This window comes from Harmonia axyridis, chromosome X (genome assembly GCF_914767665.1).
Source record: "Harmonia axyridis chromosome X, icHarAxyr1.1, whole genome shotgun sequence".
Classification (NCBI taxonomy): Eukaryota; Metazoa; Arthropoda; class Insecta; order Coleoptera; family Coccinellidae; genus Harmonia; species Harmonia axyridis.
In genome coordinates this window covers 26,318,356-26,390,444 of record NC_059508.1, presented here as the reverse complement: position 1 = coordinate 26,390,444, position 72,089 = coordinate 26,318,356, and the positions used below count along the sequence as shown (strand labels likewise).

The 72,089-nt window shown below is 36.3% G+C and overlaps 5 protein-coding genes and 1 pseudogene across 5 annotated transcripts; 1 reads left to right on the top strand and 5 right to left on the bottom strand.

Moving 5' to 3' along the window:
• Nucleotides 1-28,852: 28,852 nt before the first annotated feature.
• On the bottom strand, nucleotides 28,853-29,314 carry LOC123685615 (histone H2B-like). Its single transcript, XM_045625356.1, has one exon. It carries the CDS (start codon nucleotides 29,270-29,272, stop codon nucleotides 28,901-28,903), a length of 372 nt encoding a protein of 123 aa, XP_045481312.1. The 5' UTR covers nucleotides 29,273-29,314; the 3' UTR covers nucleotides 28,853-28,900.
• Nucleotides 29,315-30,961: 1,647 nt separating this feature from the next.
• On the bottom strand, nucleotides 30,962-31,372 carry LOC123686653 (histone H3). Its single transcript, XM_045626866.1, has one exon. The coding sequence runs from the start codon at nucleotides 31,370-31,372 to the stop codon at nucleotides 30,962-30,964; it is 411 nt and encodes a 136-aa protein (XP_045482822.1).
• Nucleotides 31,373-31,445: 73 nt separating this feature from the next.
• Nucleotides 31,446-64,623, top strand: LOC123686652 (annotated as a pseudogene).
• Nucleotides 58,247-58,713, bottom strand: LOC123685614 (histone H2A). Its single transcript, XM_045625355.1, has one exon. It carries the CDS (start codon nucleotides 58,711-58,713, stop codon nucleotides 58,339-58,341), a length of 375 nt encoding a protein of 124 aa, XP_045481311.1. The 3' UTR covers nucleotides 58,247-58,338.
• On the bottom strand, nucleotides 61,540-62,001 carry LOC123685616 (histone H2B-like). The gene has a single exon (XM_045625357.1). The coding sequence runs from the start codon at nucleotides 61,957-61,959 to the stop codon at nucleotides 61,588-61,590; it is 372 nt and encodes a 123-aa protein (XP_045481313.1). The 5' UTR covers nucleotides 61,960-62,001; the 3' UTR covers nucleotides 61,540-61,587.
• Nucleotides 63,586-64,066, bottom strand: LOC123685613 (histone H3). The gene has a single exon (XM_045625353.1). It carries the CDS (start codon nucleotides 64,058-64,060, stop codon nucleotides 63,650-63,652), a length of 411 nt encoding a protein of 136 aa, XP_045481309.1. The 5' UTR covers nucleotides 64,061-64,066; the 3' UTR covers nucleotides 63,586-63,649.
• Nucleotides 64,624-72,089: the final 7,466 nt, after the last annotated feature.

The window sequence follows — 72,089 nt, the reverse complement described above, 5'->3', positions numbered from 1 at the left end:
ATAGCTACCTGCGTGACATCCGAGTCTAAGAAAATCAACAATGTGGAATGGCTTACTTGGATAATTGTTCATTAAACAAAAAGAAGGGAATAAGAACAGTCCCTTATACCAAAGTGGTTTCCTTAGACACGTGTGTCAAGCTTTCGTCCCTGTGCAATACGATGAAAAGTGTTAGAATGAAAAACATTGAAGAAAATAACAAACGAATGAAATCAACAACAGAAGTCAGTCGTGCATTTGTGGTTACAGCAGCAATTGACCTTACCACGTGTGAGATTATAGCTTCCTGCGTGACATCCGAGTCCAAGAAAATCAACAATGTGGAATGGCTTACTTGGATAATTGATCATTATACAGAAGGAAGGGAATAAGAACAGTCCCTTATACCAAAGTGGTTTCCTTAGACACGTGTGTCAAGCTTTCGTCCCTGTGCAATACGATGCAAAGTGTTAGAATGAGAAACATAGAAGGAAATAACAAACAAATGAAATCAACAACAGAAGTCAGTCGTGCATTTGTGGTTACAGCAGCAATTGACCATACCACGTGGGAGTTTATAGCTACCTGCGTGACATCCGAGTCCAAGAAAATCAACAATGTGGAATGGCTTACTTGGATAATTGTTCATTAAACAAAAAGAAGGGAATAAGAACAGTCCCTTATACAAAAGTGGTTTCCTTAGACACGTGTGTCAAGCTTTCGTCCCTGTGCAATACGATGAAAAGAGTTAGAATGAGAAACATTGAAGGAAATAAAAAACAAATGAAATCAACAACAGAAGTCAGTCGTGCATTTGTGGTTACAGCAGCAATTGACCTCACCACATGGGAGATTATACCTGCGTGTCATCCGAGTCCAAGAAAATCAACAATGTGGAATGGCTTACTTGGATAATTGATCATTATACAGAAAGAAGGGAATAAGAACAGTCCCTTATACCAATGTGGTTTCCATAGAAACGTGTGTCAATCTTTCGTCCCTGTGCAATACGATGAGAAGTGTAAGAATGAGAAACATTGAAGGAAATAACAAACGAATGAAATCAACAACAGAAGTCAGTCGTGCATTCGTGGTTACAGCAGGTGCGTCAAGTTGGTGATCCACTCCTAGAATTTTGGTATCAAATTGTTTTGGGTATTTTGTGCCCATTTTGTGCCAATTTTTGCCGTATGAAAAAAATTTTGTGCCCATTCAGTTTTCGAGATATTTCGATTTTTTCCCGTGAGTCACCAACTTGACGCTGTGACACACACATGGAAATTTTAATTTTTTTTTATTTGGCTATTTTGTGCCCATTTTGTGCCAATTTTTGCCGTAAAAAAAAAATTTTGTGCCCATTCAGTTTTCGAGATATTTCGAGTTTTTACCGTGAGTCACCAACTTGACGCTGTGACTCATACATGGAAATTTTCATTTTTTTTTATTTGGGTATTTTGTGCCCATTTTGTGTTAATTTTTGCCGTAAAAAAAAAATTTTGTGCCCATTCAGTTTTCGAGATATTTCGAGTTTTCCCCGTGAGTCACCAACTTGACTCTGTGACTCATACATGGAAATTTTCAATTTTTTTTATTTGGGTATTTTGTGCCCATTTTGTGCCAATTTTTGCTGTATGAAAAAATTTTTGTGCCCATTCAGTTTCCGAGATATTTCGAGTTTTCCCTGTGAGTCACTTACTTGTCGGACGGAAATTTTCATCTTTAGATAAATTGTGCTCGTTTTGTGGCGTATCGTATGGATTTTGAGCCCCTACAGTTTTCGAAATATTTGTAGTAATTTCAGTGAGATGGATAAATGTAGCACAATTCAGCGACGAGCATTGTATTATAAAATTATGCTTCGGATAAATCTGCATTTGCTCAACTACATATGCTAATGCGTATAAATATACATTTTTGTGGCTCGAATGAGATATTTTCGCCTTGCAGTGCATATTTACTAATTTTCTGTTTCATCTGCATATTTTCAAAATAAAATTTGTTTTCAAACAAATAGAAACAAGCCAAATAAAACCGTACGTCGAGAATATATTTGACAAATCCCAACCAACTTTTATGAGCTTTTGTCTACTCAACCTCTAAGGAATGGAGTGTTTGGAGAAAATATTTATCCCGATTGCTAATTTTACTAACATCTGGTGAGAATTACAAGGGAACACATAATCGATGTTAACTTGGTCGACTTCAAAAACAAAACAGTCGAACAATCGCAAAACAGATTGAACGAAACTGAAAGTAAATCAAGAGAATTCAAACGATGTGTCAAAACAGCATACCTGAATACACCGTCTAAGAATCGAACACACAGAACCATAGACAAACTAATTTATCTATGCACAGAACTAACACACCCAGGGCCGTAGTGACCGGGTGGGAAGGAAGTTGAGCTTTCCTCGGGGCATATTTCAAGAGCGCCAAATTGACCCTAAATCGTTCAAAAACTATAGCAAAATTTCATGATGAAAATAGATTGTTTTTGAATCACTAGGTACCAGGGCTGGCGCTAGCAATTTTGGCGCCTGAAGCGAAGAATTTTTTAGCGCCCCCGCTGAAAAAGTATCAATCAAACCGTACAGACGAAGAACTAAAATTTCTCCATAAAATGGACCAATAATGATCATTTCACTTTCCTTTGGAAACAAGCCGTCAGTGAAAAATCGGAATTCCTCATTTTCCTTCATAACTCCAATTCAGGAACATCCAGTATAAGTATGAGATAGAAACAATTCAATTATTGATAAAAAACAAAATTATTTCGAATAATTTGGTTCAAACTACGTTATCAAACCTCTTTTTCCCACATAATAGATATAAGTGAACAATGTCGACGATAAACCCCACAGGAAAAAATAGATCTACGCCCTTGTAAGTAATATATCTGATTTTCATATTCACAAGACACAAGAAATATCAACTGCGTACGATCACACGCAGAACTTCGAAAAATAAATGAGAAAACATATGTTCCGCCGAAAACATTTGGCATTTAATAGTAACTAGTTTCGAATGATGGTCGCCAACCTCCGTTGAGGAGACGGCACTCAAAGAAGAAGTTTCGAATGCAGAATCGTAGGAATTTCCAATATGTTGAATGAGTAAACAACTTCCATATAATTCGAAAGCGAAGATAGTGTTTTCTTTCGTCTTTGTGAAATACATTTCATCCCTATTTCAATTAGGGTAATAGTCAATGCGTATATTGGTTGGGTTGCCATGTGTTATTTATTTAACAGGCGGCTTAGTAAAGACGGTCTGGAAATTTTTATTGCAGGGAATGTTGATGAACGCAGCGGAGCGGACCAACCTTAAGTTGTTTTTCAGAATCAAGATTATATTTTTATAGAAATACACTCTGGGCTAAATTGCTGCCCCTCGAATAGAGGCGCCCGAAACAGTCGGTTTCACCACTAATGCCGGCCCTGCTAGATACTTGCTAGAGATAATAATTGTGGGGGTGATTCAGAATCCAGTATCAAGATTTCAGATGCGTATTTTTTAGGTCAAAATAAGACTTTTTTACATGAACATATGTCCGCAAACGCTCAGTCACCGAACCAAAAACGTTTAAGTTCTTATTTTTAGTTAATGTCTAAGGAAACTTGTAATTTGCTCTTAAACCAAAAGTTTTTTGTTTTCAATGTAATAATAGGTTCTTATCATTAGTAAAAATTTTAATGAAATGCAGCCAATTACAAAAAATGATTTCACTTTTTTCTCGATGACGATCGCAGATGCGTAAAAGTAACAGAAACCAAAAAATGTATGAATATGATATACATTCATTTCATATGTTAGAATTCACCAGCGCCGTACTGCAAAAAGTGTATGAGGCGAAAAAATATCTCCCTTACAATCAATTCTTACTATCTTAAGAGCTCTAAAACTGAAAGAGCTGTGAAGAAAGGACTGAAAAAATCTTTTATGCCCTGTAGTTCGGTAACGAAGCGTTTGCGAGCACAGGTTATTGAAAAAAAGCATTATTTTGATCTGAAAAATACGCCTCTGATATCTTGAAACTGAATTTTAAATCACTCTGTATACTTACTCAATGTTTTTGTATTTTTATATATTTGTATATTTTTTTAAATGAGGGCGTTAGAATCCGTTTGTCGTCTCAGTCGTTTACTGAAGGATTGAGTGAATCTCTAATTTCAGCGGACTTTCTGTTTGCGACATTGAAGAAATTACAACTTTTTTTTAACATAATAAGCAAAATACTCTAGACGAATCTTTATTGCGAAAAAATTATGTTCAGACATTATACAATGCCACTATACAAAAGCTGTAAGGAAAAGATAAAGATAAAACTTTTAATCATTAAATGAAACAACAAACAACGGTTGTAGAAGAAAGATGCGAAGCACCTAATGTTTTATTGGCCAACGTATAACATGAATTCATAAAATCTCGAATAACTCTTGAATTATTTAATTTGAGAGCATAATCATGTTCGGACACTACCCTTATTTTTCACCGTAGAATTCAACGAAATCACAAAAAAATAGGGTTCAAATTTGGAAATCGAAAGTTATAATCAAATTTTGTTCACAATTTTTGGCACAATATTTGAAACACCCTGTGATGATATTTCTCAAATTCAAGATATGCATGATATTCCAACATCATTCTAGTTTGAGGAAGTTAATTGAGTATACGCATAGGATATTCACAGTAAAAATAATTCACGTAATTGTGACTGAGGAAATTCTCTATTTTTTCGATTTTTTCTTGATATTTTGCAAGCTATGAGGACTAACGCAATAATTTTAGCAAAGAGTATCTGAAAATGGAAATTTTGATAATATCTGGAACATAAAATGAAAAAAAAAGTTCTTTTTGAAAAATTTTTTTCTTAATTCCTGTATAACCAGAAGTGCAGGAACTTCGAAAATATTTTGGCTGGATAGAGCATCATAAACAATGTCATACTCCGAATTTTCAGATTTCAAATCGGCCCCGTTCTCCAGAAACGTCTAATAGGCCGTCGAACTTGAAACACCCTGTACAGTATGAATTTTTTCAATACATATTTATCGGAAGCCTAGTTATAATTATGAGTTGTTGCATTGGCAGGCAGGCATTGGGTTGAGGTGGGGAAACTCAAATTTCAATGAGTCGTCGTTTCAATACCTTTTTATCTTCAGAAATACCTCATCACTTAGAAAGATTAATTCAGTATAGTAGTTAAGCTAATATATAAATATATTGGGATTAATTTAAGATGTTGACATATCCATTAATGAGGTACATATAAGTTTGATAAAATAATAATAATTAACACTAACTTCATTTGAAAATCTTTAAAATACAGTAAAGAAAACTGTTATCTTTTCATAAAATAAAACATGAAAAATAGAAATGTTTTGCCCTTACTACTTTAGAATATTACTATGTTAAAGTAATATGTAACATCTACTATGAGTCACAGCATCAAGTTGGTGACTCACATGAAAAACTCGAAATATCTCGAAAACTGAATGGGCACAAAATTTTTTTCATACAGCAAAAATTGGCACAAAATGGGCACAAAATACCCAAATAAAAAAAATTCAAAATTTCCATGTATGAGTCACAGCGTCAAGTTGGTGACTCACAGGGAAAACTCGAAATATCTCGAAAACTGAATGGGCACAAAATTTTTTTTTTGCGGCAAAAATTGGCACAAAATGGGCACAAAATACCCAAATAAAAAAAAATGAAAATTTCCATGTATGAGTCACAGCGTCAAGTTGGTGACTCACGGTAAAAACTCGAAATATCTCGAAAACTGAATGGGCACAAAATTTTTTTTTTACGGCAAAAATTGGCACAAAATGGGCACAAAATAGCCAAATAAAAAAAATTTTAAATTTCCATGTGTGAGTCACAGCGTCAAGTTGGTGACTCACGGGAAGAAATCGAAATATCTCGAAAACTGAATGGGCACAAAATTTTTTTCATACGGCAAAAATTGGCACAAAATGGGCACAAAATACCCAAAACAATTTGATACCAAAATTCGAGGAGTGGATCACCAACTTGACGCACCTGGTTACAGCAGCAATTGACCTTACCACGTGGGAGATTAGAGCTACCTGCGTGACATCCGTGTCCAAGAAAATCAACAATGTGGAATGACTTACTTGGATAATTGTTCATTAAACAAAAAGAAGGGTATAAGAACAGTCCCTTATACCAAAGTGGTTTCCTAAGACACGTGTGTCAAGCTTTCGTCCCTGTGCAATACGATGAAAAGTGTTAGAATGAGAAACATAGAAGGAAATAACAAACAAATGAAATCAACAACAGAAGTCAGTTGTGCATTTGTGGTTACAGCAGCAATTGACCTTACCACGTGGGAGATTATAGCTACCTGCTTGACATCCGAGTCCAAGAAAATCAACAATGTGGAATGGCTTACTTGGATAATTGTTCATTAAACAAAAAGAAGCGAATAAGAACAGTCCCTTATACCAAAGTGGTTTCCTTAGACACGTGTGTCAAGCTTTCGTCCCTGTGTAATACGATGAAAAGAGTTAGAATGAGAAACATTGAAGGAAATAACAAACAAATGAAATCAACAACAGAAGTCAGTCGTGCATTTGTGGTTACAGCAGCAATTGACCTTACCACGTGGGAGATTATACCTGCGTGTCATCCGAGTCCAAGAAAATCAACAATGTGGAATGGCTTACTTGGATAATTGATCATTATACAGTAAGAAGGGAATAAGAACAGTCCCTTATACCAATGTGGTTTCCATAGACACGTGTGTCAAGCTTTCGTCCCTGTGCAATACGATGTGAAGTGTTAGAATGAGAAACATTGAAGGAAATATCAAACGAATGAAATCAACAATAGAAGTCAGTCGTGCATTTGTGGTTACAGCAGCAATTGACCATACCACGTGGGAGTTTATAGCTACCTGCGTGACATCCGAGTCCAAGAAAATCAACAATGTGGAATGGCTTACTTGGATAATTGTTCATCAAAAAGCAAAAAGGGAATAAGAACAGTCCCTCATACCAATGTGGTTTCCTTACACATGTGTGTCAAGCTTTCGTCCCTGTGTAATACGATGAAAAGAGTTAGAATGAGAAACATTGAGGGAAATAACAAACAAAGAAAATCAACAATGTGGAATGGCTTACTTGGATAATTGTTCATTAAACAAAAAGAAGGGAAAAAGAACAGTCCCTTATACCAAAGTGGTTTCCTTAGACCCGTGTGTCAAGCTTTCGTCCCTGTGTAACCCGATGAAAAGAGTTAGAATGAGAAACATTGAAGGAAATAACAAACGAATGAAATCAACAACAGAAGTCAGTCGTGCATTAGTGGTTACAGCAGCAATTGACCATACCACGTGGGAGTTTTTAGCTACCTGCGTGACATCCGAGTCCAAGAAAATCAATAATGTGGAATGGCTTACTTGGATAATTGTTCATCAAAAAGCAAAAAGGGAATAAGAACAGTCCCTTATACCAATGTGGTTTCCTTAGACACGTGTGTCAAGCTTTCGTCCCTGTGCAATACGATGAAAAGTGTTAGAATGAGAAACATAGAAGGAAATAACAAACAAATGAAATCAACAACAGAAGTCAGTCGTGCATTTGTGGTTACAGGAGCAATTGACCTTACCACGTGGGAGATTATAGCTACCTGCGTGTCATCCGAGTCCAAGAAAATCAACAATGTGGAATGGCTTACTTGGATAATTGATCATTATACAGAAAGAAGGGAATAAGAACAGTCCCTTATACCAATGTGGTTTCCATAGACACGTGTGTCAAGCTTTCGTCCCTGTGCAATACGATGAGAAGTGTAAGAATGAGAAACATTGAAGGAAATAACAAACGAATGAAATCAACAACAGAAGTCAGTCGTGCATTCGTGGTTACAGCAGCAATTGACCTTACCACGTGGGAGATTAGAGCTACCTGCGTGACATCCGAGTCCAAGAAAATCAACAATGTGGAATGTCTTACTTGGATAATTGTTCATTAAACAAAAAGAAGGGAGTACGAACAGTCCCTTATACCAAAGTTGTTTCCTTAGGCACGTGTGTCAAGCTTTCGTCCCTGTGCAATACGATGAGAAGTGTTAGAATGAGAAACATTGAAGGAAATAACAAACGTATGAAATCAACAACAGAAGTCAGTCGTGCATTAGTGGTTACAGCAGCAATTGACTATACCACGTGGGAGTTTATAGCTACCTGCGTGACATCCGAGTCCAAGAAAATCAACAATGTGGAATGGCTCACTTGGATAATTGATCATTATACAGTAAGAAGGGAAAAAGAACAGTCCCTTATACCAAAGTGGTTTCCTTAGACACGTTTGTCAAGCTTTCGTCCCTGTGTAATACGATCAAAAGAGTTAGAATGAGAAACATTGAAGGAAATAACAAACGAATGAAATCAACAACAGAAGTCAGTCGTGCATTAGTGGTTACAGCAGCAATTGACCATACCACGTGGGAGTTTATAGCTACCTGCGTGACATCCGAGTCCAAGAAAATCAACAATGTGGAATGGCTTACTTGGATAATTGTTCATCAAAAAGCAAAAAGGGAATAAGAACAGTCCCTTATACCAATGTGGTTTCCTTAGACACGTGTGTCAAGCTTTCGTCCCTGTATAATACGATGAAAAGAGTAAGAATGAGAAGCATTGAAGGAAATAACAAACAAATGAAATCAACAACAGAAGTCAGTCGTGCATTTGTGGTTACAGCAGCAGTTGACCTCACTACGTGGGAGATTATACCTGCGTGTCATCCGAGTCCAAGAAAATCAACAATGCGGAATGGCTTACTTGGATAATTGATCATTATACAGTAAGAAGGGAATAAGAACTGTCCCTTATACCAATGTGGTTTCCATAGACACGTGTGTCAAGCTTTCGTCCCTGTGCAATACGATGATAAGTGTAAGAATGAGAAACATTGAAGGAAATAACAAACAAATGAAATCAACAACAGAAGTCAGCCGTCCAATTGTGGTTACAGCAGCAATTGACCTTACCACGTGGGAGATTATAGCTACCCGCGTGTCATCCGAGTCCAAGAAACTCAACAATGTGGAATGGCTTACTTGGATAATTGTTCATCAAAAAGCAAAAAGGGAATAAGAACAGTCCCTTTTACCAATGTGATTTCCTTAGACACGTGTGTAAAGCTTTCGTCCGTGTGCAATACAATGAGAAGTGTTAGAATGAGAAACATTGAAGGAAATAACAAACGAATGAAATCAACAACAGAAGTCAGTCGTGCATTTGTGGTTACAGCAGCAATTGACCTTACCACGTGGGAGATTATAGCTACCTGCGTGACATCCGAGTCTAAAAAAATCAACAATCAACAAAAAGAAGGGAATAAGAACAGTCCCTTATACCAATGTGATTTCCTTAGACATGTGTGTCAAGCTTTCGTCCCTGTGCAATACGATGAGAAGTGTTAGAATGAGAAACATAGAAGGAAATAACAAACAAATGAAATCAACAATAGAGGTCAGTCGTGCATTTGTGGTTACAGCAGCAATTGACCTTACCACGTGGGAGATTAGAGCTACCTGCGTGACATCCGAGTCCAAGAAAATCAACAATGTGGAATGGCTTACTTGGATAATTGTTCATTAAACAAAAAGAAGGGAATAAGAACAGTCCCTTATACCAAAGTGGTTTCCTTAGACACGAGTGTCAAGCTTTCGTCCCTGTGTAATACGATGAAAAGAGTTAGAATGAGAAACATTGAAGGAAATAACAAACAAATGAAATCAACAACAGAAGTCAGTCGTGCATTTGTGGTTACAGCAGAAATTGACCTCATCACGTGGAAGATTATACCTGCGTGTCATCCGAGTCCAAGGAAATCAACAATGTGGAATGGCTTACTTGAATAATTGATCATTATACAGTAAGAAGGGAATAAGAACAGTCCCTTATACCAATGTGGTTTCCTTAGACACGTGTGTCAAGCTTTCGTCCCTGTGCAATACCATGAAAAGTGTTAGAATGAGAAACATTGAAGGAAATAACAAACGAATGAAATCAACAACAGAAGTCTGTCGTGCATTTGTGGTTACAGCAGCAATTGACCTTACCACGTGGGAGATTATAGCTACCTGCGTGACATCCGAGTCCAAGAAAATCAACAATGTGGAATGGCTAACTTGGATAATTGTTTTTTAAACAAAAAGAAGGGAATAAGAACAGTCCCTTATACCAAAGTGGATTCCTTAGACACGTGTGTCAAGCTTTCGTCCCTGTGCAATACGATGAATAGTGTTAGAATGAGAAACATTGAAGGAAATAACAAACGAATGAAATCAACAACAGAAGTCAGTCGTGCATTTGTGGTTACAGCAGAAATTGACCTCATCACGTGGAAGATTATACCTGCGTGTCATCCGAGTCCAAGGAAATCAACAATGTGGAATGGCTTACTTGAATAATTGATCATTATACAGTAAGAAGGGAATAAGAACAGTCCCTTATACCAATGTGGTTTCCTTAGACACGTGTGTCAAGCTTTCGTCCCTGTGCAATACCATGAAAAGTGTTAGAATGAGAAACATTGAAGGAAATAACAAACGAATGAAATCAACAACAGAAGTCTGTCGTGCATTTGTGGTTACAGCAGCAATTGACCTTACCACGTGGGAGATTATAGCTACCTGCGTGACATCCGAGTCCAAGAAAATCAACAATGTGGAATGGCTAACTTGGATAATTGTTTTTTAAACAAAAAGAAGGGAATAAGAACAGTCCCTTATACCAAAGTGGATTCCTTAGACACGTGTGTCAAGCTTTCGTCCCTGTGCAATACGATGAATAGTGTTAGAATGAGAAACATTGAAGGAAATAACAAACGAATGAAATCAACAACAGAAATTCTTCGTGCATTTGTGGTTACAGCAGCAATTGACCTTACCACGTGGGAGATTATAGCTACCTGCGTGACATCCGAGTCCAAGAAAATCAACAATGTGGAATGGCTAACTTGGATAATTGTTCATTAAACAAAAAGAAGGGAATAAGAACAGTCCCTTATACCAATGTGGTTTCCATAGACACGTGTGTCAAGCTTTCGTCCCTGTGCAATACGATGAGAAGTGTTAGAATGAGAAACATTGACGGAAATAACAAACAAATGAAATCAACAACAGAAGTCAGCCGTCCAATTGTGGTTACAGCAGCAATTGACCTCACCACGTGGGAGATTATAGCTACCTGCGTGACATTCGAGTCTAAGAAAATCAACAATGTGGAATGGCTTACTTGGATAATTGATCATTATACAGAAAGAAGGGAATAAGAACAGTCCCTTATACCAATGTGGTTTCCATAGACACGTGTGTCAAGCTTTCGTCCCTGTGCAATACGATGAGAAGTGTTAGAATGAGAAACATTGAAGGAAATAACAAACGAATGAAATCAACAACAGAAGTCAGTCGTGCATTTGTGGTTACAGCAGCAATTGACCTTACCACGTGGGAGATTATAGCTACCTGCGTGACATCCGAGTCCAAGAAAATCAACAATGTGGAATGGCTAACTTGGATAATTGTTCATTAAACAAAAAGAAGGGAATAAGAACAGTCCCTTATACCAAAGTGGATTCCTTAGACACGTGTGTCAAGCTTTCGTCCTTGTGTAATACGATGAAAAGAGTTAGAATGAGAAACATTGAAGGAAATAACAAACAAATGAAATCAACAACAGAAGTCAGTCGTGCATTTGTGGTTACAGCAGCAATTGACCTCACCACGTGGGAGATTATAGCTACCTGCGTGACATTCGAGTCTAAGAAAATCAACAATGTGGAATGGCTTACTTGGATAATTGATCATTATACGGAAAGAAGGGAATAAGAACAGTCCCTTATACCAATGTGGTTTCCATAGACACGTGTGTCAAGCTTTCGTCCCTGTGCAATACGATGAGAAGTGTTAGAATGAGAAACATTGACGGAAATAACAAACAAATGAAATCAACAACAGAAGTCAGCCGTCCAATTGTGGTTACAGCAGCAATTGACCTCACCACGTGGGAGATTATAGCTACCTGCGTGGTGAGGTCAATTGCTGCTGTAACCACAAATGCACGACTGACTTCTGTTGTTGATTTCATTCGTTTGTTATTTCCTTCAATGTTTCTCATTCTAACACTTCTCATCGTATTGCACAGGGACGAAAGCTTGACACACGTGTCTATGGAAACCACATTGGTATAAGGGACTGTTCTTATTCCCTTCTTTTGGTTTAATGAACAATTATCCAAGTTAGCCATTCCACATTGTTGATTTTCTTGGACTCGGATGTCACGCAGGTAGCTATAATCTCCCACGTGGTAAGGTCAATTGCTGCTGTAACCACAAATGCACGAAGAATTTCTGTTGTTGATTTCATTCGTTTGTTATTTCCTTCAATGTTCCTCATTCTAACACTATTCATCGTATTGCACAGGGACGAAAGCTTGACACACGTGTCTAAGGAATCCACTTTGGTATAAGGGACTGTTCTTATTCCCTTCTTTTTGTTTAATGAACAATTATCCAAGTTAGCCATTCCACATTGTTGATTTTCTTGGACTCGGATGTCACGCAGGTAGCTATAATCTCCCACGTGGTAAGGTCAATTGCTGCTGTAACCACAAATGCACGACAGACTTCTGTTGTTGATTTCATTCGTTTGTTATTTCCTTCAATGTTTCTCATTCTAACACTTTTCATGGTATTGCACAGGGACGAAAGCTTGACACACGTGTCTAAGGAAACCACATTGGTATAAGGGACTGTTCTTATTCCCTTCTTACTGTATAATGATCAATTATTCAAGTAAGCCATTCCACATTGTTGATTTCCTTGGACTCGGATGACACGCAGGTATAATCTTCCACGTGATGAGGTCAATTTCTGCTGTAACCACAAATGCACGACTGACTTCTGTTGTTGATTTCATTTGTTTGTTATTTCCTTCAATGTTTCTCATTCTAACTCTTTTCATCGTATTACACAGGGACGAAAGCTTGACACTCGTGTCTAAGGAAACCACTTTGGTATAAGGGACTGTTCTTATTCCCTTCTTTTTGTTTAATGAACAATTATCCAAGTAAGCCATTCCACATTGTTGATTTTCTTGGACTCGGATGTCACGCAGGTAGCTATAATCTCCCACGTGGTAAGGTCAATTGTTGCTGTCCACAAATGCACGACTGACTTCTGTTGTTGATTTCATTTGTTTGTTATTTCCTTCTATGTTTCTCATTCTAACACTTTTCATCGTATTGCACAGGGACGAAAGCTTGACACACGTGTCTAAGAAAACCACTTTGGTATAAGGGACTGTTCTTATTCCCTTTTTTTTGTTTAATCAACAATTATCCAAGTAGGCCATTCCACATTGTTGATTTTCTTGGACTCGGATGTCACGCAGGTAGCTATAATCTCCCACGTGGTAAGGTCAATTGCTGCTGTAACCACAAATGCACGACTGACTTCTGTTGTTGATTTCATTCGTTTGTTATTTCCTTCAATGTTTCTCATTCTAACACTTTTCATGGTATTGCACAGGGACGAAAACTTGACACACGTGTCTAAGAAAACCATTTTGGTATGAGGGACTGTTCTTTTTCCCTTCTTTTTGTTTAATGAACAATTATCCAAGTAAGCCATTCCACATTGTTGATTTTCTTGGACTCGGATGTCACGCAGGTAGCTATAATCTCCCACGTGGTAAGGTCAATTGCTGCTGTAACCACAAATGCACGACTGACCTCTATTGTTGATTTCATTTGTTTGTTATTTCCTTCTATGTTTCTCATTCTAACACTTCTCATCGTATTGCACAGGGACGAAAGCTTGACACACGTGTCTAAGGAAACCACATTGGTATAAGGGACTGTTCTTATTCCCTTCTTTTTGTTTAATGAACAATTATCCAAGTTAGCCATTCCACATTGTTGATTTTCTTAGACTCGGATGTCACGCAGGTAGCTATAATCCCCCACGTGGTAAGGTCAATTGCTGCTGTAACCACAAATGCACGACTGACTTCTGTTGTTGATTTCATTCGTTTGTTATTTCCTTCAATGTTTCTCATTCTAACACTTCTCATCGTATTGCACACGGACGAAAGCTTGACACACGTGTCTAAGGAAATCACATTGGTAAAAGGGACTGTTCTTATTCCCTTTTTGCTTTTTGATGAACAATTATCCAAGTAAGCCATTCCACATTGTTGAGTTTCTTGGACTCGGATGACACGCGGGTAGCTATAATCTCCCACGTGGTAAGGTCAATTGCTGCTGTAACCACAATTGGACGGCTGTCTTCTGTTGTTGATTTCATTTGTTTGTTATTTCCTTCAATGTTTCTCATTCTTACACTTATCATCGTATTGCACAGGGACGAAAGCTTGACACACGTGTCTATGGAAACCACATTGGTATAAGGGACAGTTCTTATTCCCTTCTTACTGTATAATGATCAATTATCCAAGTAAGCCATTCCGCATTGTTGATTTTCTTGGACTCGGATGACACGCAGGTATAATCTCCCACGTAGTGAGGTCAATTGCTGCTGTAACCACAAATGCACGACTGACTTCTGTTGTTGATTTCATTTGTTTGTTATTTCCTTCAATGCTTCTCATTCTTACTCTTTTCATCGTATTATACGGGACGAAAGCTTGACACACGTGTCTAAGGAAACCACATTGGTATAAGGGACTGTTCTTATTCCCTTTTTGCTTTTTGATGAACAATTATCCAAGTAAGCCATTCCACATTGTTGATTTTCTTGGACTCGGATGTCACGCAGGTAGCTATAAACTCCCACGTGGTATGGTCAATTGCTGCTGTAACCACTAATGCACGACTGACTTCTGTTGTTGATTTCATTCGTTTGTTATTTCCTTCAATGTTTCTCATTCTAACTCTTTTGATCGTATTACACAGGGACGAAAGCTTGACAAACGTGTCTAAGGAAACCACTTTGGTATAAGGGACTGTTCTTTTTCCCTTCTTACTGTATAATGATCAATTATCCAAGTGAGCCATTCCACATTGTTGATTTTCTTGGACTCGGATGTCACGCAGGTAGCTATAAACTCCCACGTGGTATGGTCAATTGCTGCTGTAACCACTAATGCACGACTGACTTCTGTTGTTGATTTCATACGTTTGTTATTTCCTTCAATGTTTCTCATTCTAACACTTCTCATCGTATTGCACAGGGACGAAAGCTTGACACACGTGCCTAAGGAAACAACTTTGGTATAAGGGACTGTTCTTACTCCCTTCTTTTGGTTTAATGAACAATTATCCAAGTAAGACATTCCACATTGTTGATTTTCTTGGACTCGGATGTCACGCAGGTAGCTCTAATCTCCCACGTGGTAAGGTCAATTGCTGCTGTAACCACGAATGCACGACTGACTTCTGTTGTTGATTTCATTCGTTTGTTATTTCCTTCAATGTTTCTCATTCTTACACTTCTCATCGTATTGCACAGGGACGAAAGCTTGACACACGTGTCTATGGAAACCACATTGGTATAAGGGACTGTTCTTATTCCCTTCTTTCTGTATAATGATCAATTATCCAAGTAAGCCATTCCACATTGTTGATTTTCTTGGACTCGGATGACACGCAGGTAGCTATAATCTCCCACGTGGTAAGGTCAATTGCTCCTGTAACCACAAATGCACGACTGACTTCTGTTGTTGATTTCATTTGTTTGTTATTTCCTTCAATGTTTCTCATTCTAACACTTTTCATCGTATTGCACAGGGACGAAAGCTTGACACACGTGTCTAAGGAAACCACATTGGTATAAGGGACTGTTCTTATTCCCTTTTTGCTTTTTGATGAACAATTATCCAAGTAAGCCATTCCACATTATTGATTTTCTTGGACTCGGATGTCACGCAGGTAGCTAAAAACTCCCACGTGGTATGGTCAATTGCTGCTGTAACCACTAATGCACGACTGACTTCTGTTGTTGATTTCATTCGTTTGTTATTTCCTTCAATGTTTCTCATTCTAACTCTTTTCATCGGGTTACACAGGGACGAAAGCTTGACACACGGGTCTAAGGAAACCACTTTGGTATAAGGGACTGTTCTTTTTCCCTTCTTTTTGTTTAATGAACAATTATCCAAGTAAGCCATTCCACATTGTTGATTTTCTTTGTTTGTTATTTCCCTCAATGTTTCTCATTCTAACTCTTTTCATCGTATTACACAGGGACGAAAGCTTGACACACATGTGTAAGGAAACCACATTGGTATGAGGGACTGTTCTTATTCCCTTTTTGCTTTTTGATGAACAATTATCCAAGTAAGCCATTCCACATTGTTGATTTTCTTGGACTCGGATGTCACGCAGGTAGCTATAAACTCCCACGTGGTATGGTCAATTGCTGCTGTAACCACAAATGCACGACTGACTTCTATTGTTGATTTCATTCGTTTGATATTTCCTTCAATGTTTCTCATTCTAACACTTCACATCGTATTGCACAGGGACGAAAGCTTGACACACGTGTCTATGGAAACCACATTGGTATAAGGGACTGTTCTTATTCCCTTCTTTCTGTATAATGATCAATTATCCAAGTAAGCCATTCCACATTGTTGATTTTCTTGGACTCGGATGACACGCAGGTATAATCTCCCACGTGGTAAGGTCAATTGCTGCTGTAACCACAAATGCACGACTGACTTCTGTTGTTGATTTCATTTGTTTGTTATTTCCTTCAATGTTTCTCATTCTAACTCTTTTCATCGTATTACACAGGGACGAAAGCTTGACACACGTGTCTAAGGAAACCACTTTGGTATAAGGGACTGTTCTTATTCCCTTCTTTTTGTTTAATGAACAATTATCCAAGTAAGCCATTCCACATTGTTGATTTTCTTGGACTCGGATGTCAAGCAGGTAGCTATAATCTCCCACGTGGTAAGGTCAATTGCTGCTGTAACCACAAATGCACGACTGACTTCTGTTGTTGATTTCATTTGTTTGTTATTTCCTTCTATGTTTCTCATTCTAACACTTTTCATCGTATTGCACAGGGACGAAAGCTTGACACACGTGTCTTAGGAAACCACTTTGGTATAAGGGACTGTTCTTATACCCTTCTTTTTGTTTAATGAACAATTATCCAAGTAAGTCATTCCACATTGTTGATTTTCTTGGACACGGATGTCACGCAGGTAGCTCTAATCTCCCACGTGGTAAGGTCAATTGCTGCTGTAACCACGAATGCACGACTGACTTCTGTTGTTGATTTCATTCGTTTGTTATTTCCTTCAATGTTTCTCATTCTTACACTTCTCATCGTATTGCACAGGGACGAAAGATTGACACACGTTTCTATGGAAACCACATTGGTATAAGGGACTGTTCTTATTCCCTTCTTTCTGTATAATGATCAATTATCCAAGTAAGCCATTCCACATTGTTGATTTTCTTGGACTCGGATGACACGCAGGTATAATCTCCTATGTGGTGAGGTCAATTGCTGCTGTAACCACAAATGCACGACTGACTTCTGTTGTTGATTTCATTTGTTTGTTATTTCCTTCAATGTTTCTCATTCTAACTCTTTTCATCGTATTGCACAGGGACGAAAGCTTGACACACGTGTCTAAGGAAACCACTTTTGTATAAGGGACTGTTCTTATTCCCTTCTTTTTGTTTAATGAACAATTATCCAAGTAAGCCATTCCACATTGTTGATTTTCTTGGACTCGGATGTCACGCAGGTAGCTATAAACTCCCACGTGGTATGGTCAATTGCTGCTGTAACCACAAATGCACGACTGACTTCTGTTGTTGATTTCATTTGTTTGTTATTTCCTTCTATGTTTCTCATTCTAACACTTTTCATCGTATTGCACAGGGACGAAAGCTTGACACACGTGTCTAAGGAAACCACTTTGGTATAAGGGACTGTTCTTATTCCCTTCCTTCTGTATAATGATCAATTATCCAAGTAAGCCATTCCACATTGTTGATTTTCTTGGACTCGGATGTCACGCAGGAAGCTATAATCTCACACGTGGTAAGGTCAATTGCTGCTGTAACCACAAATGCACGACTGACTTCTGTTGTTGATTTCATTCGTTTGTTATTTTCTTCAATGTTTTTCATTCTAACACTTTTCATCGTATTGCACAGGGACGAAAGCTTGACACACGTGTCTAAGGAAACCACTTTGGTATAAGGGACTGTTCTTATTCCCTTCTTTTTGTTTAATGAACAATTATCCAAGTGAGCCATTCCACATTGTTGATTTTCTTAGACTCGGATGTCACGCAGGTAGCTATAATCTCCCACGTGGTAAGGTCAATTGCTGCTGTAACCACAATTGGACGGCTGACTTCTGTTGTTGATTTCATTTGTTTGTTATTTCCTTCAATGTTTCTCATTCTAACAAGCTGTAAGAACGAATTGTATAACTCGAACTACGCCTATGTCGAACTATACGTAACTCAATGAAAAATCTTGCTCCCGTGGTGTTTCGAGTTATACGAGTTAACTCTTAACTGCATTAATTATCATATTTGATATATCGTATTTTTAATACTGCTAGGGACATCTATGAGCGAGTGTACGAATTTTATGACGTTACTCATTGGAGACAGTAATTCGGATATAGTGAAATGATTTGCAACATTAATCGCAATTTCTCTTAATTCTGGTGGTGTTAAATCGATTTCGTCAGACATAACTAACGAATTTAATGAGTAATTGTAAATTATTTCAAAATTCTAAATGTACGATTCATATTCAAATTCCGTAATCTGTCAATGTTCGTAACAGTCACACCAACTGCAATGATACAATACAACTGTCACTAGGATATTCAATCTAAAGTTTTCATTTAATTTCGACAATAATTCACAAAACTTGACTGAAATAGAGAAAATATCGTCTAATACTCGTTGCAGAAGGCAATTCCAACACTCATGCGTTCGAATTTCGCATTCGTGTTAGAATAGAAGCCCATTCTGCAACTTGTTTTAGAATATAGTCCGTTCAGGAATTATTGACATCCCGGGTGGCTGGTGGAAAATCGAAATTAAGTTGGTAATGGCTCATTCGATCAGTAACATTTTGAATTGCAGATTTCGGGTTGGCATTGGAAATGTCATTGACAGAAGGTTAGATTATTCAGTTTGTTTGTATTATTGGTTTTGATCCAAGAAATTTTTAAACTAAAAAGTTGTATCAATTTCAAACACACATTGATTAGTTTATTTGAGTATTTCTCACAGTACTGTTTGAAAAAAGAAGGCAAGTCATTACAGCCTGGATTATTAGAGGAAGAAAATCTGTGCAATACGATTTCACCTTCAAAGAATCATTGAATGATTTGATCGTTACCAAAAGCAACCAATATATCAGTCTGGATAAAATTTGACCAAAAAGCATCTGAATTTCAATAAATCAAAGACAACATTACATAAAATTTATTGGTCACAAGTTCAAAACAGTAAATAAAAGGAAAATTCTTATTGATAAACAGAAAAATATAATAAGTTGAGTACGATTTTATGGTGAATACGTCAGAGGAAAGAAAATATAGAGGTGCCTTATAGCATTTGTTGACATCGCTATAACATTTTTGTTTACAAACACTTATAATGTACTGCGTTGCCATTCTGAGGAAGAAGTAAACTTTTCTCCGTTCTGTGGCATAGATGTTTTGCGAATATTGTGGGGATTTGGCAACACGGTTCTGTTGTTGTTATTGCACGTGACAACTAGAGGGACGTTAAGGGTTAACTGTTCATTTTAATTTCACGTTTGTAACAGTGGCGGCTCGTGAGCTTTCATTCAGAGGAGGCCAAGCAAAAAAAATAGGTTTTTGACGTTCCAGAGAAGACAGTGGCATCATTCAAAAAATTTTCTAATTTTGAATCATAGCGGCTAATGAAACACAATAGCTTTTTAAAATTTCCCCTATTATCCGAATCTACACTTTCATCATGTCCTCTAAACGGCAATTCTTGAAAACAAAGGAACATAACTGCGTCAAATAATAATCTTTTCAAAATATCCCTGTTTTCTTTGACCTTTTCGTTATGATCTATGATAGTTTGTCTATGACCCTGATCAAGTGAATTTACAATATTGAGTTTTCCGAACAATTTAAATTTAATTGATGCGCCTAAATGAGATTTTGATCTGCCATGTCTTTCAATAGACCTCTGTAAATTTTTTAAATCCGAATACCCTAATTTTGACCACACATTGTTTTCTGAATCGTCGGAGAAAAGTAAACAAAACCAACAAAATAATTTATTCCGAACTGTACTTCCGGTCAGCCACTCGCATTTAGTGTACCATTGGACGCAGAAGGAACAATTATAGATAGATAGATAGGATTATGCCTGGAATTGACAATTAAATTTTGCATAGCAGGCTGAGGTGTTTTTGTAGTTTTGGTAATGAAAATTTTGTCATCGTAAGGCATTTGGCTGAACTTTTTAATCAAAATAAAATCTACAATATCTTCAGTAACTCTGAGTTCCCTACTGACACTATCATTTTCATTTCTAGTTTCCGACGTTTCCGTTTCCATTTTTCTCGATAAAATATATCTGAATAGCCAGCCAATATCCTTCCTTACCTACAAACTTTGCCGAACAATCCTAACACGAAACCACAAACAAGACGCCGAAAGGAATAAAAAGTACTGGCCTATCTTTATCTTTCCCTAATTCTGGCGCTAATAAACAGAAACAGCTGAGCTGACCCATCGTTAATCGCCGTGGATCATGTTCGGGCGCTTTCGGTCAACGGAGACAGGGCCTCCGGCACGTGATATCCAGCTCGAATTTAGAGTGGCTGGAGCTTCGTATCGGGAGAAATTTGAAATTCTACGTTCAAGACAAACGCGACTAGAGAGGAATTGGGCCTCCGCGACCCGCGTCTGGAGTCTGCTGTATTCTTTAGCGCATCGCATGCCTGTAGTACGGTGCAGCGATGCGCAATCTTCTCAGTTTTGAAGTCTGTTGCGGAGAATGTATAAATATGATGAAATATTGGGGTAAAAAGTATCCAGAAATTTGAATATTCTATTGATTTAGGTTAACATAATATAGTTGGACTTGAACTAAGAATTATAATGCGGTAAAATTTGGGGAGGCCCGGCCTCCTCTGCCTCCTCTGAGCGGCCGCCACTGGTTTGTAATCGTCGTTATTTTATACAAGTTTGTGAATTTAAAGTTACATATTGTTAATTTTAATCATGGTAAAACCTCGAAAAACATGTATAGTGTGTAAAACATCCGGAAATGAAAACCTAACCTATCATAGGTAAGTTCGCGTTTTGAGTCCATAGGCGTAGAATATATCTCGTCTAAAAAATTCGATCCATTCTTTAACGATTTCCTAAAAATTTTCTTGTTTTATGTTCGAATCTATACGCATCTCTAATATCTATCCTATTCATGAAGTAAAATTTAACCATAAGAGACACTAGAATGAAGTGTAATCTGAATAATGTGAAATTGTAATGCAGTGCCAACTGTGGAATTTTTTCTGAAAAGTATGTCAGTAGATTTTTGATAGATTTCTGAACGATGATGGTAGATTTTTAGTAGATAACTCCAAAACCAGTAATCAGTAGAAAGAAAGAATTAGAAGAACGATTCCGTTGGAGGAGAGGCTCATTGATCATTTCGGACAGAGGAACTGTTTTTTTGATTATCATACATAAATGTTTTTCAAGCCAATTGACCTTATTGATTCCTTCAACCCAAAAAGAAAAATCATGAAGCTGTCATACTTATCGAAATTGTAATAAATCATGTGTTAAAACTTCTTAGTGTTATTACTGTGTCTTCTCCCCAATGCATTGTGAATCAAATTTGAAACAAATGAATTCCCCCTTTATTTTTGAGAAAAAAAGGTAGTATGAATTTTTTTAACTTACAACTTCTGTTGTGTCGGCAGCACACAATTGCACTTTTCTGTATTGTGGGTTGCTGACTCATAAAATGATTTGAAAATATTGGCAATATGAGCCAATATGGAACGAGCGGTTTTTTATAACAGCAAAAACATTATTATTAATTGGAACTGTTAATGAGAGTGATATACTTTCTTGTTCTCCGCATATTTCGTCGCTATAAACAATAGTATTCGCATTATCGCTAATTTCGATAAGTTTATTAACTTCGCTGTGTGTGGCAAATTAATTCAAGTGTTAGTAACTGATAGAGACAGTAATTAGTTATAAGGTTCAAGAATATCAAGTGCATGACCACTGGTGTGCCATCATTGAGGGATCCCTCCAGGCCTACGAAAGAAAAGGAGCTTTTATATTCAGTTTCTCATTAGCGGAAAATCTGTGAATTGTTTTTGCCATCGCAACATCTATAATAAAAATACAGTCCATACTCGCTCTACTTATTAAATACAGTGAAGAGCTAACAACTTCTTTCTCTTTTGCAGTCAGGCTATAAATTAGCCTTTTACTGCTCCATCTCAATATAATTCACCTCTGGTGAGCTATTTTGATCTGCTCTAGCAGGTGGCAAAGTTTGTGTAATCATTACACAATCTCTGTGCCAGTAAGGGTTTGGCTCTAATACACACTTCCTAGAGAAGTGCCATCTTCGGTCGTTTGTGTTTCCTAGGAGCTTTTTCATCGTAGTCGCAAGCCTTCCTTATAAAAGGGTTTGCATGATTTTCCATTTCAATGAAGGTCTTCACGCTCATATCTTTTAGATGGTCGCCCAGGAATGGTATTTTCAGGTCTTCATGTACCTATCCGTACCTTGCTGACAAACCAAGCTGCATTTACGGCTGGTCTTAGGATCGTATTCTGCACGACTTGAAGTCTCTGCAGGTGCGTCTTTGCGGCGTATCCCCAAGCCGAACATGCGTAACACATGACCGGCCGGATGGTGGACTTATAAAGAAGAAGCTTGTTGGAAAGAAACATTTTTGTGCTTTTGCAAAGTAGCGGTTGCAACGCTGCCGCTGTTGTCTTTCCCCTTCGTCACAGCTGATGTGACGTGTTGGTTCCAAGTGAGCTTTTTGTCAAGTATCACTCCCAGATACTTGGCTTCGTTTTTCCATTACAATCCTCCTACCGAACATTACGACGAGTCCGATGGGATCTATTTTCTTTCGGCTAAAAAAAACTGCTTCGATCTTCTCAGGGTTTCTTGTAGGTACTTCGTTGCCATTTTGGGACACCAAGAACTGGCAAGAAAGGCGGTATCGTCAGCGTAAAGTGCCATGGAGTTTTTCACCGTTTTTGGCATTTCGGATACATATATTGTGAAAAATATTGGAGACAGCAGAGATCCTTGCGGAACTCCGGCTGAAAGAGACCTCTCTGAAGACAATACTCCGTCAAATCTGGCTCTAAACTTGCGAGAATGCAGGTAAGAAGCTAAAAGTTGGACCATGGAGAGTGGGAAACCTGCCGTAAGCAGTTTGTATAGCAGTCCTTTGGGCCGTACTTTATCAAACGATTTGGCTACATCCAAAAACACAGCTCCTGTGACTTGTTTCCGGTTATATCCATCCGTGATTGGTTCCACTACTCGGAGCACTTGTTGCACAGTGGAATGTTGGCTTTAAAAACCGAACTGTTCCTACTGTATGATATTCTTTTCTTTCGTTATTGTGTTGAATCTTTAGCATTGACTATATTCGTCAGTGCTACTAAAGCTTTTCGAGGGAGGTTCCGCAACGTCAAGTTAGTAATGCCGTCCGGTCCTGGTGCCGTTCTCACTTTACTCGACATAATAGTGTTCTGGATTTCCTGAACGGTTCGAAACCAATAGCTTCCGTTGATTCATTTTTCACTTTGCGGTTGACGTCCTCAATGTGGTCCAATTCCGCATAGTTGTAACTACAGCTGCATTGGCGTTGGAGGTTATCTGCGAAAGCTTCAGACTTTTCTTCTGGACTGTATACCATTCCTCGTAAACCGTGAATCGGCGGGGTTGGTTTCCTATCTGAGTGCAATGCTTTGGCCATCCGCCAAACACTGTTGTCTTCTGTGGAAAGAGAAAGTAGTTTTTCTTCCCAACTATCATTCCGGACCTTTCTGAGAGCCTCCTTGACTCTATCGTTGAGCTAGAGTGCTTCTCTCTGATAAGCTCCGCCATCAATAGGTTATTACCACCAATAACACCCAAGAATCGCTCGAATTTCATGTTTTCTATTTTCAGCTGTTTGAAATGCAGGAATAAGAAAAAACCTTCTAATTTTACACAGACATCCTAAAGGACTAATGAACACGTAGGTACCTTTCATTTTGCAAACACAGAACCTTTCAGAAACTATAATTGATCATTTCAAAGAGCGATTTAACGAGCACACATATATAGGTATTAAATATGAATAACAAATATTAATCGCTCTTTGAAATGATCAATTATAGTTTCTGAAACGTTTATTTGTGATTGCAAAGTGATAGATACTTACGTATCAATTAGTCCTTCAGAAAGTATGTGTGAAATTAGCAGCCTTATATTATTCATTCGGTACCTGCATTTGTCCGATTTATTGTTACGTGAATATTGGCATTTTTTCGATATTCCGCTTGAATTATATATTTATTTGAAGTACCTATATGTATTCGGTAATGATTGATTGCAAGTACTGACTTTGTTTTAAAGGTAAAAAAACCTGACCCGCCACCTCTTGTCCACATGTTTTTGGATAAGAACAAGATCTATGTTGAAACTGTCGAAATCAAAATCAGGATAGATATTTTTCAGGGGGACACGCAGAGTCTCTTCTGGTTTTGTTTGGCGCTAAACCTACTGAGAAGCCAGTTAGATACATCGACGACCTCAAGCTCTACTCCGCTAACGACGAGCAATTGGGAAATGTGGTAGCGTTCTTTGAGGCTATCGGAATGAAGCCGGGGAAAGATGAATGTGCCGTGGTTCAGGCGAAGAGAGAAGTCAAGTACAATCAATAGGGGACAGATCTGGTCGGCACGCAGAACCTGACGATACAAGAATGCCAGAGTCTTTCATCTACCTCAGAGCACATCAAGCCCTAAGATCCCTGAAATGAAATGAAGAACATTTTCAAGGCAAAATTTGTAAAAAAAATTTTTGTAGTCTCATTCTAAAATAAATTGAAGGACAACAATCAATACGGTAAGGACTTTCGGTTTCAAGGTGGACAGAGAAATGGGGAATCAGAAAAATTGGAGAACAAGATGAATATTTCAAATTTGATCGATAATTTTTGAAGGTCCTGAGAAGGACCGATTAGTTAGACGAACCATTCTCATCACAACAGTAATTTTCATATATTTATTCACTTCTTCTTCTTCAAAGGTGCTGCTTTTTTCGGAGTTGCCACAGACTTGACTGATTTGGGTTTTGGAGCTTTCGGTTTCTTAGTTGGCGATTTCGCAATCTTCTTAGCTTTAGAAGGGGACTTGGCGGCTTTGGGGCTCTTCTTCTCGGTTGTTGCAACTGCTTTCTTCGTTTTCGTTACAGCGGCTTGTTTTTTGGCAACAGTAGACTTCTTTTTCTTCTTGTCGGTCACCACAGCTGATGCCGAAGTGGATTTTTTAAGATCATCTTTGGACTTGGAGGTGGCTTTTTTAATCACTTTCTTCTGGGATCCCGATGTCGAACCACCAGCTGCCAATTTGAACGAACCAGATGCGCCTTTTCCTTTTGTCTGAACTAAAGATCCAGATTGCACAGCTGATTTGAGGTATTTCTTAATGAAAGGAGCCAATTTTTCCGAATCTACTTTATAGTTGGAAGCTATAAATTTCTTGATGGCCTGCAATGACGATCCACTTCTTTCTTTCAAATCTTTGATGGCGTTATTAACCATCTCTGAAGTCGGAGGATGGTTGGGTTTGGCCTGTTTCGCGGTCGCAGTCTTTTTCTCGGATTTCTTCGCAGTTTTCGCACCGATTGGAACGGACGCACCGCTTTGTTGCACCTCTGTATCGGCAGAAGACATTATCGTGATAATTGATGAAATCGTTACACTGTATATATTTCAAAAACGTTAGATACACTTTCTGCAGGAAAAATACTGAAAATTAATGCATTAAAACTGAAGTCGACGGAACTTTGGCTAGAAATGTATGAATATGAGGATTATTTCGAGCAAAATGCTCAATTGATCAATCCTTGAAATTTCCGAATGGAAAAATCAAAAATAGAAAATTTCTGCACCATCTCGTCTAGAAATATTCCCGGAAAATTTCCCATAATCGATAATACACGACATTCGAAAGAAGGAATGTGAATTCCGGTATAAAACGCTATCGTTAACAAAGGTGGTCCTTCGAGCCGGAGTATTGGCCTCAGTTTTCTCCATGTAATTTGATTAATAGGAAATATAATCAATTGTATTTCAGGGAACGTAAATTGTTCGAATTTTCGTTAATTCAAAGCATACTTGATATAATCGATAACTTTCCTACAATTAGGGTTATTATAGTTCTGAAAGTGGCGAGTCGGTAGGGTGATCTAGTGTGGATGAATCTTCTAACTGTTCAATGAAGACAATTTTAAATCAACTCGTGAGAAATAACAGACAGGAAAGGATAATAATCGTATTTTGGAGCAGGCTGGAAATGTAGCTGATTGTTCATAAATTCATAGAAAAGCTTTTCCGCTAAATAATGCCGTAATACAAAAGCGCGTTCGGAAAAAGTAGTCAATCTAATATGAAAACTCGATTAATGTTAGACACGCACTAACGGATGAATTACCTGAAGAACGAATCATACAAATTAATAGTTTGAAAAAAAAAAAGGATAATATAAAATCTCCATAAAAAAAAACAATTTGTAATCCCATACTGGAAGCAGGAATCAGCGAATGATATAAATGGGAACCAGCGATATCGTGCAAACAAAACTATATTACCTCATTTAATTAAGATATCAAATAATTCAGTAAGTAAACTACTTTTAATAATTCAAGTGAAATAGTAAATTGTTAATTCTGCACTTCAAACATGTGAAACTTAAGTAACACGGGAGAGTATAAATCTCAAGTATAATATTGACAGTCCAATGGGCACTGGAAGAATGTCTAGGTAAAGTTGCTTCACACGCCACTCATTATTATTATTATATTATAATAATATTGTATTATAATTATATTATAATGGATATGGAATGTCTTGATGATGAGTCTGATAACTCACTGGCAGATTGAATGGTCATAGAATCGAAAGTATAAATTTCCATCAACTAGTCATTAAGCTGAACGATGAAGAGAGCCTGAAATGTTTATGATGATGAGTACATACTGGCAGATTTAATTTTTATTGTTATTAACGGTCATAATAGTGCCGTAATGTAATTTTCCATAAATCTGTTATTGAAGAAAAGAAGAAAGAAAGAGGTGAGCAATGAAGAATATTTGCAGGTTTATGCAATGTTATTGTTGATCGGAGTAATGAAATATACAGCGAAAACAAGATCCCTATATGAAGAATAAGGAATATTGTTCAAAAAGCATTAATACAAAGATGTGCCACGTCCCCGACACTTGTTAACAATATAGAACAGAAATGAACATCTGAACACTCATTAGTGGGTTTGGTAGAGTTATCCGGACGCCAAGGCATCAAGGATAACCCTCTTTTTGATCAATGGGGGTATACGACCTTCCGTAAGATATTCACGGTTCCCAAAATCACAGCCTTCTGCATCCATGTGATCGTGTTCTTAGGCAGATTCAGCTCCTTGAGATAAATACATATATATATATATATATATATATATATATATCTATATATATATAGATATATGTCGGAAGGATAACGAGGGTAATTGTTCATAAAACAAATCATAAGGATAAGGACAGTCCCTCTCAGAGAACTGTCCTTATCCTTATGATTTGTTTTATGAACAATTACCCTCGTTATCCTTCCGACATGTTATTATTCCTGGATTCGGATGTCACGCAGTTAGTTATAGCTTTTCGCGTGGTGATGTCGGTTGTTGCCCGAAAACACATTGGGTCTTCCTGCTGAAACCACAAATGGATTGCTGGCTTCTGTTGTTGACTCTGTTTGTTTGTTGTTTCTTTCAAGTGTTGCACATCCTAACACTTGTTCACCGTACTGATGAGGGCCGAAAGCCCGAAACACGTGTCTACGGTTAGTATTTCTCTGAGAGGGACTGTCCTTATCCTTATATAGATATATATATATATATATATATATATATATAGATATATATATTGATATATATATATAGATATATATATATATATATATATATATATATATATATATATATATATATATATATATTTTTTTAACAATCACTGTTTGCAACAGGTTTATATATATATATATATATATATATATATATATATATATATATATATATATATATATATATATATATATATGTATATATATATATATATATATATATATATATATATATCTACTCACACCACGAATGGGCTGGTTGAGATGCATCTAACTGGGAACACAGCCAAACTTGGACTTCACGAAGATCTAATAGAGAAGGCGCAAAAGGAGATGATCTTGTGGACCACGAGAATTGTGAGAAGTTTCCTCAGAAGCAATTGAGTGTTGCCTTGTTCTGAGAGGAACCGGCAACCTCTAAGCCTTACCCTGCAACGGTATAAATATATATTTATATATATATATAGTAACAATTGAAAAGCAGGTAAATAACATTGAACCGAATATATATACATATATATATATATATATGATATTGGTGTGCAAAATTATCAGACATGGTATAGGAAGTTGACGAACATATTCGAATTATATTAGTATGGATTATTTCAAATTGATAAATCTACATGTCGTTAACGGTGAAATTAGATATCAGACTATAATTATAAGTTTTAAAAATTTGTGGTTCTGAAAAGAACCGTTTGATATGCAACAACAATTCCTGCTTTATTTGGAACTGGTGTATTTTGTTACTGCTTTAGTTCCTTCGCTGACGGCGTGTTTTGCCAACTCACCGGGCAAGAGAAGGCGCACTGCTGTTTGAATTTCCCTGCTGGTTATTGTCGAACGTTTGTTGTAGTGAGCAAGTCTACTCGCCTCGGCGGCGATGCGTTCGAAAATATCATTAACGAAACTGTTCATGATGCTCATAGCCTTGCTTGAAATACCCGTATCCGGATGGACTTGTTTCAATACTTTATAAATGTAGATAGCGTAACTTTCCTTCCTCTTGCGTTTCTTCTTCTTGTCGCTTTTAGAAATGTTTTTTTGGGCCTTGCCAGCTTTCTTGGCAGCTTTTCCGCTAGTTTTAGGAGGCATCTTCAATCGATCAATCTGACGATAAGTGAAAACTAAAAAATTACCTTCTCAGTGTAAACTTTTTATTTGAGATCGTACCACCTAAATTGACTCCACCTATTTAAGTTCGGGTATATACCCGAACCTACAAACTTCAAAAGAAAATAGAAGTTGGTCCCGGGTCATCTCCGACAAAACCATTTAGGAACCATAGCACTGCCTTTCACAACACTGCTGACGCATCACCTGAATAATCAACTGATGGACATTTCATCAAACCCGAAGAATTAAAGCTTAGCACAGAGTTCGATGGACTCTAGCAATGGCGAGTGTCTGCAAAAACTACCGCCATCTCATCGTCTATGGTATTCCAAACATGTCGCAAGCTAGATTGTTGTACATTAACCCTTACTGGTGATGGGATGTTATTTACAACTTGTATGCTCATTATCCTCTTCAAAATGTTATGAAACAGTCGGTGGAATGCTGATTAGAGAAGAGCGATATTTCACGAACTGTGATTTAATCACTGAGATCAGAATGTCACAGGTAGTCACGGTTCCGAAAAACGAATACAGAGCGTGACGGGATCACAGTTTGAACATTTCACAGATCTTTTCAGGGCATATCATCGTCCGTTGCAATCGTAAATTATGAAGGCAGCCTGATGTTTTTATTGCTTCGGAACCTTTTTCGACTAACATAATTGCATATTTTTATGACAATCCCAGCATCGTAGGCAACTTCGCATGCTGTAGGAAGTATTTTTGTAGAACTAGTTGAACAATAAATACTTGCTGCAAACTAATAACTACTGCATTACTGCATAATTGGTGGTGGCAATAAAATTCTATTTTATGCTTATCTTTGATAAACAACCCCAAAGAAATTCTTTCTATATTGAAGTTGTCGACCGAAGCAATAAATGGTACTCTGTATTATAAAAAATAAACGAAAACACGTCAGCGACATAATAATAATAGGCGAAAGAATAATAACAGGCGAAAGACCAGCAATCTTTGGGCTTTCTTCACAAAAGTTGATGTAAATTATGCTACTTGTAATTTATGCAAGTTGAAATTATCTTTCAAAATCACCTCTTCAAATTTGAGGAAACATTTGAAAAATCGATATCCTTCTGTTACGTTCCTAACTAAATCTGAAATAAGGAAAAGAGTTGAATATGTAAGAAAAATGGATGTTTTCATAACAATTTTGCTTTGAATGAGTGACCAATTCGAGTTGCAAAGATAAACGAACTAAGGTTTGGGTGATTCATACAAATATTATTAACAAGCAACCTAAACAGTGATCACGTCACGCTTTAATTTCACTGATATCATAAAGTAACGTTCACGTTTCACAACGTGATCTAGAAATCACGGTATCGCTTCTCTCTAATGCTGGTCATCAGAATCTTTTGCAGTTGAATGATCGAATTGGAAATAAGACGGCATAATTTGCTTCCAGCTTAAAATAAGCTATTGCGCCAAGATATAGAGGATATCAAAAGACTGATGGAAAATCCATAATCAAAATTGAAATTCGTAACGCATTTTGTTGGAAGAAATTAAGTAAGGTTATATTGCACTATTGATATCGGATCTTTAATTTGGGATACCTTATAAGAAATCAATCAATTGTATAAATGTAAAAAAAAAAAGTTGTGGTTCTGAAAAGAACCGATTTTAAACTTTGTGAAAAAGATGCTTAAGCACGTTCGCCACGGATACGTCGAGCAAGTTGAATGTCCTTCGGCATAATGGTTACTCTCTTGGCGTGAATGGCACATAAATTTGTATCTTCGAATAGACCGACCAGATAAGCTTCGCTAGCTTCTTGAAGGGCCATCACGGCGGAGCTCTGGAAACGGAGATCGGTCTTGAAGTCTTGGGCAATTTCGCGCACTAACCTTTGGAAAGGAAGTTTGCGAATCAACAGCTCGGTACTTTTCTGATAACGACGGATCTCACGAAGAGCTACGGTACCTGGACGGTAACGATGAGGTTTTTTTACGCCACCAGTAGCGGGTGCACTTTTACGTGCCGCTTTTGTGGCAAGTTGCTTACGCGGTGCCTTTCCGCCAGTGGATTTTCTTGCGGTTTGCTTCGTACGGGCCATCTCGAGTATGGGTATAAACTAGTTGAGGGAAATCTTAGATTCATCTATTTATAGCGGAATAGGTAGGCGGTTCCACTGCACATTCTCGCAATATCATTGGTTGGTCGTGTAGATCTAGTGGTGGGGAAAACTGTGATGGTATAAAAGCCGTATTTTCCGCTAAAACCTTTAGTTAATTCTTGTTATTGTAGTCGTTAACTGAAAAATGACTGGCAGAGGCAAAGGTGGTAAGGGTTTGGGAAAGGGTGGCGCTAAGCGTCACAGGAAAGTTCTACGAGACAATATCCAAGGAATCACGAAGCCCGCTATCAGAAGATTGGCCCGCCGCGGTGGGGTGAAACGTATCTCTGGTTTGATTTACGAAGAAACTAGAGGTGTACTTAAGGTATTCCTAGAAAACGTTATTAGAGACGCTGTAACTTACACCGAACACGCAAAAAGGAAGACTGTAACAGCAATGGACGTCGTATATGCTTTGAAACGCCAGGGTCGTACGTTGTACGGTTTCGGAGGTTAAATTTCACCATCGAAATATTGCTATCGGTCCTTTTCAGGACCACAAAGTTAACTTTTTCTCGTTTTTTCCATTACACAAATATCATACAATCCGAAAGCAAACAAAATTCCCACAAAGCCTAAGCCTGTCCGTGAGATGGGCAACCAAATTACTATGGCGAGATAATTCTTTTGGAATTCAGCGTTAAGGGTAAACAGCTAACATTTTCATTCACCTAACTATAAATATTATTTATTAATTTTTTTTTTACTTGGAATTGCTGTGAACATACGATCGCAAAATGTAAAAATATTCCGAGGACAAACAAAAGTGTTATCTATTCAAGTTTATAAGCATTTGGTTAGTAGTGCACTAGGAGTAACATTTCTCATCCAAATTTTATTGCCACCTTATTTTATCAATTTGAACAAATTAAGAAATGGGCTTATATAAATTATTCCATAAAATATTTTCACAGAATCGATGACGGTAGGCGGCGATAAGATATATAATTATTTCTTCTGCGCGTTCCGTTCATCAACTTTACATCGACAACAGAATGGTAAAGAGTCGAAACAATTTCGTACCTCGGCATGGGATCATTCGAGGGAAATCCGCTGTAGGATTGAAAAGGCAAGAGCAGCTTCCATTAAAATGAAAAAACTTTTCACGATTCAGGACCTGAACAAGAAGACCAAAATACGACTTCTGAAGTGCTATGTCTTTCCTGTGCTTCTGTATGGGTGGAGTCATGGACGCTTACTGAAGCTTCGTGTAAGAGGCTTGAAGTATTCGAGATGTGGCTCTACAGAAGAATACTCCGAATCAATTGGACAGAGCACATGACCAATGAGAGGGTTCTAATATTAGTCAACAAGAAAACTGAAATTGTTGACACCGTGAAGAGGAGGAAACTGGAGTACTTGGGCCACATCATGCGGAATGAACAAAGATACAGCCTTCTCCAGCTTATACAGCAGGGCATGGTTGGGGGAAGGAGAGGTCCCGGCAGGAGGAGAATTTCGTGGCTCAGAAATTTGAGGGTCTGGTTCTGGGAAACAACAATTGGACTGTTTCGTGCAACAGTGAATAAGGTCACAATAGCCAGAATGGTCTCCAATATCCGATAACGGATTGGCACTATCAAGAAGAAGAAGTTCCGTTCATCCCACCCGTTTGAGTTGATAATTCTCGCTAAGTTAATCCCCTCCGCGTATAACGAGATCACACATTTTCTAATCGAGAAGCCAATTTTCTCATTCCTATCCCGTATTGCACAATATTTCACACACGGTACAATCCATATTATATTTACAAAGAAAAAACATATATATCAACCGTTGAACTTATCTCTCATAAGGGTGTCAAATATGAACCGATGGGTTCATATATATATATATATATATATATATATATATAGAATGTTTATTTTTTCTCTTTATTGTAACTGATAATTTTTGTTGATATCTTGTAGAAGCCCTGAGGATGGATTGAATAAAATCCGAAAGCTCGGCAAAGAAAACAGAGTATTTTTTTGGTGTTCACACCGATTCCCTGAGAAATCATTCTGTATAAATCACGACCATTATTGCGTCTAAGTTATATATATATATATATATATATATATATATATATATATATATAACCATACCATAACCATAACCATACCAGCGGATGATAATGCTGACAAAGCGCATACTGAAAAAATTGTCAAATATCATGACCTCGCTTTTGAGCTGAAGGAAATAAACCATCTTACCTCAACAACAATTCTTCCTCTCATCATCACCACCAATGGACTTGTTGAAAAGCATCTGGCGGAAAACACGGAAAGGCTGGGACTTGACGAAAAACTGATTGAAAAAGCACAGAAGGAGGTCATCTTATGGACCACCCGAATAGTCCGAAGTTTCCTGACCACCAGCTGATAAATGTCTTGATCCGACCGATCCGGCATTATCGACAGCCAAACCCTATTAGGTTGATTAAAAAAAAAAAAAAAAAAAAAAAAAAAAAAAATATATATATATATATTTATATATATATATATATATATATATATCAACAATTTTTAATTCCCAATATACAACAATAGTTATAAGTATGATAAGGGGTGTAGGAAAATTGATAAGTGTTATAATTTCATTCTTCTTTATTTCATTTAGTCGACGTTTCGATCCCGATGGGGACCATCTTCAGGACTACAATAGCAATAGAAAACAGTCAAAAACGTGGCAACCACAAAACATGTAAAAATAGTATATGTCCCACACCTATGTGGGACAGACATCTCAATGGTTAAAGAGTCGATTAACGTTACATAAGAGTGATATCCGGCCAATGAACCCACGATGTGCTTTAGCTGTACACTCAATGAAAAAGGATCATAAAATTGATTTTGAAAATACAGAAGTATTATGTACGGAAGGTAAATATAATAAAAGACTGATACAAGAAATGATCAACATAAGAAATCAAGAAAATCCAATAAATAAAAAAACTGACGTACAAAGATTAAGCAATGTTTACACGTTCCTGTTAACATATCCAAACCGGGAACGATTCTATGATGGACCACTAGACGAATAAAAATAAGAAGAAAAAGTAAACCAAAGTTGACGCGATGCGATTCTGTGATATGTACCAAAGAAAATAATTAAGTTAGGTTAGACACACTGTTTATACTTCACATCCAATTGACAAAGAAAGATTAATCCAACTGATAGAGTATTTGAGACTAATTTACTTAAAAATTTGCGTTAATTGATGAATTTTAACTTATTAAGGAGACAACCTCAAATTCTGTGACTGTTTTTAAAGATTTGGGATAGTTCTTTTTGTATATGTAATTTTAATTTTAATTGTTAAAATTGTAGTAACCCTGAGGAAGGAACCAACCAGTTCCGAAAGCTTGGTATGAATAAAGAGTAAAACTGAAATCCTTCTTATCAGTCGAATTCCCTTAATAGATTCACGATATATATATATATATATATATATATATATATATATATATATATATATATATATATATATATATATATATATATATATATATATATATATGTATTTATCTCAAGGAGCTGAATCTGCCTAAGAACACGATCACATGGATGCAGAAGGCTGTGATTTTGGGAACCGTGAATATCTTACGGAAGGTCGTTTACCCCCATTGATCAAAAAGAGGGTTATCCTTGATGCCTTGGCGTCCGGATAACTCTACCAAACCCACTAATGAGTGTTCAGATGTTCATTTCTGTTCTATATTGTTAACAAGTGTCGGGGACGTGGCACATCTTTGTATTAATGCTTTTTGAACAATATTCCTTATTCTTCATATAGGGATCTTGTTTTCGCTGTATATTTCATTACTCCGATCAACAATAACATTGCATAAACCTGCAAATATTCTTCATTGCTCACCTCTTTCTTTCTTCTTTTCTTCAATAACAGATTTATGGAAAATTACATTACGGCACTATTATGACCGTTAATAACAATAAAAATTAAATCTGCCAGTATGTACTCATCATCATAAACATTTCAGGCTCTCTTCATCGTTCAGCTTAATGACGAGTTGATGGAAATTTATACTTTCGATTCTATGACCATTCAATCTGCCAGTGAGTTATCAGACTCATCATCAAGACATTCCATATCCATTATAATATATTTATAATACAATATTATTATAATATAATAATAATAATGAGTGGCGTGTGAAGCAACTTTACCTAGACATTCTTCCAGTGCCCATTGGACTGTCAATATTATACTTGAGATTTATACTCTCCCGTGTTACTTAAGTTTCACATGTTTGAAGTGCAGAATTAACAATTTACTATTTCACTTGAATTATTAAAAGTAGTTTACTTACTGAATTATTTGATATCTTAATTAAATGAGGTAATATAGTTTTGTTTGCACGATATCGCTGGTTCCCATTTATATCATTCGCTGATTCCTGCTTCCAGTATGGAATTACAAATTGTTTTTTTTTATGGAGATTTTATATTATCCTTTTTTTTTTCAAACTATTAATTTGTATGATTCGTTCTTCAGGTAATTCATCCGTTAGTGCGTGTCTAACATTAATCGAGTTTTCATATTAGATTGACTACTTTTTCCGAACGCGCTTTTGTATTACGGCATTATTTAGCGGAAAAGCTTTTCTATGAATTTATGAACAATCAGCTACATTTCCAGCCTGCTCCAAAATACGATTATTATCCTTTCCTGTCTGTTATTTCTCACGAGTTGATTTAAAATTGTCTTCATTGAACAGTTAGAAGATTCATCCACACTAGATCACCCTACCGACTCGCCACTTTCAGAACTATAATAACCCTAATTGTAGGAAAGTTATCGATTATATCAAGTATGCTTTGAATTAACGAAAATTCGAACAATTTACGTTCCCTGAAATACAATTGATTATATTTCCTATTAATCAAATTACATGGAGAAAACTGAGGCCAATACTCCGGCTCGAAGGACCACCTTTGTTAACGATAGCGTTTTATACCGGAATTCACATTCCTTCTTTCGAATGTCGTGTATTATCGATTATGGGAAATTTTCCGGGAATATTTCTAGACGAGATGGTGCAGAAATTTTCTATTTTTGATTTTTCCATTCGGAAATTTCAAGGATTGATCAATTGAGCATTTTGCTCGAAATAATCCTCATATTCATACATTTCTAGCCAAAGTTCCGTCGACTTCAGTTTTAATGCATTAATTTTCAGTATTTTTCCTGCAGAAAGTGTATCTAACGTTTTTGAAATATATACACTGTAACGATTTCATCAATTATCACGATAATGTCTTCTGCCGATACAGAGGTGCAACAAAGCGGTGCGTCCGTTCCAATCGGTGCGAAAACTGCGAAGAAATCCGAGAAAAAGACTGCGACCGCGAAACAGGCCAAACCCAACCATCCTCCGACTTCAGAGATGGTTAATAACGCCATCAAAGATTTGAAAGAAAGAAGTGGATCGTCATTGCAGGCCATCAAGAAATTTATAGCTTCCAACTATAAAGTAGATTCGGAAAAATTGGCTCCTTTCATTAAGAAATACCTCAAATCAGCTGTGCAATCTGGATCTTTAGTTCAGACAAAAGGAAAAGGCGCATCTGGTTCGTTCAAATTGGCAGCTGGTGGTTCGACATCGGGATCCCAGAAGAAAGTGATTAAAAAAGCCACCTCCAAGTCCAAAGATGATCTTAAAAAATCCACTTCGGCATCAGCTGTGGTGACCGACAAGAAGAAAAAGAAGTCTACTGTTGCCAAAAAACAAGCCGCTGTAACGAAAACGAAGAAAGCAGTTGCAACAACCGAGAAGAAGAGCCCCAAAGCCGCCAAGTCCCCTTCTAAAGCTAAGAAGATTGCGAAATCGCCAACTAAGAAACCGAAAGCTCCAAAACCCAAATCAGTCAAGTCTGTGGCAACTCCGAAAAAAGCAGCACCTTTGAAGAAGAAGAAGTGAATAAATATATAAAAATTACTGTTGTGATGAGAATGGTTCGTCTAACTAATCGGTCCTTCTCAGGACCTTCAAAAATTATCGATCAAATTTGAAATATTCATCTTGTTCTCCAATTTTTCTGATTCCCCATTTCTCTGTCCACCTTGAAACCGAAAGTCCTTACCGTATTGATTGTTGTCCTTCAATTTATTTTAGAATGAGACTACAAAAATTTTTTTTACAAATTTTGCCTTGAAAATGTTCTTCATTTCATTTCAGGGATCTTAGGGCTTGATGTGCTCTGAAGTAGATGAAAGACTCTGGCATTCTTGTATCGTCAGGTTCTGCGTGCCGACCAGATCTGTCCCCTATTAATTGTACTTGACTTCTCTCTTCGCCTGAACCACGGCACATTCATCTTTCCCCGGCTTCATTCCGATAGCCCCAAAGAACGCTACCACATTTCCCAATTGCTCGTCGTTAGCGGAGTAGAGCTTGAGGTCGTCGATGTATCTAACTGGCTTCTCAGTAGGTTTAGCGCCAAACAAAACCAGAAGAGACTCTGCGTGTCCCCCTGAAAAATATCTATCCTGATTTTGATTTCGACAGTTTTAACATAGATCTTGTTCTTATCCAAAAACATGTGGACAAGAGGTGGCGGGTCAGGTTTTTTTACCTTTAAAACAAAGTCAGTACTTGCAATCAATCATTACCGAATACATATAGGTACTTCAAATAAATATATAATTCAAGCGGAATATCGAAAAAATGCCAATATTCACGTAACAATAAATCGGACAAATGCAGGTACCGAATGAATAATATAAGGCTGCTAATTTCACACATACTTTCTGAAGGACTAATTGATACGTAAGTATCTATCACTTTGCAATCACAAATAAACGTTTCAGAAACTATAATTGATCATTTCAAAGAGCGATTAATATTTGTTATTCATATTTAATACCTATATATGTGTGCTCGTTAAATCGCTCTTTGAAATGATCAATTATAGTTTCTGAAAGGTTCTGTGTTTGCAAAATGAAAGGTACCTACGTGTTCATTAGTCCTTTAGGATGTCTGTGTAAAATTAGAAGGTTTTTTCTTATTCCTGCATTTCAAACAGCTGAAAATAGAAAACATGAAATTCGAGCGATTCTTGGGTGTTATTGGTGGTAATAACCTATTGATGGCGGAGCTTATCAGAGAGAAGCACTCTAGCTCAACGATAGAGTCAAGGAGGCTCTCAGAAAGGTCCGGAATGATAGTTGGGAAGAGAAACTACTTTCTCTTTCCACAGAAGACAACAGTGTTTGGCGGATGGCCAAAGCATTGCACTCAGATAGGAAACCAACCCCGCCGATTCACGGTTTACGAGGAATGGTATACTTTCCAGAAGAAAAGTCTGAAGCTTTCGCAGATAACCTCCAACGCCAATGCAGCTGTAGTTACAACTATGCGGAATTGGACCACATTGAGGACGTCAACCGCAAAGTGAAAAATGAATCAACGGAAGCTATTGGTTTCGAACCGTTCAGGAAATCCAGAACACTATTATGTCGAGTAAAGTGAGAACGGCACCAGGACCGGACGGCATTACTAACTTGACGTTGCGGAACCTCCCTCGAAAAGCTTTAGTAGCACTGACGAATATAGTCAATGCTAAAGATTCAACACAATAACGAAAGAAAAGAATATCATACAGTAGGAACAGTTCGGTTTTTAAAGCCAACATTCCACTGTGCAACAAGTGCTCCGAGTAGTGGAACCAATCACGGATGGATATAACCGGAAACAAGTCACAGTTGCTGTGTTTTTGGATGTAGCCAAATCGTTTGATAAAGTACGGCCCAAAGGACTGCTATACAAACTGCTTACGGCAGGTTTCCCACTCTCCATGGTCCAACTTTTAGCTTCTTACCTGCATTCTCGCAAGTTTAGAGCCAGATTTGACGGAGTATTGTCTTCAGAGAGGTCTCTTTCAGCCGGAGTTCCGCAAGGATCTCTGCTGTCTCCAATATTTTTCACAATATATGTATCCGAAATGCCAAAAACGGTGAAAAACTCCATGGCACTTTACGCTGACGATACCGCCTTTCTTGCCAGTTCTTGGTGTCCCAAAATGGCAACGAAGTACCTACAAGAAACCCTGAGAAGATCGAAGCAGTTTTTTTTAGCCGAAAGAAAATAGATCCCATCGGACTCGTCGTAATGTTCGGTAGGAGGATTGTAATGGAAAAACGAGGCCAAGTATCTGGGAGTGATACTTGACAAAAAGCTCACTTGGAACCAACACGTCACATCAGCTGTGACGAAGGGGAAAGACAACAGCGGCAGCGTTGCAACCGCTACTTTGCAAAAGCACAAAAATGTTTCTTTCCAACAAGCTTCTTCTTTATAAGGCCACCATCCGGCCGGTCATGTGTTACGCATGTTCGGCTTGGGGATACGCCGCAAAGACGCACCTGCAGAGACTTCAAGTCGTGCAGAATACGATCCTAAGACCAGCCGTAAATGCAGCTTGGTTTGTCAGCAAGGTACGGATAGGTACATGAAGACCTGAAAATACCATTCCTGGGCGACCATCTAAAAGATCTGAGCGTGAAGACCTTCATTGAAATGGAAAATCATGCAAACCCTTTTATAAGGAAGGCTTGCGACTACGATGAAAAAGCTCCTAGGAAACACAAACGACCGAAGATGGCACTTCTCTAAGAAGTGTGTATTAGAGCCAAACCCTTACTGGCACAGAGATTGTGTAATGATTACACAAACTTTGCCACCTGCTAGAGCAGATCAAAATAGCTCACCAGAGGTGAATTATATTGAGATGGAGCAGTAAAAGGCTAATTTATAGCCTGACTGCAAAAGAGAAAGAAGTTGTTAGCTCTTCACTGTATTTAATAAGTAGAGCGAGTATGGACTGTATTTTTATTATAGATGTTGCGATGGCAAAAACAATTCACAGATTTTCCGCTAATGAGAAACTGAATATAAAAGCTCCTTTTCTTTCGTAGGCCTGGAGGGATCCCTCAATGATGGCACACCAGTGGTCATGCACTTGATATTCTTGAACCTTATAACTAATTACTGTCTCTATCAGTTACTTACACTTGAATTAATTTGCCACACACAGCGAAGTCAATAAACTTATCGAAATTAGCGATAATGCGAATACTATTGTTTATAGCGACGAAATATGCGGAGAACAAGAAAGTATATCACTCTCATTAACAGTTCCAATTAATAATAATGTTTTTGCTGTTATAAAAAACCGCTCGTTCCATATTGGCTCATATTGCCAATATTTTCAAATCATTTTATGAGTCAGCAACCCACAATACAGAAAAGTGCAATTGTGTGCTGCCGACACAACAGAAGTTGTAAGTTAAAAAAATTCATACTACCTTTTTTTCTCAAAAATAAAGGGGGAATTCATTTGTTTCAAATTTGATTCACAATGCATTGGGGAGAAGACACAGTAATAACACCAAGAAGTTTTAACACATGATTTATTACAATTTCGATAAGTATGACAGCTTCATGATTTTTCTTTTTGGGTTGAAGGAATCAATAAGGTCAATTGGCTTGAAAAACATTTATGTATGATAATCAAAAAAACAGTTCCTCTGTCCGAAATGATCAATGAGCCTCTCCTCCAACGGAATCGTTCTTCTAATTCTTTCTTTCTACTGATTACTGGTTTTGGAGTTATCTACTAAAAATCTACCATCATCGTTCAGAAATCTATCAAAAATCTACTGACATACTTTTTAGAAAAAATTCCACAGTTGGCACTGCATTACAATTTCACATTATTCAGATTACACTTCATTCTAGTGTCTCTTATGGTTAAATTTTACTTCATGAATAGGATAGATATTAGAGATGCGTATAGATTCGAACATAAAACAAGAAAATTTTTAGGAAATCGTTAAAGAATGGATCGAATTTTTTAGACGAGATATATTCTACGCCTATGGACTCAAAACGCGAACTTACCTATGATAGGTTAGGTTTTCATTTCCGGATGTTTTACACACTATACATGTTTTTCGAGGTTTTACCATGATTAAAATTAACAATATGTAACTTTAAATTCACAAACTTGTATAAAATAACGACGATTACAAACGTGAAATTAAAATGAACAGTTAACCCTTAACGTCCCTCTAGTTGTCACGTGCAATAACAACAACAGAACCGTGTTGCCAAATCCCCACAATATTCGCAAAACATCTATGCCACAGAACGGAGAAAAGTTTACTTCTTCCTCAGAATGGCAACGCAGTACATTATAAGTGTTTGTAAACAAAAATGTTATAGCGATGTCAACAAATGCTATAAGGCACCTCTATATTTTCTTTCCTCTGACGTATTCACCATAAAATCGTACTCAACTTATTATATTTTTCTGTTTATCAATAAGAATTTTCCTTTTATTTACTGTTTTGAACTTGTGACCAATAAATTTTATGTAATGTTGTCTTTGATTTATTGAAATTCAGATGCTTTTTGGTCAAATTTTATCCAGACTGATATATTGGTTGCTTTTGGTAACGATCAAATCATTCAATGATTCTTTGAAGGTGAAATCGTATTGCACAGATTTTCTTCCTCTAATAATCCAGGCTGTAATGACTTGCCTTCTTTTTTCAAACAGTACTGTGAGAAATACTCAAATAAACTAATCAATGTGTGTTTGAAATTGATACAACTTTTTAGTTTCAAAATTTCTTGGATCAAAACCAATAATACAAACAAACTGAATAATCTAACCTCCTGTCAATGACATTTCCAATGCCAACCCGAAATCTGCAATTCAAAATGTTACTGATCGAATGAGCCATTACCAACTTAATTTCGATTTTCCACCAGCCACCCGGGATGTCAATAATTCCTGAACGGACTATATTCTAAAACAAGTTGCAGAATGGGCTTCTATTCTAACACGAATGCGAAATTCGAACGCATGAGTGTTGGAATTGCCTTCTGCAACGAGTATTAGACGATATTTTCTCTATTTCAGTCAAGTTTTGTGAATTATTGTCGAAATTAAATGAAAATTTTAGATTGAATATCCTAGTGACATTTGTATTGTATCATTGCAGTTGGTGTGACTGTTACGAACATTGACAGATTACGGAATTTGAATATGAATCGTACATTTAGAATTTTGAAATAATTTACAATTACTCATTAAATTCGTTAGTTATGTCTGACGAAATCGATTTAACACCACCAGAATTAAGAGAAATTGCGATTAATGTTGCAAATCATTTCACTATATCCGAATTACTGTCTCCAATGAGTAACGTCATAAAATTCGTACACTCGCTCATAGATGTCCCTAGCAGTATTAAAAATACGATATATCAAATATGATAATTAATGCAGTTAAGAGTTAACTCGTATAACTCGAAACACCACGGGAGCAAGATTTTTCGTCGAGTTACGTATAGTTCGACATAGGCGTAGTTCGAGTTATACAATTCGTTCTTGATTAAATTCGACTTACGGGAGAGTTGGATAATACCGAGCCCCTAAGGACTTGGACCTATAATTAGGAAACTATTTGATATTGAAAGAAACAATATTGAGTAATTAGTAGGACATTTATTCAGGTACAATAACCGCATAACAAAAACTTCTGAAATTTAATCAAAAAGTATTTATTGTCAATTTATAAAAAAAAATAGAGGCGCGGTATTATCGAACTGATTCGATATTATCGTGCCCAGGTTTGACAAAATCGTGCCCACATTATTTGCTCGCGAATGGGTAAGTAACAAAAGTATCTAATAATAAAAAAATTGATATCTTTCTGAGTAATTTTCCTGCGTGAAGATAGGGAGAGCCGAATCTTCTTCTCAAAATTAAATCAGTATATAAAATATCACGCAATAAGTATTGATGGAAACTTAAAGTCTATATGACAACAAAACGTAAATATTTTTTTATAACATGAAGTCTAAGTAAATTTTCGTCTGAATATCTAGCAGATGTCTTTATTTTATTTCCGTTTCGAATAGCCTCAAGTACAGACTTCATATTTTACGGATTGATAATATCGCGCCCCGGCGCGGAATAATCAAACTTGATAATTTTATTTTTTAAGCTCAAAATTTTATGGGAAATATTATAGTACGTAAAAAAGTATTCGGTCAATAATTCTACAGTGTACAAGCATTAGAAATTTATAGTATCAAAGTATTACAATATAAATACAGTATTACTTACCTCTTACTGAAAGTACGCGAAAAATTATAAGGAGTGACGAAAAAAACTTCTACAGGGCGTGCTATTTTCGTCGTTTCAGGGACCGTGATGGCATTGCGCGGAGAAGGATGTAGGCATGTCCAGCTTTGATGTATACACACTACATCAAAGAAAAAGTGGATAGTTTTTGAATAATACTGAAGCGCGGAATTATCAACCGCGCGGTATTATCCAACTCTCCCCTACAAGATAATATAGACCTAAACCGCTTTATAGAGGTAAAGAATAGTGATATTTATTCCCTATAATAGGAGTAGATCGTACATATTGATGAATTTACTGAAAAATGAATTGACAGTGAAAAATTTTATAATGAGATAGACCAATATGTCTCTCTGTGTTGACAAATTCTGAACATTTTAAGAGTTTGTCTAATGGAGGAGTCTGATTTAGACTCTAAAACAAAGGTTAATTAATTCAAAGTGTAAGTATTCCATTTTTTCGTCAACATTTTTTTCAATCCAAGAGCGTAGAAATGGGGAGGTACTGGGTGTGATTACCCCACCCCAAGATTTTCAAAATATAAAATTCTAGAAATATCGCGAATACGAATAACGAAAATTTCTCCATCAAATGAACCAATAATAATAATCATTTTTCTTTCCTTTGAAATCGACACGTCAGTAAAAAATCGGACCCCTTTACCGTTTATGAGTTTATTATCGCTTTCAAAATGAGTACATTAATTGCATTTCAGCTCGTCTTTGTCCGAGGTTTATTATTTTCCTTCATCTATCCGTTTTCTCGGCATCGCCCCTTTTTTGTTACCTGTGATTTTTGCATTCGTCATCGGTATACACTTACCTACCCGTTGTTTTCGGTTTTTTGTATAATTTTCGTCACAATACTGTACTTGTCGAAGAACTGAACTGAGTAATTCCCATCTGAAAATTGTCTGGGCTGTGTTATATAATTTATTGTGGATCATTCAAATTGCAATTTTTTTTGTGAATATATCAGTTTTGAATTGATTATATCTGAACGGTGTTCCTAAATTGGAGGTACAAATGAAAATGACAGATTTCTCGGATCCTATTAGGAAAAAAAGTCCTAACACGATTACGCAAACGCTTTGTTTTTGAGATGCCGGTGTTAAAGTTCAAGTTTTTTCTCATATCACCTACCTTCACAAGATATTCAATTTGAATTGGCATAGATCTTCCGATTTAAAGTTTTCAGCTTGTGATATGCTTGCAAATCTGCAGTGTGATATTTTTTGTGGAAGGGTACCTGCTTCTTTCCACCAGAACTATTTTTTGGTGAAGCACTGGTTCTATAGAAAAATGTGGAAAGAAACTCTTGTCTAGTACAACACTTTTTGGTTTGTTATAGTTTTGTCGTATCTGCTATCGATTTCGAAAAAAAAATTCAAACAGCTCTCTGGTAATCCTCAGGAAAATCCAAATTATTATAAAAATCCAGTTAGTAAGCTGTGATGAATAAATTGATTATAACTTCTGGTACTTATCAACAAATTCTGTAGCGAAGATTAATAAAGATTCGATAAACTAATAAATATAAGCATCACTAAAAAGTATGACTATACAAGAAACACCCTGTATCTCGAAAACAAAGCGTTTGCGGTCTCATGTTTATAGGACTTTTTTTTCTTAAAATTATCCAAGGAATATTTTCCTTCGTAACTCCTTTTTAGGAAAACCCAGTATAAGGTGAGAACAATCGAATTGGTAATAAAAAAAAATATTGAGTAATTAAGATTCAACTTCGTTATCAAACTTTTTTCCCACATTACAGATATGAGTAAACGTTGTTGTAAAAAAAAATTTTGTTCGAGAATCCCCCCCCCCCAAGAAAAAAGAAAGATCTCCGTCCTTGGTTTCCAGATTCCTCGTCATTGCTCGTTGCGAGGCGTATACTTGAAAACCGAGTTGTGATCTTTCGAATTATTATGTGTGGTGCTCCAATTATTTTTTCTCTTGATATTTTTGGGCGCCCCTGCAGACCTTGCGCCCGTGACAAGTGCACCTTTGCCACGCCCTAGATACGGCACTGGTATTGCCTATTACCCTAACTGAATCAGGGATGTAATGTATTTCACAAAGACGAAAAACAACACTTCGAATTACGTGGAAGTTGTTTACACATTTAACATATGGAAATTTCCTACGATTCTGCGTTCGAAACTAGTTACTGACAAAGGCTAAGTGTTTTCAGCGGAACATATGTTTTTAATCTCATTTAGTTTTCGAAGCTTTGCATGCCTTACCGCCCTTTGTATCAAGGCACTTAAACATGAGCCCGCAAACGCTTTGGTTTCGAGATACAGGGTGTTTCTTGTAGTCCTACTTTTTGTGATGCTTAACCAGTTTATCGAATCTTTATTAATCTTCGCTACACAGTTGGTAAATAAGTATCAAAACTTATAATTAATTTATTCATCACAGCTACCTAACTGGATCTTTATAATCATTTGGATTTTCCTGAGAATTGCTATAGAGAGCTGTTTGAATTTTTTTCTCGAAATCGAATGCAAATACGACAAAACTATAACAAACCAAAGTGTAGTACTGAACAAGAGTTTCTTTCTTATTTTTTTTAAACTACCAGTGGTTCACAAAAAAGCCTAATTTACATTTTCTTGATATCTCTTTTTGTTAAAAAGTTATTACCATCGGAACACCTTACCCCGGGAACTTCCAGCCCCACTCTCCCCTAATCTCATACCGCCAGTACGTGAAAAATGCAAATCGAATATGAATTCTAACATATGAGTTTAGCAATAAAGAGTTCTAATAATAATAACATAAGATTCTACGGATAGAAAATACATTCGGAAAGATGAGTATGATATGGGTTCTTTGGTTTTTTCAATGAAATAAATTCTACGAAAGTAAGAAAGATAATGGAAAATAAAAAAAATATACCTGTATAGCTATAATGGGTTCATATACCTGTATACCTGTAATGGGTCTATGTAGATTGTAGTGTCCCAGCGCAGGTTTTACTGCGTCTACTTAAAGATCTATTGTATTTTGTACGTTGTCATGGAATAGAACTAATTGCTGGATTTTCCAAACGACAATTTGATTATAAAAATATAAGTAACCATTTTTTCGGTAAAACCAGGGTACTCTCGACTTTCCAAGAATAACGAACATTTTTACATTTATCCATCAGATAACAGTAAACTGTGTTCAGTATTACCTGTTCATTCAATAAATCTGTTGAATAATTATGCATATTTTTCTGCTATGGAAATTGATGGCATGGTGGCTATGTTGGAATATCGTGATATTGATGGAGATTCTGTGCCAGTTTTAAAGGCATTCAAACATGGATTGGAGGAAGAAAGTCTAGATGACTTTAATAGCAAAATATTATTTATGACAATTCCATCTTTTTTCAATTGTGAAATGCTCATTATTTTTTAAACCACCGGAAATATATTTATTTATTTAAAGATATCAACAAAGTTCCAGTCATAGGTGGCTAGGTTTTTTGAGTGGAATACTGGAATATTCGAATAAGTATTAACAAAATAATCATTGAATATTCACTTAATATTCATTGAATGATCAGTTATTATGTCATAAGAGCATATATAATATTCGATTAAACACTGAGACACGAGAGTGCAACTCGCGTGGTGTTTCCCGATATACGACGAGATGAAAAGGTCCGCATAATCGAAATATATAGTCTACACTCTGGTATTCGTTATGATTATATCACGAAAAATAATTTCAATTTCTTATTTATTAATGGACCTATAACCAAAGCGCTGCCTTTTAAAAAATTCAATGACATTTCAGTGAGCTTGACTTTTTTTTTTTCCAAGTACGTTACTATGGAAATAATCACAATCTGACAGGAGGCGAAACACCAAAACGATTATACCAAGTCGTCAAAGGTGTATTTACTTATCAAAACGCCGGAATAGGGTGATAAATTAGTTTGAATAGAGCCTAAAATTATTATGTTATTTAAATTATTCTGAGGAGTATAGTTACGATTGGGTTCCGCTAGCTCAACCGTAAAGCTCGCAGAACCCGCGATTTCTCCGACAATTCAAGAAAAAAAACATTTTGAATAAGGTAATAATAAATAAGCCTACAAAATCAAAATAAAAATCAAAAATTCGAAAGTCTTTCTGCTAGCTTAACGAGGGTGCACCTTCTCCCCACAAGATATTTAACTGAATTTGGCATAGATATTCCAATTTAAAGTTTTTGTGATATTTTTTCTGGAAGAGTGCCCGCTTCTTTTCACCAGACCTTTTTGATGAACCACTGGTTGTTTAGAAAAATGTGAAAAGAATCTCTGGTCCAGTACTACACTTTACGGTTTCTTGTCAAACAAATTTTCAGAAATCCCAAGGAAAATTCAAATTATTATAGGATCCAGTGATAAATAATTAATTATAATTTTTGGTATTTATTTATTCAATCTGTAGAGAGGATCAATAAGAGATTCGATAAAATGTTATATGCATCACAAAAAAGTAGGACTACAAGAAACGTAGGTACCCTCTATCCAGAAAACATAGCATTTGCGGGCCCATGTATAGGACATTTGCTCCTTAAAATTATTCAGGGAATTTATCATTTTTCTTCGCACCTCCAATTTAGGAACAATCGAATGGTATGAACAATCGAATTAGAAAAATTCTATTTTAATTTTTGCTTCAAACTTCATTATCGAACTTTTTCTCACATTACAGATATGAGTAAACGTCGTCAACAATTTTTTTTTGATACGCACATTTATCTGGTTATCTAGAACTTCAAATATATCCTTTTCAGAATTTCTAGATGCTTCAACTGTTCCAAAACTTAGAAAGTTTGCGACATACTTCCAAAATATCTTCTCCCTCATCGGAGTTGAATGTGGATATTTTTAATTGAATGTTCGACAAGATCCAAAATTTAATTAATTGAATAGCGGAGATTCAGTTCGTGAAATTATATTGCACTACTTTTAATAATGAATACACCTGTCACTTGTGAAAAAATTACATAGTTTAATTTCTATGCTATAGAATATTTATTTGAAACGCACCCTAAAAACACATTAGATGGAATTAACCCTACGTATAAATAAATAGATAACATTGATTGATAAAATCTCGAATGACTTTTAAATTATTGAATTTGGGAGCATAATAATGCTGGAACAGTACCCGCTTCATTCAATATATACTTGCGCAGAATTACCCCATCCCATGCGCGGTATTATCCCAGCACATGGGGAATTTCGCGCAATGACATTATTATTTCAGATTTTTAATATATTCTCAAAGCGATTCGTCGAATAAATGCAAAATTTCGAAGTTAAATTGTGAAAGTTTGCATTTACATAGGAAACTTTTTTGAAACCTTTTCCGTTAGGTGCGCGAAATTCCCCCGTTCTCCCCTACTCAATAGAGAAATAATAATGATACTTCCGTACACCGTTCTCTGAAACGATTCGTATCAAAGTTGGTATAAATTAAAAACCGATTGTCAAACAGTATTAATATTAGGGAGAAAAGTCTCACAATTAGACATTAGTAGGAAATCGGAGAAATTAAAGTAGAGGCGTAGGGAATAAAATTCCAGTCCTTATACCTAAAATGAACATCTGAGTCATTATTAATATTCCTACCCCTGATTTTCGATTATGTGAAAAAGGACCTTTTCTCGGAAATTCTATGGGAACTATTTGTAATATTGTTAATGTCAACTTTCAAAGAAAAAGATGGTTATTTAGCTATTGTATAGGTAGCGTTTATTATTGCATTCAAAGGATTTCAGACATGTTTTATTATATACATAGGAAAGGTTGATTTCACTTTTATATGGGTATCTTCGATTCTGAGAAGCTACCAACTTTATCTATTCAAAATATCTGCTCATTAATAACGAATTTGCCTTCTGAAAGACAGGACCTACAAATCCTTTTGTTCGAGTAATAACCAGAGGGCCAAGGGCGTAGAAATGAGAGGATACTCGGGGTAATTACTTCCCCCCCCCCAAGATTTACAAAATATAGAATTTCAGTTTATTATCGCTTTCAAGATGATTACTTTTATTGCACTGCGAGCACGTCTATGTCCGAAATTTATTATTTTCCTTTATCTACCCGCTTTCGTCGGCGTCCCTTCAGAGGAATATAAATGACTTATCATATTTCAAAATGAAAACAATCTTAACGCGTGACACCACATTTTGCTAAATTCACTATTTGAAGGAAACCTATAAATGTAAGCATTGAATTGAGTTTTACGATATCGCGCAAATACTACACCATATACGAGATATATTCTATATGTAGAACTACAAGGAACACCCTGTATCTTGAAAACAAAGCGATTGCGGTACCTCCAATTTAGGAACACCCTGTATAAGGGTTGATGATCGAATCGGTAATCAAAAAATTGCTATTATTTTGAGTGATGTTTGCTTCGAACTTCGTTATCGAACCTTTCTTTCTCACATTACAGGTATGAGTAAACGTTGTCGTCAAAAAATGTTTTCGATTTTTTTTCGGTCTATCATATCAGTTCATTTACATATTATATGTATTATTTCGCGTTATGAACTATTTCTTGTTATCGTTCGAGAAAAACAGACAAATCTGCAACATAAAAATTCCTTTTTTTTCATTTCGCAAGCTTATAATTATGATGATAATTTTGAGCAAATTTTTGTGAAATAAATATTAGGTCGGTAGGTAGGGATTTGAAGGAATAATTTTTCTGAAATATATAATTCATCCAATCAGCTGTTACATAACCATGAATTAGGAATACCTAATACATTCGAAATTTTTTTTTTATCAAACACGAAAAGCACGGAAGTTCGTTAGGAAAGATATACCTACAGGAGGTATATTTACCCCTAATATCCAGAGGGAAAGGTCATAAAAAAAGGTTATTTTTGAAAACATTTCTTCCCAGAAAAGGCGAGCGGCATTTTCAAAGAAGTGAATAACAACAATCGTAAAACCCACTAGAGTATTAGACCAGATGTAACCATTCACCAAATATTTTGCAGCAGAAAACGGTTCATTTCAATTATGTGCGTTGAGCTGATAAGTGAGTTTTAGGTGCGTCGTTATGTGAATATAATAATTCTTCATTCTACGCAGTGTTCGGAAAATAATACATAGGTTATTTTAATAAAACTGTATGAATCATTCGATGACGCTATTGAAGGTGAATAGGTAAGTCATGTAATCCGTATGTACCTATTTATCGATTAAATATTAATTTCATCAGATTTGTGGTCGATTCTAGATTTATAAAACTAGCAAACTAGAATTCTGTTCGAATCTGAAGGAATCGTTATAAGGATATAACGATCCCCCAAGATGACTCATCATTCGAAGCACTCATTGAAAAGTACATTGTTAGTGGATATCAGACGATTCATTAATAATGAAATTCCATAACATGAAGCAATATCTATATGACATATTTAATTATCAATTGCTCCACTGATCATATTTTTGTACAGTATCGTCACAGTTATTACATCAACCCATAGAAGTACAGTGACTGTCTCTGCAGTGTGCAAACAAATATGCTCCGATAACGTTTCTGATTATTCTTCATTCAAATTAATTCAATCGTCATATTTCAAGCGCCATAAATTTTTTCAATTTTGAATCCGTTTTCTCTTCTTCATATCGCCAAATTGTACATATAACAAACTTTTGATGATGACCTTTATTGTTATCTTCATTTACTTCTGAAGATGTATAATTATTTTCTCTACAAATCTATTTTAGGACCTCAAAGTATCAACTTAGGTACATGTGTGCTCTAGCTTAATATTCTAACAGTTATCAATCCATTTGATATCTGAAATTCATAAAAATTAACTTTCATATTGAATATTTGATATGATGCACCTCCAGCCCATAAACGTGTTGATGAACATCTAGAAGACAATACAAATTTATTTTCTTTCCATAACATACTATTCTCGTCATTTCAGGTAAAATGACGAGAAATTGAAGGCTCAATTTTAATTAATATTTCATATTGTAAACTATCAGATGAGTCATTTTTACTGAAAAAGGAGAATGTCTCCGAAACGTATAATTATATATTTTTTTATATGAACTAAACAACTTCATTAAAAACCTGACACTTCCAAATAAAGAAAATACTATTGACTATTAAAAAGCAGGTAAATAACATGATCAAAATATATATATATATATTTTTTTTTTTTTTTTTTTTTTTTTTTTTATTCACCGACAAGCGGGATGGATCCAAGACAACCGGGGCACCACAGCGACCAAGGTTGTACTCAGGAGCTAGTAAGAAATCTTCTGACTGTCCGCGTGGTACCTAGGATGACCTCTTTCTGTGCTTGGCTAATCAGGTAAGTATCTAATTGTAGACGTTTCGTGTTTTCAATCATGTGTGTCTCCACCAGGCCATTTACCGATATTATGAGTGGGAGAATTGATGTTTTCCTCAGACCGTACATTTCTTTCAGCTCAAACGCGAGGTCATGATATTTGGTGAGTTTCTCAGTGTACGCTCGGGCGATATTATCATCGGCGGGTACCGTTATGTCTATTATCTGCACCAATTTTTCGGTCTTATTAAACAGAACTATGTCCGGCCGGTTATGCGATATTGCCCTGTCCGTGACCATAGTTGTGTCCCAGTACAGTTTGTAGACATCGTTTTCCAGGACGCTGCATGGTTGGTAAATATATATATATATATATATATATATATATATATATATATATATATATATATATGTCGGAAGGATAACGAGGGCAATTGTTCATAAAACAAATCATAAGGATAAGGACAGTCCCTCTCAGAGAAATACCAACCGTAGACACGTGTTTCGGGCTTTCGGCCCTCATCAGTACGGTGAACAAGTGTTAGGATGTGCAACACTTGAAAGAAACAACAAACAAACAGAGTCAACAACAGAACAACTGTTTGTTTGTTGTTTCTTTCAAGTGTTGCACATCCTAACACTTGTTCACCGTACTGATGAGGGCCGAAAGCCCGAAACACGTGTCTACGGTTGGTATTTCTCTGAGAGGGACTGTCCTTATCCTTATGATTTGTTTTATGAACAATTGCCGAATTGATTCGAATTTTGTAGAAATGAGTAAGAAGCATAGAAATAATCAGATTGCCGGAAGGACACTGCTCTTGTTATAGAAAGCTCAATTTTTATGAGCTCATCAACAGTTGAAACCATAGAAATATTGAGACTCTTAGGTAAAAAAAGGTTTTTGACCATTTTCTGTTGTTTATTTTAATACAAATCATTCAATGTTATAAATTTTTGAAATCAGGAAAAATTAAGCTTTCAAAACATGGCATAGAAATTTAGTGTTCCCTTTGAAAAAACATAACTTTGGGTCATAGCTTCGTAATTAAAAACCTTTTCGAAAACACGAGCACGCCACTGGATTCTACGTAAAAAAGTGTCTGTATAATGTTTAAATTTCGGAGCTCTAGCATCAGTATAAGCGGAGATGTAAAAGCTTTCGATATCGCCATTTTTCCAATTTTCGCTTATAACTCGAAAACAAAAGGTGGCCAAAAATGAATTCTAACCTTGTTAGTTTCTCAAAACAAGAGACCGAGAATATGGGATATCAGATTTTGTCTATCACCTCAGGTTTAAAAGTTGTAGTGCAAAAACATCGAAATTTGCCCACTCTGTTTGTGAGGAGAAAATCAAATTTTGTCCCAGATATACAACATAAATTAACTATTGAACTGCTCAAAATAGTCATCATTCATTTTTCATTGCAATTAAGTTTTGAAATCATTATACAAACGTGTTTTTTCAGATGTAAATCAGAAATATTTCTATGCAAAATAACGATTTTCTTCCTTCTGAAACATAAAAAACTAAATATTAATTATTCATCAAACTTCAAAAATCATCGAAAGTTTTACTTTCACATGGCATGTTAAAATCATTAATATTTTCCATACAAGAAACATTTGGGGAAGTTCTGGAATCATAGGGATGATGATAATTAATTTGATATTTCAGTAAAGGCCGAGGAACAGAATTTAACTTAAATCCAGTTGATTTTGAAGGAATATTATAATCGCAAGTAAGAGGGCTTTCAGATATATTAGTACATTGAAATAGGATATGAGGAAAAACCCAGTCTAATTATGTTCTAAATTTAGTTTCTCATGGATTACCTGAAACCTAAAACAGAACTTGTAATAAGCGACAATAAAAACTACTTGATCTGTTCATTGCTACCATACATGCATTACAAACACAATTAATTGTTGGCTGTTCAATCAAATACCTATTTATTGGAAACCTCGAACGCTGATTGGCTTGTTATGAGAATAAAATTTTTACATCGTGATACGTATACCGTGTAATGCTGAGTGACTGTGACGTCACATCCGTTGCCAGTGTTAGCACTAGCGGTTTCACCCCCCTGCTCTAAAGGCTGTCGTGTAACTTTGCCAAACCCCTCATTTGTAAGAATAACCCTTTTTACAGTCGCAGTTTTTGTTGCGCGTGTCACAGTATTGTTTCGCTATTTTGATCCACTCTGCTTATGTAATTGAAAGATTTGCGCGAGAATAAGTTATTATGATCCGATTTTCTAACGTTTCCATATCACATTCATTCTCAATTTCAGAAGTTCATCGCACCTGCGCCAACTCAGGAGATGGCAATAATCAAAGCAACCTGTTTTAATATGCACTGAAGGAATTCAGAAGTTACGTCACTAGGGAGACATTCTACAGGAGCATCGTTCAGAAATTTTTATTGCTCCGGAAGGAACACTTGACTTATTCGCTTTGTATCCAACATTCTGCCTTTTCAAGTATCTATGCTCGCTATTTAGCATAATGCACTGGACTTATTTCATCTTCACTCGCACACCAGTTTATAAAAGCTTCGTACGCTTTTCGGATAGCTACTCGAAGTTCTGGTGGCGTGGATTCAAATTCACAGTCGAACATTATCCGTTGAAATCGGCGATAATTTAATTAATGACTCAACTGTCGTCAGTATTATCAAAACTTGATTATTGGTGTGATAGATCGTTAAAACTGTTCAAGTATTCTAATGAAGAGTGTTTTTGGCCACAATGGAACGTATGTTCAAAGGGAAAATTAACAATCCGCTGAAGTTTACGGTTCTTAGTGACAAATTGTAGTTTAGTTATAAGTAGATTATAACGATATACTGTGATTGGTAGGTGTTACGATTAACCTATAATGTGGTAGGTAGTGGAGGTAGTTTGAGCCCCCCTCCCCAGGGACATGTTTTGCTATATATAGTTAGTAGCCTAACGTTTCTGAAGATCACATCGTTGGCGAAACGATTCGAGTGTGGTTCTACATAATTCATTAATCGTGAAACATTTTCATCATTCTCTACCTCGTTGAATTTTTCATATCGGGATGATATAAAATCATCCCGCGTGCTTTCAATTCCCGGATCCCAATTAACCGTAAAAAAATTTCCTTTTGTAGGTAAGATATCATTCACTTTACGCATTTTCAATTAGGTGTTCATGTTGTTAAGTTACGACTTTTATTCCTAGATTGTCGAACTTGTCGGATTGTCGGATTCTTCAGCAAGTAGAATTTTTGTAGCTTTTCGTCGATACATTTTCCTTACTACAACACGAACCCTAGTATTTTTCAAACCATGGGAGCGTTATTGATAGGTGTAGCTTTCCTACCTGTTAGTGTGAGTTCGAGGTATAGCGAAAGATGGTAAGTTCGCGAGTGTACAAGTGAACAATTGGTGGCTTCATTCGGAAACTCCCGCATTATTCGTCGATTTTATATTCGCTCGAACGCATTATGTTAGAGCTTTTCTACACCGCCCTTGAAAACCGAAAGTTGGAGCTGAAATACAGGGTGTTTCCTAAACATGCGGCAAAAATTCAGGGGGTTGTTCCTTGGACTATTCTAAGAATATTTTGTCCTTTGATGATTTTTGAAAAACCTATTTGTTTCGAAGATATAGGGGAAACAAAATTTCAGATAATAACATTTTATTATGAAAAATTACATGAAAATTCAACTCAACCTACAAAAACTGTTGAAAATGACCACCTCTAGCCAGCATACAAGCATCCAATCTTCTCCTCATTGACTGCCGAACCCTTTCAAAAACACCAGGATCATTTCTTATTAAGTTACACCCAGCAATGATCCGATTTCGCAAGTCTTCCACATTTTCTACTGGAGTGGTATAAACTGATGATTTTAGATGGCCCCATAGGAAATAATCTAAGAGGTTTAAGTCCGGGGAACGAGCAGGCCATAAATGAGGTCCACCTCTTCCAATCCAAATTATTATTAATTATTGAACTATGATTAATTTTAAAAATATGAAAAATGTTGTTCGACCTGTATCTTCGAAACAAAGAGGTTTTTCAAAAATCATCCAAGGACAAAACATGCTTAAAATAGTCCAAGGAACAACCCCCTGAATTTTTGCCGTATGTTTAGGAAACACCCTGTATATCCCGCACCAAGGGCCCTGTGGAGAGGCTATGTTTTCTAACCTGACGCCCATCAGGTAAGTTATAATGTTAACCACAATTTTAGACTTTAGTATCATTTTCATATGTTTCGCTGTCGCTTATACAGTCCACCATTTCTCCACTAATTTAATGAACAATCGGACTCGACTTACCTGTTGCAACCTCGTAGTATAGTTATTTTTTATTGAGTTTGATTTCATTATCTTTTACTTTTGTTTTATTTCATTTTCAAAAGATAAAAGCACCAATTAACATAGCCCCATTAGTTGACATAACTATTGAATAATACAAAATAAATAAATTGTAGCTCGAAAGTAACTCCGAAATCCATCGTTGCCACCGGTACGATAATTATCGAATTATACGATAATTTATTCGATTCGATAAATCGAAGTTTGAAGGTCTAGTTAACTAGAATAAGTCCTTTTCTACTGTTCATAGTGGGGGACTGTTTTACAAATTTGTTCATTTTTATTCGAAAATAGACCATTATTCAGAACAACCCATTTCGTAAATTTCTTACCTGATCTCCCACTGTATTATATTAAGTCTTTCGACCCGATTATCTCGTCGGTGGGTTGCGATCGACCCGGGTCTAATAGCTACCTAAGCCACTGTATATAGGGTAAATGCACTGGTTAGCCGACCGTCAGTGTCTCTCGACTCGACCATTCCGTGATTTGAGATAAAATAATAATAAAATATATCTTGTAGTGTAAAATATTTCCGCCGTACGTGTTTTCTCGACCATTGCTACCCTTTCAAGATAGTTTGCATAGTAGGGGTATAGGTCAAAGTTTTCGCGCTGAAATAGTATATTGTGCAACAAGTGGGGAAAGTCCAACTTTTCTCGCGAGTTCACACGAGCGAGAAAAGGACTTTCTCCACATGTTGCACACTGTACTTTTCCTACAACTGCACAAATTTCAATAATTCAAGTAATGGACTTGATTCAAATCAAAATGTATGTGCGAATTTATCGCGTTTCCATAGAAACGACTCAAAAGCCCAATTACATTGGTCTACCAAGCGAGGTGTGGGCAATGTGCTGTGAGAAATAATATTTCCCACAGTATGAGCAATACATAGTTTTGAAATTGAGTAAGCTATGAAGAATACGCTACTTTTCATAGCAGTTGTAGGAAAATGTATATTATTCGGCAGTCGCGAACTGGTATTGGAAAATTTTTACCTTTTATTTCTCGACCAAAGTGGTCGACAACCAATATGTAATTTCAATAATTGTTTATTTCAACCGATATATTTCTGTTGGATCATGTTCGTTTTTTTTTTTTGAATATTAGTTTGCGACCACTGAATTAACGTTGAAACATACTTATTCTACCTTTCATTTATTCTCGGTCGAGAACCAATTTGATTGTATAGTATATACAAAGCCACTTGAACTAGTCCATAAAAACGCTCGGCCAGATGTCTCTTTGAAATGGAAACCGCGATCCGCTAAATACCGGGGGTTTATTCGAAAGTATTGTTAGGCAATAAATTCACTGGCCCCAAAGGAATTTCTGGAAACTTGGACAACCCTTGAACATATAATTGAAATATTCTGGTTCCTCCAAGTGACTTTGGATATACTATACTTAATTCTCGACCACTTGTGGTCGGTGTTTTATATACTCATTAGTTTCTGAAAAGATATTAAGAACAAAATAACCAAATAATATTATTTAATATGAGTTCCTATTTTGAAATACTTATAGAAAATGAAAACTTTTGCAGAATAATTTTTTTACGTTCCCAGTGTTTCTTACTCAATTACCTCATCTGAAATCCATCTGATTGATATAAATATAAAATTTTTAAGTGAAGACGAGAAGCGAGCGGCCACTATTATTAGTGGTCGAAAACAAACAAAAAAATGGTCGAGAACTCTGCGGCATGGTCGTGACCCGAATGTTATTCAGATTTTCTGTTTTCACATTTCGAAGGTTGAATGCGAAGAGAACGTTTAAAATTATATGACAAATTATTTAAAACTAGCCAAAGAATCGATGAACATCAACACCTTTAAAATTTGATTAGTTTATGTGTGAAAAAGTCGTACCCGAAATCGATGTTTTTGTTAATTTGGTCGAAAATCAGAGCATTTACCCTACTTACGAATGTCAGTAGGACCGTGAAATTGTCGCAATTTTATTATACCCAAAGTGATCAGATGATAAAAAAATCTTTTCAATGAGGAAATATTGTGGCCCTGAAAAGGGCCGTTTCACATACAGATTGTATTTATGATTTCTTTTCTGTCTTCTTTGGCAAGAGGACGGCTTGGATATTCGGTAAAACACCACCTTGAGCGATAGTTACTCCCGATAGCAATTTGTTCAACTCTTCGTCGTTTCTGATTGCCAGCTGAAGATGTCTGGGAATAATTCTGGTTTTCTTGTTGTCACGTGCTGCGTTACCGGCCAATTCCAAAACTTCGGCGGCTAGATATTCCATAACAGCGGCTAGATAGACGGGTGCTCCAGCTCCAACTCGTTCAGCATAATTTCCTTTGCGTAATAAACGATGAATACGACCAACTGGAAATTGTAATCCAGCTCGGTTGGAACGAGACTTTGCCTTACCCTTAACTTTTCCACCTTTACCGCGACCAGACATTATAATATAGTAATATAATACGCGAATATGGGAGAGTAAAATGATTGTTGGGCTTTGATAATTCCTCGAAAATGTCCTCGTATACATATATATATACTCGCGGTTTCGACCAATCAGCGTAGTACGTTCCATACTCTGAATGAGGTAGGGCTTAGTATACTAATTTCATACATTGAATGCCATTGATTGCCATCCATAGAGTTTGAATTATTATTTGTTTTTTGTTTGTTTTTTTATTTGCATACAGTCCCAATATATTTGATAATTGGTTCCGCAAACAGCTAGAAATTAACAGGAAGAAAAATACAATCGCACAGTTGACTATGCAGGTTTAGTCATTTCATTTGAATCTTTCACCTTAATGAAACATTCGTCTGTAATATATAAATCATCTAGTGCTGCGATCACTATTCTGTAAATGACATCTATCATCTGCGTATAGAGCTAGCATATTCCTTGACCTTTTTGGGGCGTTGCATATGCAGATGTTGTTGATTTTGGGCTTAGAACTGAACCTTGAGGCACTCCTGCTTCCATTTGTCTGGTGGGGATATTACGTCGTCTATTTTGACATAAAAACTCTTCAGAATCCGAAAAGCTCGAGCGTTCTATCAGATACGGATCAAAATAATGATTTTGACTTATTTATTCGGTGTGATGTCATTTTGATGATGACATCAGCATATTGGATTCCCTTCACTTCTAGGTACTGTTGTTGCCTAGTGATACCGGCAGCTAGATAGGTCAGGAGAGGAGTTTTTTTTCATCTTTCGTAGAAGTAGATTGTGTGATATTAACTACGTCCTTTGGGGAGACCTCTGATTGCTTACGGGCTCTAGAGTTTCCGTTAATTGAAGAACACGTAATGATTGTAACAGCATGATATATGTAATCTTTTAGCGTTAGTTACTCTGAGAAATACAGAGTTGAAAATTACTACACAGCAGAAAGGATGCCCCAAGAATAGGATCGAAAGAACAGCTAATAGACATCCTAATTAGGAAAAAATCTGGGTAAATCTTTTTACGACATACATATTTAAATTTTGAGAATATACAAGATCCGACCCCAATTAAAATAAACTTCCTGGAGTATGCGACTGGAGAACTATGATATCATCTAACATTCTAAGGCAAACATAACCACTAAGCAGATCCCCAATTAATGGGGGCCATTTCTATCGAGACTCCTCCACCCCTACTCAACTCTATCTATAAACAACTGAACGGCTACTGAAACGAAAAAAAAAGGTTTCAATATCAGAGGCAACAATCTACACAACAGTTGTAGAATCTATTTTAACTTATGGCTGTGAATGCTGGCAACTTCCAGAAAAAAAAGACCATAGACAAATTAGAGATGGACATTTCGATAAGATCTTGTAGAGTTTCCAGATTGCAACATATCAGGAACGAAGAGATAAGAAGGGAAACTGGGCGGGATTTTACAAACGGCAGAACGCATGGAAACTAAACAGTTACTGATATTATTTATATATATATATATATATATATATATATATATATATATATATATATATATATATATATATATATATATATAAATCGAGGTGTATGTTTGGTTGTCTCGTCTTGAATCACGATTTTCTTTGTTGGTTGAAATATACTATATATATATATATATATATATATATATATATATATATATATATATATATAGATATATGTCGGAAGGATAACGAGGGTAATTGTTCATAAAACAAATCATAAGGATAAGGACAGTCCCTCTCAGAGAACTGTCCTTATCCTTATGATTTGTTTTATGAACAATTACCCTCGTTATCCTTCCGACATGTTATTATTCCTGGATTCGGATGTCACGCAGTTAGTTATAGCTTTTCGCGTGGTGATGTCGGTTGTTGCCCGAAAACACATTGGGTCTTCCTGCTGAAACCACAAATGGATTGCTGGCTTCTGTTGTTGACTCTGTTTGTTTGTTGTTTCTTTCAAGTGTTGCACATCCTAACACTTGTTCACCGTACTGATGAGGGCCGAAAGCCCGAAACACGTGTCTACGGTTAGTATTTCTCTGAGAGGGACTGTCCTTATCCTTATATAGATATATATATATATATATATATATATAGATATATATATTGATATATATATATAGATATATATATATATATATATATATATATATATATATATATATTTTTAACAATCACTGTTTGCAACAGGTTTATATATATATATATATATATATATATTATCCTTAACACATATATATATATATAACACATATAACACACATATATATATAACACACATAACACACATATAACACATATATATATATATATATATATATATATATATATATATATATATATATATATATATATATATATATATATATATATCTACTCACACCACGAATGGGCTGGTTGAGATGCATCTAACTGGGAACACAGCCAAACTTGGACTTCACGAAGATCTAATAGAGAAGGCGCAAAAGGAGATGATCTTGTGGACCACGAGAATTGTGAGAAGTTTCCTCAGAAGCAATTGAGTGTTGCCTTGTTCTGAGAGGAACCGGCAACCTCTAAACCTTACCCTGCAACGGTATAAATATATATTTATATATATATATAGTAACAATTGAAAAGCAGGTAAATAACATTGAACCGAATATATATACATATATATATATATATATGATATTGGTGTGCAAAATTATCAGACATGGTATAGGAAGTTGACGAACATATTCGAATTATATTAGTATGGATTATTTCAAATTGATAAATCTACATGTCGTTAACGGTGAAATTAGATATCAGACTATAATTATAAGTTTTAAAAATTTGTGGTTCTGAAAAGAACCGTTTGATATGCAACAACAATTCCTGCTTTATTTGGAACTGGTGTATTTTGTTACTGCTTTAGTTCCTTCGCTGACGGCGTGTTTTGCCAACTCACCGGGCAAGAGAAGGCGCACTGCTGTTTGAATTTCCCTGCTGGTTATTGTCGAACGTTTGTTGTAGTGAGCAAGTCTACTCGCCTCGGCGGCGATGCGTTCGAAAATATCATTAACGAAACTGTTCATGATGCTCATAGCCTTGCTTGAAATACCCGTATCCGGATGGACTTGTTTCAATACTTTATAAATGTAGATAGCGTAACTTTCCTTCCTCTTGCGTTTCTTCTTCTTGTCGCTTTTAGAAATGTTTTTTTGGGCCTTGCCAGCTTTCTTGGCAGCTTTTCCGCTAGTTTTAGGAGGCATCTTCAATCGATCAATCTGACGATAAGTGAAAACTAAAAAATTACCTTCTCAGTGTAAACTTTTTATTTGAGATCGTACCACCTAAATTGACTCCACCTATTTAAGTTCGGGTATATACCCGAACCTACAAACTTCAAAAGAAAATAGAAGTTGGTCCCGGGTCATCTCCGACAAAACCATTTAGGAACCATAGCACTGCCTTTCACAACACTGCTGACGCATCACCTGAATAATCAACTGATGGACATTTCATCAAACCCGAAGAATTAAAGCTTAGCACAGAGTTCGATGGACTCTAGCAATGGCGAGTGTCTGCAAAAACTACCGCCATCTCATCGTCTATGGTATTCCAAACATGTCGCAAGCTAGATTGTTGTACATTAACCCTTACTGGTGATGGGATGTTATTTACAACTTGTATGCTCATTATCCTCTTCAAAATGTTATGAAACAGTCGGTGGAATGCTGATTAGAGAAGAGCGATATTTCACGAACTGTGATTTAATCACTGAGATCAGAATGTCACAGGTAGTCACGGTTCCGAAAAACGAATACAGAGCGTGACGGGATCACAGTTTGAACATTTCACAGATCTTTTCAGGGCATATCATCGTCCGTTGCAATCGTAAATTATGAAGGCAGCCTGATGTTTTTATTGCTTCGGAACCTTTTTCGACTAACATAATTGCATATTTTTATGACAATCCCAGCATCGTAGGCAACTTCGCATGCTGTAGGAAGTATTTTTGTAGAACTAGTTAAACAATAAATACTTGCTGCAAACTAATAACTACTGCATTACTGCATAATTGGTGGTGGCAATAAAATTCTAATTTTATGCTTATCTTTGATAAACAACCCCAAAGAAATTCTTTCTATATTGAAGTTGTCGACCGAAGCAATAAATGGTACTCTGTATTATAAAAAATAAACGAAAACACGTCAGCGACATAATAATAATAGGCGAAAGAATAATAACAGGCGAAAGACCAGCAATCTTTGGGCTTTCTTCACAAAAGTTGATGTAAATTATGCTACTTGTAATTTATGCAAGTTGAAATTATCTTTCAAAATCACCTCTTCAAATTTGAGGAAACATTTGAAAAATCGATATCCTTCTGTTACGTTCCTAACTAAATCTGAAATAAGGAAAAGAGTTGAATATGTAAGAAAAATGGATGTTTTCATAACAATTTTGCTTTGAATGAGTGACCAATTCGAGTTGCAAAGATAAACGAACTAAGGTTTGGGTGATTCATACAAATATTATTAACAAGCAACCTAAACAGTGATCACGTCACGCTTTAATTTCACTGATATCATAAAGTAACGTTCACGTTTCACAACGTGATCTAGAAATCACGGTATCGCTTCTCTCTAATGCTGGTCATCAGAATCTTTTGCAGTTGAGTGATCGAATTGGAAATAAGACGGCATAATTTGCTTCCAGCTTAAAATAAGCTATTGCGCCAAGATATAGAGGATATCAAAAGACTGATGGAAAATCCATAATCGAAATTGAAATTCGTAACGCATTTTGTTGGAAGAAATTAAGTAAGGTTATATTGCACTATTGATATCGGATCTTTAATTTGGGATACCTTATAAGAAATCAATCAATTGTATAAATGTAAAAAAAAAAAGTTGTGGTTCTGAAAAGAACCGATTTTAAACTTTGTGAAAAAGATGCTTAAGCACGTTCGCCACGGATACGTCGAGCAAGTTGAATGTCCTTCGGCATAATGGTTACTCTCTTGGCGTGAATGGCACATAAATTTGTATCTTCGAATAGACCGACCAGATAAGCTTCGCTAGCTTCTTGAAGGGCCATCACGGCGGAGCTCTGGAAACGGAGATCGGTCTTGAAGTCTTGGGCAATTTCACGCACTAACCTTTGGAAAGGAAGTTTGCGAATCAACAGCTCGGTACTTTTCTGATAACGACGGATCTCACGAAGAGCTACGGTACCTGGACGGTAACGATGAGGTTTTTTTACGCCACCAGTAGCGGGTGCACTTTTACGTGCCGCTTTTGTGGCAAGTTGCTTACGCGGTGCCTTTCCGCCAGTGGATTTTCTTGCGGTTTGCTTCGTACGGGCCATCTCGAGTATGGGTATAAACTAGTTGAGGGAAATCTTAGATTCATCTATTTATAGCGGAATAGGTAGGCGGTTCCACTGCACATTCTCGCAATATCATTGGTTGGTCGTGTAGATCTAGTGGTGGGGAAAACTGTGATGGTATAAAAGCCGTATTTTCCGCTAAAACCTTTACTTAATTCTTGTTATTGTAGTCGTTAACTGAAAAATGACTGGCAGAGGCAAAGGTGGTAAGGGTTTGGGAAAAGGTGGCGCTAAGCGTCACAGGAAAGTTCTACGAGACAATATCCAAGGAATCACGAAGCCCGCTATCAGAAGATTGGCCCGCCGCGGTGGGGTGAAACGTATCTCTGGTTTGATTTACGAAGAAACTAGAGGTGTACTTAAGGTATTCCTAGAAAACGTTATTAGAGACGCTGTAACTTACACCGAACACGCAAAAAGGAAGACTGTAACAGCAATGGACGTCGTATATGCTTTGAAACGCCAAGGTCGTACGTTGTACGGTTTCGGAGGTTAAATTTCACCATCGAAATATTGCTATCGGTCCTTTTCAGGACCACAAAGTTAACTTTTTCTCGTTTTTTCCATTACACAAATATCATACAATCCGAAAGCAAACAAAATTCCCACAAAGCCTAAGCCTGTCCGTGAGATGGGCAACCAAATTACTATGACGAGATAATTCTTTTGGAATTCAGCGTTAAGGGTAAACAGCTAACATTTTCATTCACCTAACTATAAATATTATTTATTAATTTTTTTTTTACTTGGAATTGCTGTGACCATACGATCGCAAAATGTAAAAATATTCCGAGGACAAACAAAAGTGTTATCTATTCAAGTTTATAAGCATTTGGTTAGTAGTGCACTAGGAGTAACATTTCTCATCCAAATTTTATTGCCACCTTATTTTATCAATTTGAACAAATTAAGAAATGGGCTTATATAAATTATTCCATAAAATATTTTCACAGAATCGATGACGGTAGGCGGCGATAAGATATATAATTATTTCTTCTGCGCGTTCCGTTCATCAACTTTACATCGACAACAGAATGGTAGAGAGTCGAAACAATTTCGTACCTCGGCATGGGATCATTCGAGGGAAATCCGCTGTAGGATTGAAAAGGCCAGGAGCAGCTTCCATTAAAATGAAAAAACTTTTCACGATTCACGACCTGAACAAGAAGACCAAAATACGACTTCTGAAGTGCTATGTCTTTCCTGTGCTTCTGTATGGGTGGAGTCATGGACGCTTACTAAAGCTTCGTGTAAGAGGCTTGAAGTATTCGAGATGTGGCTCTACAGAAGAATACTCCGAATCAATTGGACAGAGCACATGACCAATGAGAGGGTTCTAATATTAGTCAACAAGAAAACTGAAATTGTTGACACCGTGAAGAGGAGGAAACTGGAGTACTTGGGCCACATCATGCGGAATGAACAAAGATACAGCCTTCTCCAGCTTATACAGCAGGGCATGGTTGGGGGAAGGAGAGGTCCCGGCAGGAGGAGAATTTCGTGGCTCAGAAATTTGAGGGTCTGGTTCTGGGAAACAACAATTGGACTGTTTCGTGCAACAGTGAATAAGGTCACAATAGCCAGAATGGTCTCCAATATCCGATAACGGATTGGCACTATCAAGAAGAACAAGTTCCGTTCATCCCACCCGTTTGAGTTGATAATTCTCGCTAAGTTAATCCCCTCCGCGTATAACGAGATCACACATTTTCTAATCGAGAAGCCAATTTTCTCATTCCTATCCCGTATTGCACAATATTTCACACACGGTACAATCCATATTATATTTACAAAGAAAAAACATATATATCAACCGTTGAACTTATCTCTCATAAGGGTGTCAAATATGAACCGATGGGTTCATATATATATATATATATATATATATATATATATATATATATATATATATATATATAGAATGTTTATTTTTTCTCTTTATTGTAACTGATAATTTTTGTTGATATCTTGTAGAAGCCCTGAGGATGGATTGAATAAAATCCGAAAGCTCGGCAAAGAAAACAGAGTATTTTTTTGGTGTTCACACCGATTCCCTGAGAAATCATTCTGTATAAATCACGACCATTATTGCGTCTAAGTTATATATATATATATATATATATATATATATATATATATATACAGAACGCCACAATGCCATGGCTAAGGCATACCATCAGGCCATCGCCATAAAATACGGGTTGCTGAAAACATCCAAAAAAATACATGAATACTTACCTCGGGATTTCATGGAGAATGATAAGGTAAAACTCTACTGGGACCATCCTTTCGCCACGGACAGATCGATTGCCCACAACCGACCTGACATCGTCATCTTCGAAAAAGATCCAAAGAAGGTGACAATACTCGACATAACCATACCAGCGGATGATAATGCTGACAAAGCGCATACTGAAAAAATTGTCAAATATCATGACCTCGCTTTTGAGCTGAAGGAAATAAACCATCTTACCTCAACAACAATTCTTCCTCTCATCATCACCACCAATGGACTTGTTGAAAAGCATCTGGCGGAAAACACGGAAAGGCTGGGACTTGACGAAAAACTGATTGAAAAAGCACAGAAGGAGGTCATCTTATGGACCACCCGAATAGTCCGAAGTTTCCTGACCACCAGCTGATAAATGTCTTGATCCGACCGATCCGGCATTATCGACAGCCAAACCCTATTAAGGTGATTAAAAAAAAAAAAAAAAAAAAAAAAAAAAAAATATATATATATATATATTTATATATATATATATATATCAACAATTTTTAATTCCCAATATACAACAATAGTTATAAGTATGATAAGGGGTGTGGGACACGCGTGTCAAGCTTTCGTCCCTGTGCAATACGATGAAAAGTGTTAGAATGAGAAACATTAAAGGAAATAACAAACAAATGAAATCAACAACAGAAGTCAGTCGTGCATTTGTGGTTACAGCAGCAATTGACCTTACCACGTGGGAGATGATAGCTACCTGCGTGACATCCGAGTCCAAGAAAATCAACAATGTGGAATGGCTTACTTGGATAATTGATCATTATACAGAAAGAAGGGAATAAGAACAGTCCCTTATACCAAAGTGGTTTCCTTAGACACGCGTGTCAAGCTTTCGTCCCTGTGCAATACGATGAAAAGTGTTAGAATGAGAATCATTGAAGAAAATAACAAACGAATGAAATCAACAACAGAAGTCAGTCGTGCATTTGTGATTACAGCAGCAATTGACCTTACCACGTGGGAGATTATAGCTACCTGCGTGACATCCGAGTCCAAGAAAATCAACAATGTGGAATGGCTTACTTGGATAATTGATCATTATACAAAAAGAAAGGAATAAGAACAGTCCCTTATACCAAAGTGGTTTCCTTAGACACGTGTGTCAAGCTTTCGTCCCTGTGCAATACGATGAGAAATGTTAGAATGAGAAACATTAAAGGAAATAACAAACAAATGAAATCAACAACAGAAGTCAGTCGTGCATTTGTGGTTACAGCAGCAATTGACCTTACCACGTAAAAGATAATAGCTACCTGCGTGTCATCCGAGTCCAAGAAAATCAACAATGTGGAATGACTTACTTGGATAATTGATCATTATACAGAAAGAAGGGAATAAGAACAGTCCCTTATACCAAAGTGGTTTCCTTAGACACGCGTGTCAAGCTTTCGTCCCTGTGCAATACGATGAAAAGTGTTAGAATGAGAATCATTGAAGAAAATAACAAACGAATGAAATCAACAACAGAAGTCAGTCGTGCATTTGTGGTTACAGCAGCAATTGACCTCACCACGTGGGAGATTATAGCTACCTGCGTGACATCCGAGTCCAAGAAAATCAACAATGTGGAATGGCTTACTTGGATAATTGTTCATTAAACAAAAAGAAGGGAATAAGAACAGTCCCTTATACCAAAGTGGTTTCCTTAGACACGCGTGTCAAGCTTTCGTCCCTGTGCAATACGATGAAAAGTGTTAGAATGAGAAACATTGAAGGAAATAACAAACAAATGAAATCAACATTAGAAGTCAGTCGTGCATTTGTGGTTACAGGAGCAATTGACCTTACCACGTGGGAGATTATAGCTACCTGCGTGACATCCGAGCCCAAGAAAATCAACAATGTGGAATGGCCTACTTGGATAATTGTTGATTAAACAAAAAAAAAATAAGAACAGTCCCTTATACCAAAGTGGTTTCCTTAGACACGTGTGTCAAGCTTTCGTCCCTGTGCAATACGATGAAAAGTGTTAGAATGAGAAACATAGAAGGAAATAACAAACAAATGAAATCAACAACAGAAGTCAGTCGTGCATTTGTGGTTACAGCAGCAATTGACCTTACCACGTGGGAGCTTATAGCTACCTGCGTGACATCCGAGTCCAAGAAAATCAACAATGTGGAATGGCTTACTTGGATAATTGTTGATTGAACAAAAAGAAGCGAATAAGAACAGTCCCTCATACCAAAGTGGTTTTCTTAGACACGTGTGTCAAGCTTTCGTCCCTGTGCAATACGATGAAAAGTGTTAGAATGAGAAACATTGAAGGAAATAACAAACAAATGAAATCAACAACAGAAGTCAGTCGTGCATTTGTGGTTTCAGCAGCAATTGACCTTACCACGTGGGAGATTATAGCTACCTGCGTGACATCCGAGTCCAAGAAAATCAACAATGTGGAATGACTTACTTGGATAATTGATCATTATACAGAAAGAATGAAGTAAGAACAGTCCCTTATACGAATGTGGTTTCCATAGACACGTGTGTCAAGCTTTCGTCCCTGTGCAATACGATGAAAACTGTAAGAATGAGAAACATAGGAGGAAAAAACAAACAAATGAAATCAACAACAGAAGTCAGTCGTGCATTTGTGGTTACAGCAGCAATTTACATTACCACGTGGGAGATTCTAGCTACCTGCGTGACATCCGAGTCCAAGAAAATCAACAATGTGGAATGGCTTATTCGGATAATTGTTCATTAAACAAAAAGAAGGGAATAAGAACAGTCCCTTATACCAAAGTGGTTTCCTTAGACACGCGTGTCAAGCTTTCGTCCCTGTGCAATACGATGAAAAAAGTGTTAGAATGAGAAACATTGAAGAAAATAACAAACGAATAAAATCAGCAATAGAAGTCAGTCGTGCATTTGTGGTTACAGCAGCAATTGACCTTACCACGTGGGAGATGATAGCTACCTGCGTGACATCCGAGTCCAAGAAAACCAACAATGTGGAATGGCCCACTTGGATAATTGTTGATCAAACAAAAAAAAGGGAAAAAGAACAGTCCCTTATACCAAAGTGGTTTCCTAAGACACGCATGTCAAGCTTTCGTCCCTATGCAATACGATGAAAAGTGTTAGAATGAGAAACATTGAAGAAAATAACAAACGAATGAAATCAACATTAGAAGTCAGTCGTGCATTTGTGGTTACAGCAGCAATTGACCTTACCACGTGGGAGATTATAGCTACCTGCGTGACATCCGAGTCCAAGAAAATCAAGGGTCTAAGGGTCTTGATCCGACCGATCCGGCATTATCGACAGCCAAACCCTATTAAGGTGATTAAAAAAAAAAAAAAAAAAAAAAAAAAAAAAAATATATATATATATATATTTATATATATATATATATATCAACAATTTTTAATTCCCAATATACAACAATAGTTATAAGTATGATAAGGGGTGTGGGAAAATTGATAAGTGTTATAATTTCATTCTTCTTTATTTCATTTAGTCGACGTTTCGATCCCGATGGGGACCATCTTCAGGACTACAATAGCAATAGAAAACAGTCAAAAACGTGGCAACCACAAAACATGTAAAAATAGTATATGTCCCACCTATGTGGGACAGACATCTCAATGGTTAAAGAGTCGATTAACGTTACATAAGAGTGATATCCGGACAATGAACCCACGATGTGCTTTAGCTGTACACTCAATGAAAAAGGATCATAAAATTGATTTTGAAAATACAGAAGTATTATGTACGGAAGGTAAATATAATAAAAGACTGATACAAGAAATGATCAACATAAGAAATCAAGAAAATCCAATAAATAAAAAAACTGACGTACAAAGATTAAGCAATGTTTACACGTTCCTGTTAACATATCCAAACCGGGAACGATTCTATGATGGACCACTAGACGAATAAAAATAAGAAGAAAAAGTAAACCAAAGTTGACGCGATGCGATTCTGTGATATGTACCAAAGAAAATAATTAAGTTAGGTTAGACACACTGTTTATACTTCACATCCAATTGACAAAGAAAGATTAATCCAACTGATAGAGTATTTGAGACTAATTTACTTAAAAATTTGCGTTAATTGATGAATTTTAACTTATTAAGGAGACAACCTCAAATTCTGTGACTGTTTTTAAAGATTTGGGATAGTTCTTTTTGTATATGTAATTTTAATTTTAATTGTTAAAATTGTAGTAACCCTGAGGAAGGAACCAACCAGTTCCGAAAGCTTGGTATGAATAAAGAGTAAAACTGAAATCCTTCTTATCAGTCGAATTCCCTTAATAGATTCACGATATATATATATATATATATATATATATGTATTTATCTCAAGGAGCTGAATCTGCCTAAGAACACGATCACATGGATGCAGAAGGCTGTGATTTTGGGAACCGTGAATATCTTACGGAAGGTCGTATACCCCCATTGATCAAAAAGAGGGTTATCCTTGATGCCTTGGCGTCCGGATAACTCTACCAAACCCACTAATGAGTGTTCAGATGTTCATTTCTGTTCTATATTGTTAACAAGTGTCGGGGACGTGGCACATCTTTGTATTAATGCTTTTTGAACAATATTCCTTATTCTTCATATAGGGATCTTGTTTTCGCTGTATATTTCATTACTCCGATCAACAATAACATTGCATAAACCTGCAAATATTCTTCATTGCTCACCTCTTTCTTTCTTCTTTTCTTCAATAACAGATTTATGGAAAATCACATTAAGGCACTATTATGACCGTTAATAACAATAAAAATTAAATCTGTCAGTATGTACTCATCATCATAAACATTTCAGGCTCTCTTCATCGTTCAGCTTAATGACGAGTTGATGGAAATTTATACTTTCGATTCTATGACCATTCAATCTGCCAGTGAGTTATCAGACTCATCATCAAGACATTCCATATCCATTATAATATAATTATAATACAATATTATTATAATATAATAATAATAATGAGTGGCGTGTGAAGCAACTTTACCTAGACATTCTTCCAGTGCCCATTGGACTGTCAATATTATACTTGAGATTTATACTCTCCCGTGTTACTTAAGTTTCACATGTTTGAAGTGCAGAATTAACAATTTACTATTTCACTTGAATTATTAAAAGTAGTTTACTTACTGAATTATTTGATATCTTAATTAAATGAGGTAATATAGTTTTGTTTGCACGATATCGCTGGTTCCCATTTATATCATTCGCTGATTCCTGCTTCCAGTATGGGATTACAAATTGTTTTTTTTTTATGGAGATTTTATATTATCCTTTTTTTTTCAAACTATTAATTTGTATGATTCGTTCTTCAGGTAATTCATCCGTTAGTGCGTGTCTAACATTAATCGAGTTTTCATATTAGATTGACTACTTTTTCCGAACGCGCTTTTGTATTACGGCATTATTTAGCGGAAAAGCTTTTCTATGAATTTATGAACAATCAGCTACATTTCCAGCCTGCTCCAAAATACGATTATTATCCTTTCCTGTCTGTTATTTCTCACGAGTTGATTTAAAATTGTCTTCATTGAACAGTTAGAAGATTCATCCACACTAGATCACCCTACCGACTCGCCACTTTCAGAACTATAATAACCCTAATTGTAGGAAAGTTATCGATTATATCAAGTATGCTTTGAATTAACGAAAATTCGAACAATTTACGTTCCCTGAAATACAATTGATTATATTTCCTATTAATCAAATTACATGGAGAAAACTGAGGCCAATACT

Bases quoted from the DNA above. Each gene is read 5' to 3' on its own strand.
- LOC123685615 (XM_045625356.1), bottom strand. From the start codon at position 29,272: ATGCCTCCTAAAACTAGCGGAAAAGCTGCCAAGAAAGCTGGCAAGGCC.
- LOC123686653 (XM_045626866.1), bottom strand. From the start codon at position 31,372: ATGGCCCGTACGAAGCAAACCGCAAGAAAATCCACTGGCGGAAAGGCA.
- LOC123685614 (XM_045625355.1), bottom strand. From the start codon at position 58,713: ATGTCTGGTCGCGGTAAAGGTGGAAAAGTTAAGGGTAAGGCAAAGTCT.
- LOC123685616 (XM_045625357.1), bottom strand. From the start codon at position 61,959: ATGCCTCCTAAAACTAGCGGAAAAGCTGCCAAGAAAGCTGGCAAGGCC.
- LOC123685613 (XM_045625353.1), bottom strand. From the start codon at position 64,060: ATGGCCCGTACGAAGCAAACCGCAAGAAAATCCACTGGCGGAAAGGCA.